A 72,089-nucleotide genomic window follows, 5' to 3' on the forward strand; every position below is an offset into this window, starting at 1 on the left:
GTCAGCATTAACTTCAGATTTTCTTGGATTTCTCTGGCTTTAGCATTAGCCAGGGGTAGATTTTTGTTGAATATGTCAGGAAAATTACTTTTATTCTTAGTATCAGGATGCAGAATTACAGTATGTTCAGCTAACTTATATTGTATGGTTTGTTTTTTATTTAAAATTTAATTTAATAAAAATGGGTCAATTGCAGTAGCTAACACAGAGTTGAAGTTGGAAAAGGAAAAGGTTTGAGGATATAACCTCTGAAATACTCTGCATGGAACACGAACCTATTTTCAATCTACCTTAAGACTGGCTTTCTTGTTTTTAAAACCTGAAGTGGAGAAGCATTAATTTTTAAGAGAAAAACAGTCAATGCAGCATATTTTCCATTTAATTAAATGAACCTTGTACAAACGTACAATGTGGATTCCAGATTCTTTAAATTTTACAGTACTAAAATCTGGTAAGATGCCAGAAAAAGTTAATTGGGAAAGAGATACATCCCTAGAATATGATATTTGTGCTTTAAAAGACAAACCAATTTCTAGTCCCTATCTAGCACAAATTCAACTCTTTCCACAGGATGAAATCAGCGTATTTTGTGAGAAGGCTGCAGCAAAAAGACATGAAAACAAGATTGGGCTGTGAAGCAGAAACAGGAATTAAAAAGCAGTTACAATAACCATACTCTGCTTATGCAAGCAGCTGTAGGATGACATCAAAATACTTGTCAGGCACTAAAAAGGCCTCCCAACAACTTCATGAGGTTGCTTATTGCATTCATTTTACAGATGGATTAAACTGAGAAAGCATGAAATTTAAATGGCTAGGTCCCATGAGGAATCATTGGCAGAGCTGAGAACGGAAGCTCTTCCCTCCAACTGCTTCCCACTATTGATAAGAGCAATCATTTTACAATAAAAACTTTGAACTTGGCTTACCAGATCATGACTTTAAAAAAAAATACTGAAATAAAATCCTCAATGTTTCTTTAATTAAAAAAAAAAAAAAATTGGTTTCCATGTCCAGAAAAATGGAGAGAGGGTAGCACTAGCTGAAAAGAAGCAGGATTTCTCAGAAACTGTTAGAAGCGGTTTGTTTTGAAGTGATTTCTAACCTTTATGCTAGAATTTCTGGTTTTACTGAAAGGCCAACTTTTTCCCATAAACTAGAGTGTTGGTACATTTGAATTTGTACAAAGGAAAAGATGGGAAATACAAGGTCAGCCTACCCTTGGATTCAGAGAATACCAGCAAAACCACAGTTTTGGTGTGGTGCCAATGTCAGCAGTTTTACACCAAATACTGTATCAAGAGTGTTCGTAACAAGTAGCTCCCTGAACAGAGGAATTCAGGATTCCTATGGATTTGTAATCTGTCATCTGTACAATGCAGGCCCTCCTGCAAGACCTCTGGTTCCCTCTCCCTGCCCTTGCCACAGGTATCTCTCTCCCTGCGTGCTTTTGTACAACGTTACTGATGTGCCCTCAGTTGTGCCCAGTTCCCCACTCTCTCCTCCTTGAATACCCACAGGTCTGGCCCTTCACTTCTTTGGGCCTCTCAACCCCTCAGGTCCCCCATCACAACCCGATGTCCTCAGCATCCTTTTCCACCTCCATCCTGCTGCCCTGCAGCAGGCAGCACATGCAGTGATGGGTCAGGGACCTCGCGCGCCGATTGTGGGGCTCATGGGCTGGTTAGCTGCTCAGCCTGCCCTGCTCCGTAGGACCAAGTGGATGAGGGATGAGAGCACCTTGTCTTCCCATCAGCAGAGACAACAGTAGCAAATCTCTGTCTTAATAGCAGGTGCTGAACTTTCTGTTAAATTCAGCTGAAATTGGTAAAAAGGTTTGTACTATTAGGGGAGGCCTCTGAGGCATGGATAGGGTCATGTTCATACAGATATCACTGCCACATAAATATAATTTCCCTATGCAAAAAATAAAGCACTATTTTATGAGCTACATTATTCAGACACCTACTTGATTAATATGATAAACTACTTCAATCTATAATAATAATAATCACAATCTACTGAACTTCTGATGACAGGAGGATGTGCAGAAATACAAATGGCAGGAGTAAATGCACCTATGCTAACAAAATTTAATGTCCTTCAAACAAAAACAGGAGAAAGGAACCTCTCAGAGAAACTTTGAAGCCCTTTGTGATGCTGCTGACAGAGAAACTGAGATATTAATTTGCTGTCCAATAAATTGATGTCTATGATACAGCAGAAGTATATTGTACTTGTGTGGAAAAGCAGCCTCTTCTCACTGGGGACTCACAGAAGTTTCAGGAATCTAGGAGAAAACTCCCAGTCACCTCAACAGGCTTTGAAAAAGTACAGAAAGCCTCCTTTCATCTTCCTGTGCACTGATGTCAGTATTCCAAAAGATTTTGCTGCAGTGACAAACTCTGGATGAAGAAGGAGCTAATGCTAAAATGAAAACTAAACCCCACTAGCACTATTTTTAAAGCACAAGTCTGCTGCCATGGATTTTTTCCAAGAAATTTTTACCCATCTGTCCATAAAACAGTTTGCCCTGGCCATATTTCCATCCTCCCCGTAAAAGACATTTCACATCCAGTTAAGTGTCATTAGCTGCCCTCACTGCACCTAAAGTTCTAATGTTTTCTCACCTCCCACGCTTGGGACAGAAAAAGACACCATCAAAAACATTCAGAGACTTTAATGCCTCCCCTGCTTCCTTCCTTTTTATGTTCTACAATTATACAGGCAATGAAGCACAGCTGTAACTAAAAGCAGAATAACTGTACCATCATTGCTCAGTGATTTGACTTCTGAGGGAAATACGTGTTTTAGGACCGTGAGATTGCAATAGGCTTCAGTGAGGTTTTTTTTGCATATTTTGCTTTGGTTTCCTATTGGGAATATTTCAGTGTATGGTCTTCATATAGCTTTCTGGTTTGCAGATTACAATGTTACTGCTGGAAAAAGATTAAACCTAAAAAACATGTTTAATCTATTGTGCCTATATCAGAGTTTTATTTGATCTTGGCAGGTCAAGCGTCTTTGGGGAACAGTTGAAAACATCTTTCTGAACTCATTATTGTCTGTCTAAAACAGTTCTCAAAAACTGAATAACTGCAAGCTTCAGTATAAGGCAGCTGTACATTTATTAGACATAACACTGTGCAGCAGAAGGACTGCCTCTAGATTAGCCAGGCTGATAATGTTTTATACTATTCTGATGTAAGGGAGATTATGTGATGCCTGCTAACAAGGCAATGAAACGTTCAAATGCATTTCTAGTAGAGCACACAGATTAATGTTACAGCCTTGTCAAAGCTGAGAAGCATTCTGTATTTTCTGTAATAGCACTATTGGTAAATTCCACATACGCATTGCTGGTGGAAAAGGATGGGGCTATGAGAGATATCAAGTGTGGGCAAAGGAAGGCAGAGAGCCAGCTGTGTCAGTTCTCTCTCTAATCATCAACAGAAAATAACTGTACAGAATGTGAAGGTTAACATCAAATAAATAAGCTTAACTATCGAAGTTAAGCTTGTGGAATTGGAGGGCAAGTCATACTGGATGTGAACATGATGATGTGGCTGTGGTGAGTCGGTCCCATGTATCTGTGTGATTTGGAGCAGAGCAAGACCAAGTGTTCCAATTAACCAAGTGTTCAAACACACTCAAGTTCAGCCTGTGATGCCATTAATATTTCTAGGCTTAACGTATACAGAACTGGCACTCTTAAGGATAATTATAGAAGGTCTGGGCTTTGTAACTTAAATAAACTTTGCTTAAGGAATACAAAGAACTGTAAGCCCAGACATGACCCAGCCATGGTACAGAAGGAGGCCTAGAATAAGCAGGAGGCTGAAGTGCCAGGTCCTGTGCCTAAACCGATCTCACAGGTATTAGCAAAGCAGCTGTCTCTCTTCTGCCACCTCATGTGGTGTACACACCACGTCTCATCCTGGGGCTAGCTGCAGTGGTCAGGCTGTACACTCAGGGAATTCTCTGTTCAGAGAATTTCTGCAGTTGGAGCCATACAGTGTCACTCTGCTGCTTGCAAGATGTTAGGCCTGCCCGTGATGTTAGTCTGGCAGTGCTGACATTCCCTGGGTCTCTCAGTGTCCTTGGCTTAGTCATGAGCTAGTCCTCAGACATCAAGGACACTCCTGCACGCTGCAGACAGCTGGGTGTCCGCTCTCGGGAGGGCAGGATTTACAGCCTGGACACAGCGTTACACTGATGCAGTCACATGGCATCTGGGATGCAGCTAGCTGTGGAGCAAGCTGGGAGTGTGAGGGACTGTTCACGGGGCTGTAGATGTGTTCTGATTCTGCACGGGAAGATGATTTTAAGGAGTTCTTCTCCAAAAGAAAGCAAGAGTAACAAATATCAGTTATCTGTTTGCTTTGTTGGCTGCACTCCCAGAGGCCAAAGAACTGCTGTTCTGTCCGTGTATTTCTTCCACGTCACCTGAACAAAATTGAAGCGTTGTAAATTAATTACACTTTAAAAAGCTCTGGGGTTGGGCAAGTTGCTCCATTTCGTGTAAACTCCTGGGCTCCTGACTAACTCTTTCTGTACATCATGTGTATCTCTGGAGAGCGAGAGAAACACATACAAACAGAATAAATATTCCTGAAAGAATTAGCTAACAGAACATTCATGGTAGAACTAGTCATTGGAAGTATGATTTCTTTTCCAGTTTGAGTTGCAAAATGGCTTTTATCATTCTATGATTTAGAAGCTATTTAATATTAGTTACAGAAAATATCCCTACAATGCATTATTTAATTTTGTCACTCAAAGAACACATTTGTACAGCCTAAAGGTTCTCACTTAAAAAAAAAAATCTGTTTAAGTCTTCCAAATGCTACATTATTTTGTAATATGTACTTTAATATCATATTGCAGATCTTTAGGTAAGCGTATCTTCAACTAATTGCATTGTGGATTTATGATGTGGTTTATACAGTGCTTGTTCCTACAATAGCCACCTCAACTAGGATTCATTTTGCTGTGCTGTAATTGCATAGCAGTATGGTTTGGTACAATGTCCTTCCCCATCCAGTCCTTAGGAAGACAAAACTTTCACTTTCATTTTGTGCATTTACAGTCAAGGAATTGCAAAATAAAGAGCATTGATCTGAAAAAGGCTTACAGCAACAATAGTAATTTGCTAACTACTTCAGTACATACAGTAATACAGAGGCTTAGTGTATTGGGTATTGCACACATCTTGTTTTTCTGTATTTTACTTTCATGATTTGAACTCATGGGATTGTGTTTTAGAAACTTCAAATAAATGCATTAAATGCTGTTCTGCAGCCATTTTTTTTTTTAAAATAAGTTTTCTTTCTGAACTGAACCTATCATTGACTTAACAGGTTGTTCTTTTAAATTAATATAGAAATGCAGTTAGGCTGTATCACTGAAGCAGATCTGCCCAGCCTCTATGTGTGTACATGCTGCTTAGAATTTGTAGTTGTTTTAATTCCTATTATTCATAAGACACCATTATGCCTAAACATCCTCTGACAATGCCCCCAGTAATAGTATAATCCCTGGGTTATAGTTTGCACAGAGATGCAGCTGACATATCAGCTTACTATCCATCAAGTCTGCTATTGCTTGATAGCACACATGGGAAAATACATAAAGTGATATGTATACACACCACTTGCCTTGTCACAAATACAGACAAGCGTTAATAATTTGACCCTCCCATTGTTTAGAGTGATTGCATTGGGCTGGGATCAATTGCTTGTAAGGCAAAGGAATATAAAGAGGAATTCAAAGAGTTGGCCCTCGTTCTGAAAGACAGTCCTGTTCCACCATGGTTTCAATACACTGGTGGACCCCATCTACCTCTCTGATTGATAACTTTGAATGCTTAATATAGTATGAATGTATTTCTGATGGCACCATCATTTAGGCATTGATATCAAACCTACGCAAACTTACAAACTGAAGTAAAATTAAGACAAGCACATTTAAATTTTAGTGGTTAACACCATGGTGATTGATCTGGATTTCAGACTCTCTGTCACACATTGAAATATGATCTTTTTGATGGATGGTATTTTTTAGGATCAAAGACAACATTTTTGTTTACTTTTAAATATAATCAGGAGAATGATAGAACTGAAATCTATTGAGCAAGACAATGAAATGTGTGAGTGATCTTATTGCATTGTTACTTACATGCTTAGAAACAGGCATTTACTAAAATACTTCCTTGAAATTTTCCAGATATATTGCTTGATTTTTTGTATGTAAAAATTGGACAATAGCTAATAATATAGCATGCAATGTCTAATGCAGAGGTGGCATATGAATATTCCTATTTCCTGAAAATATAGCCTTGAAACTGCAGGAGGAAAAAGCATAGGAGAAATAGGGGAGCTACTTATGAAATGGCAGACTTTCAGAGTGGGACACAGCAGGAAAAAAGAAGTGGCTGTTACTGTCTGAAGATAAAATCCTGATGCTGCGTTTGTATTTGCAGAGGTTAGCAGATTATTTCAGTGTAAAAGTTGAAGCCTTGACCTCCATTGAAAGCAACTGTAAAGCACAGTACACTTACTTTTATGTGTTTACGGCTTGGCTCTGTTTTCCAAGGGCAGACTTCTGTCCTGGTTGAAGCTGTCTGGGATATCTCTTGCATCACCAGTGAGAGCAAAAGTTCCTGCTCCCTTACAATGAGTTGCTCTGAGGATAGGAAGGTTTTTCCACTGAGTAATTTTGCTTTTTACAAGGTGAAGGGAGAAGAAGTGGGAGATGACTGGAAAGTGGAAATTCACCCACTGCCCAGAGTTCTGTTCCTGAGTGAGCTGCAGTCCTGGGATTTTTACAGAACAGGCACGGCAATGCCGGATGTGTGTGGGAAGATGATTTAAAGTTTGAGACTGGCTGGAGCTTTGAGGGAAAGGAGGCAATGTCAAGTAACGCAGAGACCTGGAGCCTGGCATGATCATCTTCCACACAGAGCAGTGTGTGTAGGATGTACAAAGCAGGTCTCAAACATCCATGCTGGCTTTCCTGCGTACTGCTTGCTCAGTGTCCTTTGAACATGGGCCTGAATGTCCTAGTGCCCATGGGACTGAGAAAGGTGCTAAAGGGAGGAGATAGGTCTTCTTCTGTATTACAGCTGTTCTTGTAATTTATATTTGCCTCATGAACCTCTGGAAGTGTTCATTCTTTGAAGAGAAATCATCTTCCTTATCACCAACTGTGTTACTCGGGGCTGGAAGGAAGACCTGTGATCAGTCAGCTTCAGTCTGGCTGCTATCACCAGCACTGGTTTTCACATCAGTTCCAGGGACCTTGCTGGCATTCCACTGATTCGATTTTAATATACTATTGTCGATATGAATTCCATGTGCACACAGTCCGGGCAGACTTTGTTTATTTGTTTCTCTTTTGATGGTTTGTTTGTCTTGGAGATTATTTTAGAGCAGAGCAGGGCTGATATCCTCACCCTGTCCAAAGCAAAGGCAAACCATAGCCTCACAGTGCAAGGATCCCATTTGAAGCTTTTTTGTCTGCCAGAACTGGCAACCAAATTATAGCATCTAATCTGTCAGCAGAAACTTTGTCAAGTTTCTGAGTTTTTTGTTGTTGTTTGTTTGAATTAAGCCAGCTTGAAAATACGCATGTCCTACTGTATACATTCAATGGAGAATTAATTTCACTGTTATGCGTTCAGTTTTGTGCAACTTGTATGTATGTCCTGAATCATGATTCAAATTGTGAGGTTTTATACTTTCTCTATTGAAAAAGTCTGTACAAACACGGCAGCATCAATTAGACTGAGTGAATGATCTCTTTTTTTTTTTTTTTTAATGCAGTGCTTTGAATGTGTGAAACACTGAAGTATTATGTATTACAGATTTTTATGCCATCTTCTTGATGTGGATGGACCCTATTTCAAACATAACCATTTGCTACGCAAGGCTGTAACGATATCCAGCCTTGGTGGCAACTCTGTATAGGTAACTTAGAAGTTCTCTGCATATTTGCAATTATAGAATTGGGAACCAGGGTTAAAGTGGACCTTTCTGAGGGTTAGTGAGAGGGAGTCCTTGGAAGGCCTTCATGAGGAACTTTAACTATAAGAGTCACGAGGGCTGCCTGTAGAAGTTGGGCTTTGTTGCTGTCTCCATACCCAGGCTGAGGAGCTGACATGAAGGCCATGGTATTTGGCTAGATGTGCTGCTATTAAACACTTGCTTTCTCATTTGGTGTCCTTTTCAGATGAGTTTGTTGTTTCTGTTCTCAGGAGCATGTACTTCTCTACCTCAGTCTGCAATGCTGCAGTAGTTTGACTCTACAAGCTCTGTATGATAGACAGCTTATAGCTGGATGTTGGAGAACAAGATGTTTTTTCAGGACTTTCAACAGCACAAATTCATCCAGCAATATGTTCAGCTGTTTTCTGACAGAACTGAAAGCAAATCCAAAGTATTTTGTTGCTGTTGTGAATCATACTAGACAGAATTTGACAGGTTTTTTTTTTTTTCTTAAATAAAACCAGGCTTATCAGTTTACTCTGTCAATTAAACACTTTCTATCCAACAATTACATCTGCTACACCAACACAATGTACACTATTAGTTTGACCATTTCTATTAGCTGTGTTGACTAAATAAATTTTTAAGGTCTTCAATCCTTTCCACTCTTGGGCAGAAAAAAAATGTCTACTATAAACCATACTACTTCGGTTTATTGTCAAATAATTTAGTAGTTTATGTATATAGTACATAATTTTTTCAGTGGAGAAGATTCACATATGATGGGTTCCAAAGCCTGCCATCAAAAGGTCATAATTCTGCACTATAGAGGTCAAGCCTTAATTAGCTTTACATAATTTTGAATTTTGATTCTGATCTTGAAGCATGGTTGTATTGACTTTTGGCCTTCCATCTCACTGATTGCAGCTCCAGTCTTGGTATTTAAAGAGACATGAAGAGCAACAGGGACTTGGAAGACATTTAAGACAGCCAGAAGGATTTAGACATTTCTGGAATCAGATGCAAGTGAAGCATGAGGCTAGATTGTAAAACCCCGCTCACCTTGTTACCACTTACTGTCTCGTCCTCACTCAAGCAGACTGTAATAGACTAACAGAAGCAAAGAACCTGATTCTCAGTATCCCAATTTATTTTAATTAGTAGATAGGATCAAACACAAAGCATTTCAAAACATAGACTGAGTTTTGGTTTAGACTTCCACCATATTTTTTTTTTTGGTATTTGAAGAGAGGAGCAATGACTCTGTCTTTCTACCAGCATTAAAAGGTCACTTTCTAATACTCCTCCATACAGCATAACTTGGTGTTGTGTCTGTCCACTTTTGCAAGGCATTTTGTGATGCAAAGCACAGCCTGATGAAATATAGGTCAAATACAGTCTGAAATGGTGAGAAGCCGAGTCCATTATTTATTGTTAACTCAGATTGTGCTATGCCCTGAGTAAGCAGAGCAGGAGGCAAACACAAGCAGTTTACTGCCTAAAAACACGGGATGGGGAAAGGAACTAGTGAAAAAGCAGAACAGCAGAGCAGTGGCTGTAAGCATCATCCTTGCAGGGTTTTCACTCACCAGTGGCTTCAGTGCTCAGGCTTTTACCTTCATACTTTTATCTTGTGTGGGTTATACCCTCTTAACCTTTGAGTTTACCAGTGCTGTGACTTTGGTGCAATATGATGTTACCAGCTTTGGTTGTAGTGCAAGTGATTACAGCATAAAGAAGCATTAGGTCCTCAAGTAGGTCTTCATTAATGATGGAAAATCGAAGATACCTTGGGAGATCTGCAGCTTGAATATGGCTTGACATAGTATCTCTGGGATTTTTCCCATGTCAGGAGTGAATCTCTACATTATTAGTAAATATAAGGTTTGTCTGATTCTGGTGTTTTATATTTCTAGAACTAGTTCTTTTTTAAATACAAGAAAATGGCTCCACCTGCATTATATTTCCTGTTTATGTTAATGGGCTTGATTTTAATTTCAAGAGGATTTTTGTCAGAAGTCAAATATAGTTTAGTGTAGTAAGTGCTGCCTCTGCAGTGCTAGTATTGTGTTTGTGCTCCTCTGAGACTACACAGTTCAGCATTGTACAGAAGCAAATTGCACTTAAACAACCTGGGCAGAGAAAGGTGCCTTTTCTGTTCATACAGCACAGCACTGTCAGGCTGCTGAAGTGGTTGAAGGTGTTGTAGGTGCCTTAAAACTGTTGCACTGGCAAGGAAGTCTCCTTCATTTTACAGGAATATTTTTTTTTAAAAACAAAGATATACCTAGTTATGAAATGTTTTTTTAAAATCTATTTGTATAATCTACTGTGTTTAATAACCATTTGTGGTTAAGGAAATATATTTAGCTATCTAGTATGTGCCAAAAAATCCACAGTATTTAATTTTCTCAGGAAGTTAATGTTTCTGGGATACATTTCTTTGTGGTGAATGGACTGTTTCTGCCTTCTCAGGTCTTTTTTTTTCTGTTCACAGACTGTGTTTGAGAAGCTTTTGCTTACTTCTAGTCCTCCAGAGTCCGATTGCATCTCTGCTTTGCTTGTGAAAAAGATTCAAATCCTCATTGCTAACAGGCAGCACAACTTTGCATTGTAGTGCTGCTATTCTGGTATCTGGGGCCTGTTACCACAGATCTCTGGTCTTTTCTGTAAAGAGTAGGTGCCACGATTCATACATACTCTAGTGCATAGGAGCATATTACATTGCCCAGTGCTTATGGGAAAAAAAAAACCTGTTACCTCTGTACCTCCTTGCAAAAGCTGCAGAATTTCTTTGCACTTCTGGCTTCTTCATTCATAGAGTCGTAGAATCATAGAATGGTTTGGGTTGGAAGGGACCCTAAAGGACAATTACCCTGCAAGGAGCAGGGACATCTCCAACCAGATCAGGTTGCTCAGAGCCTCATCCAACCTGGCCTTGAATGTTTCCAGGGATGGGGCATCCACCACCTCTCTGGGCAACGTATTCCAGTGTTCTACCACCCTCACCATAAAAAACCAAAATTTTCCTTATGTCCAGTCTGAATCTGCTTCTTTTTATTAAAACCATTACCCCTTGTCCTATCACAACAGGCCCTGCTAAAGAGTTTCTCCCCGTCTTTCCTATAAACCAGGGTGTACCGCAGGACACTGCAGGACAAAGAGCCCATTCTCAGGTCTCCTGTAGCTGGCCAAAGCTGTGCATCTCGTATGCACAGTTAGGTGCCTGCGTTATGGCTCTAGTTACATGGCCACATATGTGGGCCAAGATTAGAAGCCTGACTATGTGAGCTCAGATGTTGTTCAAATCCCACTTTCCAGCGTCATGCCTCTCCAAAGAAAGGCCAGCCAGTGAAAGATTCTTGGGTTTGGCTGCCTGCATCCCTCTAGCAATTTTTCTACTTGCAAAGCAACTCTAATTAGTTGTACAAGAACTGGAGGTCTTCGAAGAACAGAACTTCTGGCCTCTGTTGTAGTGGGACAGAAGCAAGGCTAATGCCTGCCAGCATCATTTATGGGACCTGGACTGTTTCTTACTCATAGTTTATCACACTTGGGTCTTTTAGCTTCAGCTGGAATTTGTCACTGTTCTGATGTGAAACTGTGGTTAGAGACGCACTGCATCTGTCTGCTAGAAAGGAAAAAGGAACTGTACAAGATAGACCTTGGGATGTGTACCTCAACTGGGCTGTATTGGTGATGGGTTGTGGCTTGTCCTGGGTGACAAGGAGAGGGCAGAAGTCTCCATGACAGAAATCAGAAGCCTTACATTTGTGAACAGTGTTGGAGTCCAGGGGATCCTACTTTGCTTTGGGTACTTGCTTCCCCTGAGTTGAAACCACAGAGCTAGGTCAGTGAGGCTGCACAAGAAATGTGAGGTCAGGCACTGCATCAATGTCAGGGGTACAGAAATTCAAACTTTGATCTTACTATGACAATCAAACCAGAGTAATGACAATGAAGAGCTGATTTTTCTCCAGAACCTCAATTAGCAGAATGACAGTGGTGTAAAGCTGAGTTCCCTCTGAGATCATTGTCTATGTAGCAGATTAAACAGTGCTGGGGACTGGACCCTGATCTTCTATATTGATAAACTGTTAGAATGGCCCCAGGAATGACTTTTACCTGGGTTAACTCTCCTAAACTCTGTATGTGGCTTGGGAGTTGGTACAAGAGCAGGCTAACTCCAGTGGGCGGTTTCGTGGCAATGTGTGCTTGATAGCATAGATTCATATAATTTCAGGCCAGCTGGAATTAGCTTAGAGAATGGAGTGTTTAATTGCTATTACAGATGTAGCCCATTGGTCTAGCCATGGCACATCAGAAGTAGTTCTGGTGGAGTTGTTGTCTCAGGCTCGAAACAGGCCTGTTTCTGTTGAAACAGGCATGCAAGGGACTTAAGAATATCTGAGACCTGGTGGTGAGGAAGCTTTCAAGTGGCTGGGTCTTTGGTTTATTGTGGATTTTATTAATCTATAGATAGATATGTAATATAAAAGATTTTAAAAGTTACTTTAAATGTCATATGTGTGTAAATATAAAGAATTTTAAAAAATATTTTTTCTCCCTTTTTTTTTTTTTTATTTGTACCCCCCAGAATTCCCACGTACTTGAGAAAGTAGAACCACCACAGTTAACACACAGTTTTGTAATTGTCCAAAGCCAAAACTAACTGAGCAGAGGAAAGCTTAATGGCCCTGGAGGGAGCCCTAGAATATTGTTTTGTTTATATTAGAAAATAATCTTTGCTGCAGCCGTGGCGTTTGCAGACTGTGCTGCACAAATGCGGGTAGCCCTCTGTGGTCATGAACACGTTCAGTGCAGCAAGGTGGTAAAGTTTCACAGATGATCTCTGGGGAACATTGAAGCTGGAAATGTCAAGGGGTGAGGGACTTAATGCTCTTTTATCTTAACCTTTCTGCCCATTATTGAGAAATTGGCAGCTTTCTTTTTGATTTTAAGAGAAAATGACACACTAAAACTGTTCTGGACAACAAGCCATTCTGAGGTGAGTTCATTTCCAGCCAGAGACAGACATCGTGTTTAGGACTGAGTGCCTCAGGACCTTTTTCTGCAGCACAACCTAAGTGGATGCTTCATCCTAATCCTTCCTGTGCTGATCATAAATGAGAAATGCGTCAGTCACTACAGGTTTAGAAAGTCTATTTGTGTAGTTGTTTGCTGTCAGGCTAAAAAACCCAGATCCTCTCACCCACACAAGCTCCTGCGTTAAGAGATAGTTAAAGAGCTGTCTCCCACTGATTCCCATAATCTGCTCTGAAGATGCCCTCAATCCTTTTGTTGAAAGGAAGGGTCTCATGATGTGTAAGCCTTTCTCTGCCTGAATACCAAGATGTGTCTTGATCCAGTTTTCAGTTTGCTTTGGGGTTTTACTGGCTTCACAACCATTCACAACAGCTGTAGGGCAGATTGCTTGGACACCACTCCAGCTAAAGTAGCATTGGCTGCAAATCCTTACATTCCCCTTAATCTGTGTCATCTTATTTTGCTGAAAATCATCAAGACCTCTGTATATATGACCTATCCTCTATTTTCAAGCCCTCCAATTCAAGCTGTGCATTTAACTTTGTTTAGGTACCGTGAGTGGGTTTCATCTCCTCATCTAACTTGGCTATGTAGAAGTGAGGCATCCAGGCTTAGGCAGCAGTTAGGCTCCCTCTATAGTCAGTATCAGATACTTACCTTAGAAGGAGATAATTTTCTTCTGGATGTACCTATCTACCTACCTAGATGAGATACCTGCCTGACTACCATAGATTTAACAGAGTAAAAAGAGGCATCTAATTCTTAATCTACTAACTCTAGTAGCTTCAAAACATACAGTATTAAGATATTAACCATAACTTTCAGCCTGCAAAATCCTAAGGTATGCTTGATCCTCTTGACTTCTTTAGGATAGGAGGCAAAAGTGCATTCCTCTGTTGTATGTCACTTCCATAACTGAGCTCCTTAAAGAAATTCTGAAAAGGAGATTTCTGGGTTTTTTTGAGGTTTGTGTTAATTTTCCAGACGGAATTATTGATATTCAGGCACGGAAGAACTGAGGGTTGGCTAAAGACTGACTGCAAGTTTGTGAACAGTCAACTTATGGACCAGATCTCCCTCCGGTTGTCTTGGTCAGTAGCAGTTACCCCAGTCTACAGGCAGATGCTGGGCAGCTGTGACCACATCACAAGCTGGTGTACCACATTCCAGAGCAGTGGGAACTGGAAGCAGAGGTTGTAGACCCTCATACATGAGTTGGGAACAGAAGAATTCAAGGAACTATTTTCAGAAAAATAAAGTATTCCAAGGAAATGGTTTTGTAAGATCTTTACTGAAATGACTGATTTCTGTGAACGATTCTAGCTGGCACAATGCAAATATTGCAGGAAATAAATACCTAAACAATACAATTGCTTAAAATAAACAGAAAAAAATAGTCTTAATATTGAAATTCCTGCATGTGTTATGATGCTAAAAAAAAAAGAAAAAAGCAAATTTCTACCAGAGGGGCTTTAAATATGAAGTTGATAGGAAGGGAAGGTCTAGTGCATCTCCAGGTGGGAAGCTAAGTGTGAACATCAAATGGGAAGATACCATATTTTGTTATTTAATCTCTAATGTGAGGTTCCTTCTATAAAACCTGGCACATGCATGTACATAATTTATCAAACTCTTTATAGGCATACTTGGTCATGTCTTTAGCTTTAGTTTTTTATTTTGTGTTACCTTAGCAGGTCTGATCTTGTTCTTTGGTTAGTTCTAGTTATATATGTAGTCTATTCATTCCTTCTGTCACTTCTGACTTGTGCCTACTCCTTCTGAATCTTCTTCCATTGGCATCTCTTTTTGGCCTTAGACTAAAAACCTTAATTTATACAGCATTCGACAAAAGATTTCCAGAAGTCTGTTAGCATTATTATCTTCCCCTCCAGTGAACTCAGTACTTGTTTGTACAGCATGTACTGCATAAAGTCTGAAAGGTGTTGAATATAAAGGCTCCTTGGCTTCCAGAACAAATCTGTATCTGTGTATCTAATCAGAGCTGTCTTCCTCACTCCAGACTGGTAAAAACTAAATTGCGATAGAGCTCAGTGAAGACCAGTTGTTTTTGCAGGTGCATCTTTTGTAGCTGCGCTTGTAAATCTGGCTTCTGAATTGTTTGGAAGGTAGTCCCAAGTATCTCCAAGGAAGGAAAGCATTATGAAGAGCAGAGACGGATACAAATATTAATGTTCCCATTGACTGTTTAGAAGCCATAGTATTTGATAACATGTGGGAGAAGTTTCCTGTGTGTCTGTGTAGTATAAATTGCAGATTTATAAACGGAATTTTTGCGAAAGGTGAAAGAAGTTGCTGTAATCTTTTAAAGTATTTTGAAAATATAATATTGGGATCTAATTTGTGCCTTCTCAGAATGAGCCTATATTTAACTCTGACTACACCAAAGCATTTGTGAAAATGTTCTCTTGGTAATCCAGCTCTTCCTCTTCCCATCAGCTTTGGTGACACTGCGGTGTTTGACACACCTGCACCAACTTTAAACCTGTCCAAGTAGCTACATAAATACAGAGACTTTTTGGCCAGACACAGCTCCGATATATTGTAAGGTTAAGCCCTTTTCCTCCTCTCCCATCCCCTCCCTCTGAAAAAACCTATACATTACTACATTACATCACCATTTAGGATTCCTAGGATAATGAATAACAATTGTATTGGATTGTCTGAGTGCAGTTCATGCCAAATTTGTACAACAATTAGAAATGCAAACTCAAATGTTTTCATATGTCTAGAACAAAAACAATGCAGAACGACAGGAGAAAAATGCCCACTTTGAGCTTTACTTTGCAAGAAACCCTCAAAAACCCAAGTCCAAAACACCTGATTCTGCAGAGTTTTTAAGCACTTACTTAATCCCAGGCACGTGAATAAACCAATCTGTTTTGGAAAATTTATAAATGGACATTACAGATTTGCTTAAATATTTTGCAAGACAGAGCCCTCTCTATTTCTGTCAGGTCTCTCAAGGATGTTTTTAAGAGCAGCGTACTAAAATTTCATGTCAAAGTCCATGCAGAATGGACACAAATTTGCAGACATTTTTGGTACTGAGAATGTATGGTGAGGGTACACAGAAAGCTGTTCGTTTCCTGAGGCATAATATCCTTGCAAAGTATTGAAACAAAACTACTTGATGGGATACTTTTATTTAAATGTAGGATCAATTTATTTAAAATGTGGTAGTCTGGCCAATCCAGAGATGTGGATATCCTTGAATAACCTTTGACAGCACTCCCAACTGTTCTTTGAAAAAGCAGAGAAGTATGTCAGAAGCCTTAGTTTTGCTCATGTTGGGCCTCCTCCAAGATACCACTTACGGGCTTCTGAGTCAGTGGGGCCTCTGCTCTCTACAGGGTATCGTGAGAGCACAACGCACTGGGGCCTCCAAAGCCACTCTCTCAGGGAGGAACTGCATTGGTGGCAACCAGGATAGCAGAGGGAAAGACAAAATAAGTGGCCTAATTAATCAAATTAATCTGAAAGAAAACTCATAGTCTAGACTTTTCTTATAGCCAAGGAAAAGGAAGGGCTCTTTGCAAGTGTCCAAAAAGGTGGACATCGGATGTGTCAAATATGCTCAGCCCTGATGTAGGAAGCAGTTTTTATTCACTGATAAAACCCCACTGTGTTCACTTCTATCAGAACACTGACTAGAATAAAATCATAACACAGAATCCTTAGTTGTTTTTTTTTTTTTTCATATGTCCTTCAACCAGTACAAGGGGTCCAGTCCTTAAAGTCAAATGACATGAACAATCCATGACATTCCAAGAAATGTTGTTGCAAGGTTAACTCACTTTTTATTGCTTTGAAGAGAGACAGAAACTAGAGTAAAGAAAAAAAAAAGCAAAAAAAAAGCATCAAGTAATGGATAGACACAAATTTCCTTTACAAAAAATGATACTGACAGTTCATTAAAAAAAAAAAGAGTAAATCACACTGCTCTATTCTTCCATCCCTCCAAATAGGATAAAGAGGGAATACAACCAGTTTGTTTCCTGAAGATTTTTAATATTCTGCCTTTTCAATAAGGCCTCTGATTTTTGTCACGTAGTACATTAGTACATTTTCTAAAAACAGCAAAAGGGAAAGAAGAAATACTGCGCTTAATCCAGGCTGGTAGTATGCCAGCCCCAGTCGCATGCCTTCATTTCTTTATAGGTGTTTTTTAGCTATCTGGAGACAGAGAAAGCTCCAAACATGTTATGGAGTTACATAAATCAAAAGAAATATATTGTAGATCAACATGAAGTCTAAAGGCAATCTGCATCCTATTAGTTAGCCCTATTTTGCAGGTTTAGTTCAATGAATTGATGTTTATATGTAATGTTCTAGGAAAGGAGTATTACAAATGTCTGTTGCACTATATCAAATCAAAACATGTTGGAATTCAGTAGCATAGAGTACTTGCCAGATTAAGATGCTAGTTAATTACGTCAAGTAATATTGATAGAGAAGGTAATGAAGAAGAGACAAAATCTTGGCAGTCCCACTGCAGAGTGCTGCTCACAAATGGGAGTTTTATTTAGGTAACTCTCAGATACAGAATCCAGTGTTTCTATTTGAGAAAAATGCATCTTAAATTAAGGTTTGGCTGAGGAGACCATATTAAAATTAAATGATGGCAAACGCCAGCTGTCTGTATTTCATACAAAGAAATCCTAGTAGTATAACCTTCCTGTAGGAAGAACATACCATGCACCACAGAGGATTAAGTAAGAGAAACCTGAAATGAAAGTGAAATTCCATGAATAGCCCCTTCAGTCAGAGATTACAATAAAATGTCAACTGGCTTAATGAAGCAAGTCATCTACCACTTCCAGTAAATGTCTTAATTCAATTTCTTGTCTACAGACAAGCATTCTTGTTCAGGGGTCGCTACAGGAAACAAAAAACTCTACCTGAATTGAAGTTCTGTTACTTAATTATGCTCTTCTGCAAGGTGCATATTTCTAAGTAAATATGTAGACTTCAGCACACAGCATTCACATAAATAATCCACATAGCATCTGCAAATATGAGCTGTGATTTAAAAATTGGTGATCAGTTATGATTTTCTATCTCTCTAGCTTTTTATCTCTAGATATTCAAGTGAAAGAGTTTTGCTAGAGCAAACAAGAATTTTAAATAGTATATTTTGAATTGCCTAGTAAGTGACGGTGTGAGTTCAAATGTTTCCCCAGCTGGCTTCTGATCCCAGTTTGCATACTCCGTTGATTTTAAGCCTTCTGGCTCTCAGCAGCTTGGTACAAGCTACTCAATGCCTCCCAGTTATTTTCATTTTTTCCCCCAATTCTTGCTAGCCCTGCTCCTGGCCTCTGGGTCTTGTCTGTTCAGGTTAAAACATGTGCTGTGAGGATACTGTATACGGAGGTGGTAAGTACACATTTGCTAAGGTGTAGCATAGGCTTATTTTTCCCTGTCTTTCAGATTGCTCTGAAGATCACTTAAAGCCTGGATGTTGCCTCACTTCCTAGCAATAAAATGTCAAATGTGTTGGACAGTCCATAATCTAAACATAACTACAAATCTAGTTACCATTGCAAGTCCAAGGCACTTAGTATATTATGTGCCTGATGGTTATTTCAAAGTACAGTCAATAACTTGTCAGTCCCATTACATGTAATGCTGTGAACGAGCAGCACAAAAAAAAAAAAAAAAAAAAATCAAATCCCTTTTCTCAACCTCTCCTTCACATTGCCTTTTCTTCAGCAGTTGTCCCCAAACAACCTGCCTTATAATGTGTCCTGAGGACCCATTTGTCTCTTTTGCAGTCATGGATAATTTTTTAAGCCCCTGGAAAACAGGAGCAGAGTCTGAATCCTGCAGAGTCTGAGTTTCTGCAGGGCAGGACAGCTTAACGGGAAGATCCAGCAAACGCCCAGTGATTAGTGGATGGAGGGTTTTGCTGGGGACAGGCAAGCCAGTGGTCCCTGGCAGTTGCTGTCTGACAGCTGAACAGATCAGCTGAAGAAACCGGAACCAGTCAGAGCTCAGGGTGGAGGTTATAAATTTGGGGGCTGATATCAAACCTATGGGCTGATTAATCAGGATGTGGCTGCTGCGGAAGTAGTGCTCCAGTGGCTTTGGTGGCAGGCTGCTGATTTTCCAGTCCACTTGTAAAGCTGAGGAGGTAATTCGTGTTTGCTCTGCGACTCTTGTGCCAAGCCGCTGTTACAACTCTCCCCAAGCCAGACTATCCAGGTAGGTGTTTGGAGGCCCTGCTGTAGGAAGAGAAAGCTGGAAAAGACCTGTTGGGCTGGCTAAGCCTGCAGATGCTGCCTTACATGGACTCCTTCCTAAGCTCCCTGAGCTCAGTCTTGCATATAGGGGGCTTTTCTGCTTGTCCTCCTCTCGTAGGAAAGCTGCTTAATTGTTTCAGGGATGGAGAGCAGAGAAAGTCACATCTGTGTGCTTGTGTGAGAGTCGGCTTCTGCAGGTACAAAGGTGGATATCGAAGTAGTATTGCCAACTAATGACTTGCTCAAAATATGCAAGATTACAATGGAAATGTTTGCTATAAGGATTTTGTTCACTAAGTCATACGGCTTTTTTTTTCTGAAGGTGATGCAATTCTTCCTGCTGCTTCCATGTAGGGTTTGCAATGTGGGAAGATGCTTCTTCTCTCTTCTGTAAAGTTCAAACAGTACAGACACATAATCTCCTTTGTTCTTTCGTGTGGGTTGGATCACCTGTGACAATTTAAATCAGATTACACTTGGTAAGTTTTAATTTAAATTAGTTTCGAATTAATACAAAGCCTAAAGATAAATATAAAAAGTATATAATATCTTCACAAACTTTTAAGAACCTTCATACCTTGGGCTGTGTCTGAATGGTTGCAGGACACATGCCTGACTTCAGCTGAGCCAAGGCAGACACAGAACTGACCCCAGCTCATCTACTGGTTATCAGCAATATCAACCTCAAATGTGATTATCCAATGATGTTTATGACTGTATTTTTCTAAACCAGCAGATAGTTCTGATGCATAGTTCTAACTGACATCCTTTTTCCAGCTTTAATAACTGGCTACTTTTAAACAAGTATTTTAAACATGCTTGGATGCCAAAAGGGAAAACTTTATTTTGCCAAGTTTGGTTGAATTTAGATGGCTGAATGGCTAAGTCCCCACTGGGAAACCCACAGGTATTATCAGAGATCAAAAACCACCTTAACCACAGCAGCACCCATTAGCGACTCTGTAGCTGCTGTGTAAAGGAGCTTACAAGGCCAGCTAGCACATGGCATAGGGTCTCCTCCCTGTGGCTTGTCCTCTGCTGCCCTTTTGCTATATTCCTCCTGAGCGAAGAAGGTAGCTGCTCCTTGTCTCCTCTGTGCAGCATATTTCCCCAATGATGTGGAAGAGGGACATATTCTCCAGTTTTTTTTACCTCCTCCCTCCAATTAGGACCAATGAGAGAACGATGATACAGAAAGGCCTGGTGAGTGGGTTGTGTTAGTTCTCCTGGGCTACTTTTTCCATCCTTTCTCTGTCCCAGCCGGGCTGGCTCCCAGGCTGCAGTGCCCACGGTTTTCTTTTCTGCTCAGATAGTATATGGAGGATTTTTTGTAATTTATAGTTCAGCAGTGTGTGTGGCATCAAACAGGGAGATATAATGAAGGAATCTCTGTGGTTAATTCTTTTCTTGCTGCTTCTTATAGAACGTTTTAAAGTGCACTTGCATTTATTTGAGCTTTCTTGGTGTTACTTTCATTGCCACCAAAAGGTCTAAAGTTTTGATGCTATTTTGATTTTTGACATATCGGTCCAAGTTGGCAAATGCCTGATCAACATTTGCTGAGCTGCAGGAAGACACTGATCTTAAAATGTATAAATCTGTGCATTCATGGCAAACTGGGTTACTTAAGATTTTTTCTCAGTTACAGTAATACTGCCTGTTAACAGGCAGACTGTGCTGCAGGAGGATTCATTTGCAGCAGTGAATGAACTTGGATGTCTTTCTAGAATGGTAGTGAAGTTTAACCTTGGACTTAGTTAAACAGTATTTTCTTTACATGTTTTGGTATAAACATTATTTAGAAATGGAGCAGCGTCCATTTTTGCTAGCTAAGACACTTCCCTTCTGCTTTAAATGAGTATATGTAAATAAATTGTAATGCAATTAACTAAACATAACTTCCGTAGACTTTGGTGTAGTGGTTGTGTGTCACATGCTTTGAATTTAGGAGTGGGGGTGATAAGACTTGGGCTCATGTGTTTGGTTTTGTAGACTCAGTCCAGACATGAAGTTTCACCAATTCGTCTGGTTCATACCAGCATTCCTCGTCACTTCAGAGAGCAAAGCCTTTACTGCAAAACTTACGTAAAAAAAAATCAGTTCCAGCTCCCTCCTTGTTTGTGAAAGGAACAAATCTTGTGTGACTGTTTCCCATTTTACAGTTCAGTGACAAAAAGGGGAAATGCATCTGCCAGAAGGGTAGGGCCAGATGGCCAAAAGGCTTCTCCCTCCCTCCTTCCTCGTCCCAACCCTGGTGCTGATCAGCCAGGGAGAAGGGGGACGCACCTTCCTCCAGGCAACCCACTGCAGATGTTCTTCTTTGCTTTACATAATGCAGGTAAAGGCAAGCCATGCTTTGTGAATAGGCTTTGTTGTTCTTTTCATCTGTTATGAAATAAATAGGAGAGATAAATAGTCATGCACAGCAATAAACGCTGGACAGGCTGGAGGGGTGAGTGTGCTACATTCCCTTCTTGGCTGTGGGAGAGTCTTAGTGCTGGAAACTGTGGGGTCATCCTATGGGGTGACTCTTCTGTCAAGGCGTTTGAGACAGCCCCAACACCAGCTGAGGGTTGGTGTGTTACCACTGACACAGGGACTCTCACACAGGTAGCCACAGTCAAGAGCGAATCCCTCACCTTGCCTGATTTTGAACCCTTCCCCAAGGGTACCAGAAGGAAAAACCTCAAGTTTGACTGGAATGGGATTATTCATTACATCATCATAATTTTGCAAGAAGTCCTAAATGAAAGTTGAAAATTGTTTTTAAAGTTGAATTTCGTACTGGGGAAATAATAAATAGACAGCTCCCTGTCTCCCTGCTTGGAGACCTGGGCTCAGTTCACTTGCTGCTTACAGCCGGAAGTGGAGCTGGCAGGTGCATCCCTGCCAGCCAGCACAGAAGCAAAAACACGTTCATTTTTTTTCCTCAAAATCCTTTCTACTGCAAATATTTTTGGTATTTTACTTTTTCCCTATGATTCAGGATATTTTTTATTATAGTAGGTGTTTTCCAGTTCCTCAAAGTGCTAATGACAAATTCCAGCCCCTAAAGGATGTTATAGAGAAACTCTGTAGGAGGTTCCATAAAAACATCTTTCTCTGAAAACTCATTCTTTACTTGATCCAGCTCCTCATAATTTTGTCGTTGCTGTAGCTTGCTGGCTTTGTCAGCCTTTGTGATAGCGCCTGTCTCCTGCTGAGGCTTCTTTAGGTTCATTCTGAGCTTTTTTTTAATGCATGTGTTGGAATTTTCTATCTACTAAAAACACCTGCTTAGCAAATTACATAAAAAGACACAGTAGACTCAGCTATGCAGCAAGCCATCAGGTTGTAGTAGTTATCTTTGGTCCATTAAAAATTCATGTTTACAACGGAAAAATATATCGCATACCATTACACTTTTCTAATGGAAACAAAGAATACTTGTGTGATATTACTAGTCCTTGTATCTACTTTTGCTTTTTGTAGTTGTGAAAAGAGCTGATTACCCTTCGAATTCCCATCTGAAAACAGAAGGTGAAAATGAAGGACTTTTTAAACAATTTTCTGCAATTTACAGGAGAAGGCAATTCAACTGAATTTAAGTATTCAGTTGAAGTCTCTCAATGAAAGTCACTATCAGTATGCAGTCATCAGTTCTACTGTAGGGAATAAAACCCTTAGCTGTCGTCTTGTCAACAAGATCAATTGTGACATAAGCAGGTTTAATTAATTCCTTAATTTTCAAATGAAAGTGGGTAAGAATATTGAAATGCTCTGCTTATAAAACCAGCTACCTAGCTCCCTCTTGAGTCAAGATGCTTGTGCTCAGAACAAAGTGAAATGCTTATCTTTGTTTTGGAGAATATTTTTAAATTTTGCTGCATTTATTTTGCATCTACTTATGCATAAATTACATTAAAATATCTTTCCTCTTACTTTGTAGATCTCAAAGTGATGCTTGTCTGCAGAGGACATACATTTTAATTTAAGCTCTTTGTATTTACATATCCTGGGCTGAAATGTGGACATATTGTCCATTTTTATGATCTTTATTTATTCAAATGCTAATTTATATAAAAACAGTCCTCTAAACCGCAAAATCAGGGGGCCAGATATTCAAAATCAAAACAAATAGTATGAAATGTGACAAAAATATCCTTTGCCGAGTTCCCCCTATTTTTTTAACAAAATGCTCGTAGTTTAGATCATGGGTTACATGCTGATTATCTGTCAGTGAGATATGCCTGGGCTGCTAGGAACGACACTGTTCCAGTGCCCTGCTGGTCTGGGGGTGAAAGGACATAGTTTGTGCTGTGTGCCTGTTGTTTCTCTACGTAGGGGATAGAACTGTGCAGAAATGAAAACTATACCTTGATTGTCTAACCAGGGCAAATGTATGCAAATGAAAAGACTAGCGCTGTCGTTCTTCCCTGCTTGCAGGAGGAAAGAATTAGTTCGTGAAAAGCGTCTCCTGGGGTGCAGGGAAGAGAAAGACGGAGGGGACCTGGGGAACAGGCTCAGACTTGCCGGCTGCATAGCCCCACGGGTGCCATCAGAGTGCAGAAGGAGCATCTCCTGGCCTCCTCCTTCGTTCCCTCTGGAGAAAGACTGAACCTTAAACTGAGGTTTCAAGGACTTCCAAGGTTTCTCTTTTTCACTTCGCTTGTGCTTCGCATGGGTCAGCTTTGCCTGTTCCTCTCTGCTAGCTTTCCCACTTCCATCTGGTTCTGGCAGCCTCCAAGGGGCTGTGAAGGGCTTCTCTGGCATGGCCAGCTCAATCAGGAGATTTTTGCTGCCTTGAAGCCTGCGCGAGATCCAGTGCTGCTTTCCCAAGGAAGCGCGAGGGGAGCAACTCCAGATGGTTGACATTTCCCACACTTGTTGCATGATGAGGAGAGCCTTGGGAGGTGAGATGGAAAGATCCCACCTTTCTACAAGACCACTGCCACTTTTTTGGTTTTCAGCTCTGACTAAGGTTCTTAAGAAGAAGCCTGGGGTTAATTATCTCCTGTGGCTCGGTCCCCTTCCAGGCTTGTTTGAGACAGGCCATGTTCTGGCTCTGGGAAGAAATGCCCCATTAGGAAGGTACTGGGCTCAGCCAGTGGGCTCAGCATATTTTCCAGACAGGGCAATCCACTATTTTTCTGTTTGAATTATGTTTGCTTATTTAAGTGTCTTGTACATATTATTCCCCAGGGAAAAGGCCTTTTTTTTTCCCCTGTTAAACCTTACCACCAGCTACTAGCCTGCCCTATAAATGTAATTTGTATATACAATAAAAACAGGACCAGATGGGGCAGACATATCAATGTTTTAGTCCATATTTCTGTCTTCTGACAGCTTCTGCCTAGTAAAGCTAATGACCTGATGTCTTCTGGGGAGCTTACACTGCAGTGGTATTGTACCTGCAGAAATCTTTTTCTCATTCATTTTACAGTACAGAAGTAATGAGGACTGCTAACAGGAGATACAGCACTGGCAAGGTTTTTATTCAGCTTTAATTGTAATGAAATTTGAGATCTAAAGTGGCCTTGATTCTTCATGATGATGATGATGCTCCTGCAGCTGGTAGCAGTAAAGCTGACTGGTCCTGCAAACAGAGTCCTCATGGTTTCCACGCTAATTACCTTATCCTCTGTTACCATCCTGTCAAGTGATTGTTATGAATTAATTTTGACTGCCTTTAAGGAATTGTTAACTGCATGCATTGACATACACAGAGGTCTGGACAGTACAAAGCTGTACAGCTTTGCACTTCCTGTGTGCATTATGGTATATATGTAATATAAGCAAAAATGTATTAATGAGCACAATTAAAAAATAAAAGTGGATATAAAGAATGCTATGTTGTTCATAGGAAATGGTCTGAAAACATTAGCTTTTACATTCAGTTTCCTTTGAATATTTATCTTTTATTCTTGTGCACCAAATCGTGGAAATGACTTTTCTGCCACTGGGTGTGAAAATACACACATCTCAGAGTACCCACATTACTGTTGTATCCAGCAAGAGGAGAGCAAAAAGGGGAGCCTGTTCTTACAAACAGCTTCCAAACCCTACTGTAACAATATAAGAAAAAAAAATCATAGCTACCAGTGAGTGTGTATGGGTACACTTATGAAGTCAACACACACTCAAATAGGTGTGATTAATTCTGAAAATTATAATTGTTTTCAGAAGAGGCTTTTGAGTATTCTGCTAAGTGAAAATAGTATGAGGGTAGTCACATTTTGCAGTGCTGTAAATTTTTAGTTGTCAGGGATTATTTTCTAGATTTTACTGTTTCTTATCTGTGGCAGTCATGCCTGCTGTTCTGAATTTATTTTTATTTCCTTCCGATATTACATTTTGTTGCCAATTTGTTAGATTTTTCATTTCTAAAGTAAAGCTTTCAGTCTCATGCTCTCAGCAAATAAGTATATTGGCTTTAATGATCTCACTCACTTGGGGAATTGTTATTTGTGTTCTAGAAATGATTTGTGTGGTCTAACTCAACTGGTGTAACTATATTTAATACTAACTTGATTACCTCTTCTGTGCTGTTTTCCAGCTACAGCGTACACTCAAATATACCCACATGCTTCCAGTGACTCCACATGCTCCCATTGACTCTGGTAGGATTTGCAAGCAATATATCTAATTGCACTTTTCATTATGTAGTCAATAGGCATATAAGTTAATTGCACAGTTTTGTTTTCATTTTAGGGATACAATAAAAATGATTTTCCATCCTCCTGACATTCACTAACTAGGCAGCACAGAACTGCTTCAATACAGATGAATGTCCAATATTTTCACTAACCAAGATTCCCACTGCTTTAATGGTGGAACCAATTTTTGGTGTGATGTGTAGTTAAGTAATGTACCTGCAGATACAAAGTTGTATTCTTCCCTCTTCTTTGAAATGCATTCTTAGTAAAGCTGTGGATTTGTGCAATTCACAGGTTGCAAGTTGCTGTTCTTTTTCTCCTCTTTTCTCTCCTCACCTTGAAAGGCCCAGAGGAGTTATCAATTTTGGCAGCAAAAGAAGAGAAGTACATTTGCTCCTGTGGGTGCCTTTCCACCTGACTGATACAAACAAACATTAGAACGGTTCTCAAAAACTGCTTCAGGGCTCCCTGAAAACAATCAGGTTAAAAGCGTAGAATGCTCATAAAAAAATCTCACACACCCCATTAAACAGTCAGTATACCATGTTTTTCTGGTATGTGAGGATACCTTGATCCATCCGCTGGCTCTGCCATACAGGCTTTTCCTCTGTTAGCCCACCTCTCACGGCACTTTGGTGCACTGCTGTTCTCTGAGTTTGGCCAGTTGACTACAGCTCTCCTGTGGCAAGCGGTCTCCACTTGCCATAGCCACAGCTGACATACTCTGTGTGACCCTGTATCCATGTGGCAGAAGGCCTAAATTGTCAATAAGTTTATTGCTTTTGCAGATTACATATAGATACGGAAATGAGATCATTTGATAATGCGTAGTGAATGGCGTGCATATTGGCCACTTGTGACTTGGTACCCTTTCCAACTTCTTCTGAGTTGTCTGATCCAACACAATAAGTGGTAATGCCACCTAACTCTTCTAGCTGAGAGTTGTGCTGAAAACTGTGTGCATGTATAGATATTTAAGATTTCTGTCAAATTTACATGTGGCAAATGACAAAGTTACTTCCTCCAGCTGTCTGTCCCATTAACTTATTGGAGATATTTGCCAACTGTAGTAAGGCCAGCAAAAAGGCAAACAAGTGTCTGTAACTGAGGGGACACATTTACAATTGGGACACCTTTAGGTCATTCCTACTAAACTGGGCATTTGCAGCAGGGAAAGAACCACAGGTCTTTGGGAAAGGAAAGAGCCGGAAAGGGGTGTGGGCCAATGTTTAATATTCTGATTTGCAATTAGCTTGCAGGTTGTTTTCCAAATGGCTATGCTAGGGGCAAATGGACATGGCTCCAATTTTACAGTTAGCATGGAAGATCTGGGAGATGTTTTTACGATCTATCTCTGTTTAAGCACTAAAGATTGTAAGAGAAGGCCTGAATGGCATTGACAGCATTCATCATAGGGCAGTTTAAGAAAAGGTGACAAGAACCAAATCCAGGCTTTCTTGTGCCCGTGTTGATCTCTCAAAGCCAGCAGATTAGGAGACTGCCCTGAAACCTTCAGCCAGGTGATTGATTGCATCTATGGCTGCAGGATGGCCACAGTGACTGAAGATGACAGGCACCCAATTATTTTCTGTTCCTTCCAGTCACAAATGATTATGTTCCAGCCCCTCTTGGTTTAGTACCATTTGTCCAGAGGTGTGTGTACAGCTCCCAGTTGGGTCAATAAACTGCGAAGCTGTAGGATCAACTGTCAGTACACAGGGGAAGGGGAGTAAGTGCATGCAATCAAATGAGGTAGCTATCATGACTAACTAATGGTATGTTCCCCTTTCAGTTAGGTAAAATTAAGACTGTGTGGTTTTAGTTGAACCTGGGTGCAGCCGGAGAAGATGGTTATTTGAATCCTGAGTTCAGACCAACTTCTCTTGATCTTAGCAACTAGTAGGAAAGTTTGGAAGTGAAATCATATCTTTTAAGATTTACAAAACTCGAGTTTGGGTTTGTGCATCTGTTTGGATGAAGAGCATTGCTGAGTTTTAAGAGGAGATGTGAACAAAATGGTGATAAAATATGGTCTAAGACACTGTTAGTGATCTTTGAGGTCTCTGCAGTCCTGTGGTCCTTAATGGATACACTGATGTTGAAAACCATCTGTCCTCATGTTACTAATAACTGAGATGTGTTATTTTGGTTACTAAAGCACTGTGAAGTGGTTGCCTGGCTGAATGTGGTAAAGCATATCCAGAGACATTACTGGAGAAATACATTACTGGAGAAAGTCCTAATCGGCATGTCCAAAAGAAAGTTTGAGGAGGGTGATCTGGATTTAAAAAGCTGTCTCAATTACTTTTTCACAAAGACAAATAGACTTGCATAATCTAACAGTTAAGTGTTTGCTGATTCATCTCTCCAAATAACCAGTGTTTGGGAATAATTTGTGGCAGACATACTGACATTTTCATACTAGCTCATGTGCTTGAGTCGAAGAACTTAGGGAAAAAGGATAAACAGTGTTAGAAACAGAATCTGTGATGGGCTGTTACGCTACAAATTCTTCCCGCATTGGGGCTATGCCATTAATCACAAACAGTAGACTTACGTGTGAGTTGTGCTGATGGCCAAATTAATGGCAAAAACATTTTTGCCACTGCTATCACACTTTAGGAAAGCTGAGTATATCACACCCATGAGCTGGAGAGCCCCATGGTAAATTGCACTTTTGAAGCAGCTTGCTGTGTGCTAATATGCCAATTGTCTAAATTGTTTTTAAAAGGTGTCATCTTAAAACAAACAAAAAAAATCCCACAAACCCAAACTGGTAATTGTTTTTCCTCAAAATGTGACCTACTAAGCCAAAATCATACCCTTGTATGGCAAACAATAATGGGTTAGGAGAGGGGACTTTGACACTCATTACAACTAGAGATGGAAACAATATGTAGTCAAAAATCCAAGAGGGCACATTTCCAACAGTATTAAAGTACTTGTTCCTAGACACAGTAGATCATGAGATATTGGATCTTAATCTCCTAGCATTCCTATATGCAAGAACACTATTTCAAGATATATTAGAAAGCTTTGAGAATGTTTTAATGATTGTTCTCCTTTCACTGACATTAGTTCTGGCTGATTTCTTAAAAGCACTCTCTGGCAGTTGTTTAAATAGTTGTCCTTCAGCATGAGTGCCTGCAGTAAATACTGGCAGTTTTTTGAGGAAGCCCTAACCTATCAGTACAGATACCATGACTAAAAGGTAGTCCCTTCCCTACTTCAGCCGGTTGTAATCCCTCCTTTCATGCCCACTTACCATCAGCATCTCCATGGCTGTCTAAAACACGTGCAGCTAGTGCGCTTGCTTGAGTGTAACAGTGGCATCTGGCTAACGTGTCACAGCTACCAAGCGTGCCCGGGTCATAGAGACGCTCTGGGCCTTGTACTTCCTAGCAGGTGGCTGGGAGGGCAAGAGCACCACTAAAAATCCTCTCCTAAGTACAAAACTTGGACTTGGCATTATTGCCTGTATCTTATGCTTGTATTCAGTGGGGCCGTGAGTACAGCTGTTTTCCAACTGAAGCAGAATTTTTAAGACTTGTGTATGCTGCCTCCGAAAGTCTATTGGCTTGCGTGGCTGTCCCTGAGCTATCAGCAAAAGTCACGTATAGAGATACTGTGGGTTTTGGACAGTCCTCACTGAGGCTTGTCCTGCTACAGCTTAACTCCTGTACGTGTCCATATGAGCCTGGGTATATCTCTCCCCTGCAGCCAAGCTGAGGTCATTGGTCCAGACTGCAGGAGAGATATGCTAGAGCTTAAATTCTGCAAACACAGAGTAGTGTAGCCATCCTTGGCTCCAGCTTTTATAGGGCTGCTCACTGCTCAGGACATTTGGAGCTTGTTTTCTCAGCTAGTGTAGATGATTTAAACAGGTCTGGCAGCCAGGCAACTTCAAAATCCCTGAAGTGAAATGTTATTTTCCCTTGAGAGATATTTTAAGAATAAAGCACAACTGATGGGGCAATGGAAATCTTTCAAAGGAAGATGCACATTCCTCTTCAAAAGATGCATTCTATCAACAAACACTTTCCTATTTCTAGGCCAGGATGCTTCAGAGGTGCAGGCTGTTCTCCTATTTTACAATACACTGTCTTAGTTTTAGGAGCTCATTTGGGTGAATAGATGCTTAAGCATGTGAAGCAATTACCCCAGACTGTCAAGTTTAGCTAATCCATGGTTATCTACTCATGTCAAAACAATAGTGTTAGCTTCGTTTGCAAAGATGTCTGAGTACTTGGGTTGGCTAAAGGAGCTCACAGAGACAGTGACCACGGCCATCTGTGTAGTGCAGTCCAGAGGTTATTTTGAAAATGGTGATGTATGCCTGAAAGCTAATAAGTGATCTTCATATTTTTATAAATGTGTATACATCTAGTCACATCTGTGAGTGAGCTATGCTGTTGGAGAAAGTGAGTGCAAAAATCAGACCAAGCTGGCTCACAGCCTTACCTTGCCTGTCCATTCTGAAAATTGAAATGCAAAACCTGTGAGGCAAAACCACAGTGGGACAGGGTAGTTTTGACTGTGCCAAGGCTCTTGTACAGGTGTCATGCCCAGTGAGTGGCAGCTGCTATTTGAAGATGTTGCCCGAGGTTGGTTTCCATTTGCTTAAATAAATGGCAGTCCAGGAGGGAGGACACCAGGTTGCCATTGCCTGGCCCAGGTTTACTGCAGTGGCAGTGACTGTGGCTTCTATGAGATGGAAAACTTACCAACCACTTCCTCCTCTCCAGTACTACTGGTGCCCTAAACCACTGAGAGATTTAAATCAGTATTTTTTTTTTTTTTTGGTGGAATGATCCCCAAAGATGTAGACCTGTTAGAGCGAGTCCAGAGAAGGGTCACAGAGAAGATCAGAGGGCTGGAGCACTTCTCCTATGAGGAAGGCTGAGAGAGTTGGGGCTATTCGATCTGGAGAAGAGGAGGCTCCAAGGAGACCTTAAAGTGGACTTGAAGGGGGCCTACAGGAAAGATGGGGAGAAACTCTTCATCAGGGCCTGTTGTGATAGGATGAGGGGTAATAGTTTTAAAATAAAGGGAGGTAGATTCAGACTGGACATAAGGAAAAAAAAATTCACATTGAGGGTAGTGAAACACTGGAACAGGTTTCCTGGAGAGGTGGTTGATGCCCCATCCCTGGAAACATTCCAGGTCGGGTTGGATGAGGCTCTGAGCAACCTGATCTGGTTGGACATGTCCCTGCTCCTTGCAGGGGGTTTGGACTAGATGACCATTAAAGGTCCCTTCCAACCAAAACCATTCTATGATTCTATATTACAAGCACAGCAGAGTGTTGCTTTGGTGCAGTCCTCCTCAAATAATAAATCCTCCTCTTGCAATCTGGTGAGTTGTACCTGCTTATGGAGGACACAGAGCAAAAACTGACTATATCCAGCTGCCATTGTATTTCCCAGGAATGATACAAGCAGTAAAGTTTACAATACCCTAAATAAATCAAAGAAAAGTTCACTTCATTAAATTTTAGAGACTGTGAAACTGCTAGGCATCATTTAAATAGATGTGATACTTCAGAAGTGTGCATTGATAGGAGATGGTCCTTCTAGAAACTGCTATATTAATGGCAACTTGCAAAGAAAGGTGCAGAGCTGGTGTGAGAAAATGCAGGACTGTTGCATGTTAGGGAAGATCTGATTTTTATACACTCGATTCTTTTTTCTTTTTTTTTTTTTTCCTGAAAATAAAATACTGTGACACCCACACAATTCCTTTACAATAGTGCTGGAAATGTTCTGTTCTATTTTGCATTGCTGGCTGCCATGCTGAGTGTTTCCTGTAGATTTTTTTAATGCTAAGTATATTTAAATAAAATTAATGATTTAACCACATTTCAGTTTGAATCAACTGACTGGAAAGAATTTTGTTTCCGTGTCTGCTTTCCTTAATCCTGCTGCATAAATGGGTACTTGGATTTTTGCAGTTCAGCAACAGAAACCTTGTATTCACTATGCAAGTGGAATGGTCTCCATTCGAATGTGTGTAAATTCTGGTTGTACATCATGGTCCTGACTGAGATCTGCCAAATATTGTACAAATCAAGAGACAGTCTCTGCTCTACAGAATGTATAATCTAAAGAATCCTGTCAAAATGGATTTACTTCTCATTTTTCATTGCCTTTGTTTCAGAGTCTATTGTGCTATTAAAAACCATTTTTATTTGTAGAGGGTTACTGTCAGCTCATTCACCTCAGATTTAGTTCTGGACGTCGTATGTTTTCCATAAAATGAAAGTTTATGTAGTCAGGCTTGCAGAAGAATTGAAATGTGCCTGCTTTAAAAGCAAGAAACTCTGTTGGATGTGATTAGGGAGACTCTCGGAAATGGCACTCTCAGGCTGAAAACTGAGAAGAATTTGAAGTTCATTGACATCAACTGTGATATTAGGACCTAACTTGTGATTTTTGAGTGTTTGAGGTTTGTGGTGCTGAAGAAAACATGCAAGGAAAGTTTAGATTTCTGTCTTGAAAACGAGCTATTCTAGAAATCTGAAGAGGGAAATGCCATCAGAAAGAAATGCTGAGTAGTAATTTAATTTAATTTGTTGCCAATACATGCCCCTATTGTCGTGAACCAAATTGTTAAAGCTGAGAGTCTATTGGGCTGTGGAAATCCCCTCGTTCTGTACGTGCAGCCTTTGTGGATCTAGTAACCATACACTTAGTTTGGAAAAAAGCAGGAAGTCGACAAAACAAGTAGGGACACCTAATATGTAGGAATGACCTCTCAAGCGGAATGGATATTTTGTGATTCCAGTTTTACACCTGCAAAGTTCAGATTTGTTTGGGCTCCTGTCTGGTGGCACGATTACAAGTCCTTGCATCTGCTGTCTATTGTGGGTGCAGCTTTGAAGGGAGGTGGAGCAGGGAGAATTTTAAGCTTGCTTTGTGCCTCTTGATGCCATCTGAGGAAAAGGTATTGCTCTACATGAAACTATGTTCCAGAAAAAAGATCATACCTATTTATAGGAACAAATAATGAAAAGGAATATCAGCTCTAGTTGGCAATTTAATATCTCCTCTGTCATTCCAAGAGTTATTTAACTACCAGGATTTGTGAAAATACAGGTCCAACATGAAAATGTAATTTCAAACTGTCAAGCTCCAAGGGGTGTTGCAGCAGATAAAGGATATATAATAGCAAAATCTATGCTCAGCCGAGTTCAGGCTTTAGACTGGCGTTCTGCCCTTGGAGATACAATGAAGATAAGAACAAAAAAAGTGTTAGTTAATTAATTACTCGCCATATAAGATTACTGACCTTGACTTTTTACCAAACTTTCAGACATCTTTTTATCTCTAGAGTCTACATAAACTGCATCTAAAATACTGTAATTCTTCTCTCCTCTCCACTAAATCCCTTTATGGGGCACAGAGGGTTGTTCCAAAGTGCAGGAGCTGCAGGAGCTGCTCCCTGGGTATCACCTGTTCAGCATAGGGAGCTCTGACTTGCCTGGTTTAGCTCCGCAAGGATAGGAAGTCAGACACATGCAATTGTTACAAGAAGTCTTTGCAGGGCACATTTTTACACCCAGATCTTTTTCTAAGCCACTGAATAAGTAATTCAAGGGCCCAGGGGAGTCTGAGACACATTTCTTATTATTAATGTGCTGTAGCCACTGCTTTCTCGACCTCCTGAACTAGAAGCAGGAGACGGTATCAGTGTTGTGGTGAGGCAAGAGACCACACACAAGTAAAGAATGCAGGTGCAGCTGGGGAAGGAAATTCAACCTTGTGCAGCAGGTCAGAGAACAAACCTGTGTGTACCAACGGGAAGCAAGTGGGATACACTGATATTGAGCTGCACTGATGCAAAGGGGTTATTTTCCTCTGTCTAGGAGCTGGTTTTCTCCCTTTTCACATCTAAGCACTTGCTGGGAAAATACAAGTAATTCATAAATGGAGACTTGATTTGGAATATTTTCAAATTCAGCTCTTGCAAAGCTTTCTTCTCTTTGTATCTTTGTTGTACCATTTTCTCTGCATTGCTTCTCCTGTTTTGGGTGTCCACAGGGTCAGGTAGAGATACCTGAGCTGACTTAGTGATCTGGGAATGCCACTGAAAGCAGCTCAATGTCAGCAGCCCAGCGTGCCAGACTGGCTCCCTCGTTCTGCTGAGAGAAAAAGGCCTGTCCTTTACCTCCAAATAAGTGTTGATAACATAAAGCCTGAGGGACATGATCTGTCTCTGCAGGGTTCCCAGATCAGGCTCTGCTTGGTCTCTCACTTCCTCAACCACGTCCGCTCTCGGTCTCACATGCTCGCACCTTCTTTTTTTGTCTCTTTGGGGACATGCATGACAGTAGGGCTAAGAATACTTTTGGCCGAGAGCTTCAAAGCTACCGCAGGAGACAGATGCATCATTCTCGTTGAAGTTCATGGGAGCTGTGTGTCTAAATTCTCCATGCTGCTTGGAGAGTTTCTATGTAGTGGCTGATCTACCAACACCACCGGAGTACTGTGATCCAAATAACATGCACGATCAATGATATCAAACTGATGAGCTGCTGATATTATCCTGGATGGTTGTTTGACTCCTACTCTGGGCTGCCCCGTGTAGCCTCATGTGGCCTGGCTTTGTGGTGTCCTCTGCCCTTCCCGTCCCCTGCCTCACCTGAGCTGCCCTCCCCACCTGCCTGCTTGCCAGCTTCCGCTCTGGAGGAAGATCCTCCCTTTGCCCAGCAAAGCCCTTGTGCAGAATCGCTATGCAAGGGGAGATCTACCAGGTCAGAGTATCTTGGGAATGGAAAAGTTTTCTTCAGGTGATTGCATGTCCTTGAGATCAAGGGGGAATATCAAACCTACTTATGCTGCAGTTCCCATCGCTGTGTAGTGTCCCTAAATGATCTTGGTCTCATGGAGGAGAAGGCGCATGGACAGACTCCCGCCTCATTTGCAGGAGACTGTGCGGACTGCCTCACTCCTCCCGGAGGCTCAGTGGTGTTTTTGATGCCTTTTTTGGTATAAGTAAGAGGTTGGCATGGTATTACTGTCTATCACTAGTCTGCATATAATTAAACTGCTTTCAGTTTTCTAACTGCTTTACCTGTGCATTAGTCATACCGTCATTATGCCTAAAACAGCTGGAAGTTGTATTTGTTAGCATCACTGATCCGTTATGGTTTTCAAAGACTCCATTTTATTGAGAATAATAAAAGTGGAATTAGGATGCAAGTGTCTCTGGTTTTGGTTTTATGCATGGATTTAGTGAGCACTATCTGCTGCTTTGTCTAAACCCCCTTGTACTGCGATACTAACAAGAGTAATGCTAGTAGGATAATTTAAAGGGAACAAATCCTAATTTCTCTGTTAATAATGTGAGTGGCACCTGATCTGGCATTTCTCTTCTTTCAAGTCATCACCCTGCCTTAAGTTTCTTCCAGGCTTATTTTAACACATACAAAAATATCTTCCAAGCTTTTTTATGAAGACTGGAGATAGAAATATCTACATTTCTTTACATGTCTTTTTTTTTTTTTTCCCAGTGAAATCTACTGTTTGGAACTAAAGGACAAACCTTTATAATCTGGAGTGCTGGAAACCTAAAAATTAAATAAACTTTGATTTTGCATTTTCCCTCCTATTTGGACAATGCAAAATCTCCTCCTCTCCTGTCCAACAGCAATAATAGAAAAAAAACCTAACCCATCCCTCAAAAGAAAGCATGGCTTTGTGAGAAAAAGATTTTCCTTTGAAGCTCTTTTTTAAATATATCACTCTCTTCTACCGCTATGATGATTTTATTAGTTTTTTTTTTTCCTGCATTTTTGCTGTTTTTTTCTTATCTAATTTAAAAGCTTCTCAGAGTGGGAGCTGTTTGAATTGTCTGTTATAAGAAAGTGACTGGAAATGCTGCACGGTTGTGGAAGACAGATTCTGTTTTGTTGAAGACATGCTACTGTCAGTCCCAGAACGGCTCATCCCAAGGGAATCACAGCTGTATCAACAAGGCCCTTATCTGTACCTGAGGCCTCAAATGCTGCAGACATTGTGAAATATATTTGCTTTCTAATAGGCTTTTCCATTGTTTTTATATACGCAAAAAAGCTGCAACAGAAAATGTCATGGGTTGATTTAGTTAATGCTGTGTTGCACATTTAAACAAATGATTTGTCTGCAGAGAGAAAAGACCCCCTGTCCCAGGGGTGGGACAGATTGAAGGTGACTTGGGCATGTTGCAAATGGAATAGTAATGTGTGACTGTTCTGTAACTTTAAGGCACCAAACTTTTTAGCCTTTGATTGTCTGTAACTACTATCCAGTTGAGCTGGTTACCCCTCTTCTATAGGCATGAGGGGAACATGCGTATGTAGCGAAGCATCCTCTGCCATGCAAGCACCCAACAGTGAAAGTGTAGTGGCTGGAATTAAACCTATTTGTTCTGTAGCTGATTTACTGGAAAGTTGCTATATACGATTATCGTTCTGGAAAGTGTCACTATTGTGTACTGTGACAGACCAGCTCGTTTTGAGATTGGAATGCTCTGAGAAATCTGATCCACATTTGAAGCTGGCCCTGCTTGGAGAAGAGGGATGGACTAGGTCACCTCCAGAGGTCCCTTCCAGACTGAATTATTCTATTATTCCTATTCAGGAACATCATCCTGTAAAGCCTCCATCTGCCTATGTGTTAATCTTGGACTGCATGGGCCACACAAAGAACATCAGCCTCTTCCATGCTAAATCTGTCAGGTGAAGAGAGAAAAGTTACAGTATGTGTGCAAACCATGTGGCCATACCACATCTTATAGGTAAATCTAGAAGGGTTAGAAATGGTAAAAAGGAACATCTCAGCTCTGAGGACAAAGCCATTTAGAAATGTAGTGAGCTGGCTTTGCTAGGGAAAGCAGTGTACAGTGGAGCTTCATTATCCTGCACCTGACCAAAGACACTGGGTCAACAAGTGATATTCTCTCAGCATTGGTCTGTAAGTGCTAGTGGATTAAAAACATTCCTGTTTTTCAGCTGCAGCAACAGAGAAAGTGTACATGATAGTGGGTTGGAATAGGAATGGAGCATCCAGCATTTGTATTTGGCACAAAAAATGATGGAAAAATAATGACTTTGGAGATAAACCTCTCCTCCTCAAAGCTGAAAAGCTATAAACTTACAGCTCAAAGTAAAAGCAATGGCTATAAAAATATCTTTCCCATGGTATGGTATTTACTGGTTTATGATGAGGCATAGGGATCCTAGCTGCTGTTTAACAGATTTAACACAGCTGCATAACCCTGGAAAATGTCATGTCCTGAACTTTCTTTTTCACTCATCCAGTCCTGTGGGGAGAAAAGAAAATGTTCTGCAATAGTAGACAGGAAGGGAGCATCTGCCTAAATTAGGGAGGTTCACCGGTCCATTAAATCCTTTTCTGCTTGGTATGTTGTAGCAAACTCTTATCAACAAAACGCGCCAGACTTTGAAGAGCACTCCCCAAGGAACTACTTAAATATGACACTCAACGAGAAGCTTTAAAACTAATGGGAATTGTTTGTTTGGTTCTTAAAACTGTTAATCAACACAATCTGTGGTTACTAGTGGGCAATTAATACAGACAATCTAAATTCCCAAGGGAATAATACATGTGGCATCCAATAAAGCTAGTGCAATAGATGTGCAAGTGCAAAAACAAATCAAAAGCTTTTTAGTCTGTGTGACCACTGATATGGAGCACAAGGGACAGGGGAAGCACAGATGACAGCAAAAGAAGGAGGAATTCCTTTCACGACTACGGCAATTGTCTTATTTTTTGTGGTAGATCGGGACCAGACTACGCAGTCTCTCTCTTACTCCCCTCACCCTCCGAGAGAATAGTGGGAGATGATATAAGAAACATGGCTCGAGGTTTCAGATAAGGATGGGGAGAAATCCTTAAAGTTACTGTTATGGGCAAAACAGACTCCACTTGGGGAAAAATACTCATTTATTTCTAAAACTAGCAGGAGAATGAGACAGGGAACAAGATAACCTCCCCTCACCCCTCCCTCTTCCCAGGCTTAACATTATCTCTACTACCCTCCCCCCTGCCCTCAGTGGCACAGGGGGGAAGAGGGAATGGGGGTCGTGGTCAGTTCATCACACATTGTTTTATGCCACTACTTCGTTGGTGGGGGAAGAACTCCTCACATTCCTCCCCTGCTCCATCGTGGGGTCCCACCCCTACGCCACAGTCCTTCGTGAAACTGCTCCAGTGTGGATCATCTCTTTCACGGGGTGCGGTCCCTCCAGAAAAGCAGCCCCAGAGGGCCCTCCACGGGCCATAGCCTTCTTCAGGCCTCCACCTGCTCTGGCGTGGGGTCCTCCCCAGGCTGCAGGTGAATCTCTGCCCCTCCGTGGACCTCCATGGGCTGCAGGGGGACAACCTGCTCCACCAGGGTCATCACCACAGGCTGCAGGGGAATCTTGGCCAGGAGCTGCATTACTCCTCCCCCTCCTTCTTCACTGACCTTGGCGTCTGCAGCCGTTCCTCACAACAGGCTGGCAGACGCCTCTCAGGATCCTTTTTACATCACATTCACCTCTCATCTCCTCTCCACTTCTTGCAGCCAGGCTGGGCTGAGTTGGGCCCAGTCGGCCGCCCAGCGGGAGGCCAGAGGGTGAGGGCTGCAAGACCCACAAGGCTCACGCCTCTGCCTCTCTGCCCCTGCGCAGCTGCTTCACATCTTCTTCTCCCTTTTTTTTTTTTCCTGTTTTTCCCTTCTTAAATACATTATCGCAGAGGTGTTATCATGGGACATTCTGCCAATTGGCTTGGCCTTGGCCAGAAGCGGGTCCGCCCTAGGCCTGGCCGAGTCCACTGAACAAAAGGGAGCGATTTCTAGTAGTTTCCTACAGAAGCTACCACCTTAGCCACCCCCCCCCGCCCAAGAAAACCAGAACACATGATAATTACTTTTCTTGGATTAACTGGTCTTGCAAAACTAAGGGGGTTAGATATCTGGAATACCCTGTTCCACAATTTTTTTTTTTAATTACTGAGATGGTTTAAGTTGCTATTTATTTGTATTGTAGAATAGGTCACACTCCAAGCTCTGAGAAAACTTTAATTAAGACAAGAAAAAAGTGAACATGTGATGAAGATGGGAAACACATTATTCAAGTGATGGAAATGAGACAAGGATGATTTATGTGAGAAAGGAGGTTGGGAGGAGGACTGGAAGGAGATTAATAATCAGGGTATGGGTGATATTGTCAAGTGTTGGAAGTGATGTAAGAATGTGAAGCCAGCAATGGGAAGAAGTAAAGGACATTCTCTTTGGTTCATTTTAATTTTCCCAGTACTTAAAGTTTAAAAAAGCCCAAAGCTTTCTAATTAAAAGAGAAAAAAAAACAAAACCAACTTTCAGTGATGATCATGGAGTTGATGCTGAATTTGCTTGGGTCCATTATTAGCAGTCTTTACATTACAGTATTTCCTCAGCTGTGGCTTAGGACTAGAGATCTGCTGGACCTGGGTTACTGCAAGCTCTTAGAGATCCACTCTTTCACTCATTAGTGCAAGGAATTGTTTCCTTTTTGTGCAGTAAGTCTCCTAGGACAAGACAGCTTTTTTCAGAACCTATTAGCAGAGCTGGAGGAAAGACAAAAATTACTTAATGAAGGGGCAAGTGAGGTGTTCTTATGTGTGAAACAGGTGGAGATTGTCCAGCACAAAGCTATCGGAGGGAGAAAATGTAGACAGCAGTTAGACCTGAGACAGAAAAGAGAAGAAAATCAGAATCCTAGATGAGATCTGGATGTTGTGGGAGGATCTCTTGGAAACTCAGTAAACCACTCTGGTTTATAGTTTCTTTTCAGTGGCCCTGTTTTATTCTCACTCTGCTTTTGCCCAGTTAGTGTAATACAGGCGACATAACTGGGTAATGGAGTACGGTTGTGCAAAGCAGAGCATTCAAGTGACACGTGCAGATACAGACAGTTTTGTGATACAATAGCTTATAAATCACGTTGAATGTACTGCTTTCTAGCACTCCCCTGTGCAGGTGTATATGTTATAAGCTGAGAATATACTGTACCTAATGTATATGTTTCCATGATTTATCTGTGTGCTTTTCTGTACCGTACAACACTTTCAGACATTTTTATAAATTATGGCACTCAAACCCATACGTAATAGTACTTTAGTATTTGCTCTCTTGTAGCATCACCTTGGGAATCCAGGGGATATAATACTTCCTTTGGAGGAGAAATATCTATCTATAGCTGCATCTGCAGCAGAATTTGTAGCACTTGAAGGGAATGTGTTAAAATAAAAATAAATCTGTCTGTTCAGACTTACACTTAAATATTTGGTTTTACACTACATGTAAGACCAACTGGCTGTCAGCCAAGACAAAACCTATCACAAATCTAAAACACTAGGTAGAAAGATCATGTGACTGGCAGGTTAAAAAAAAAACCAATTTTTTTTTCCCAAATGCTTCTTTTGTCAGTACATCAGTTGATATTCTCCCGTTAAAGTGCATGGGAAGAGATGTTACTGCAATTTCTTCAGAAAATATCTACTAGGCTTTTTTACTCATGTTAAGGGGCAGTTCTGTTAATGGAATATTTGATATTTCCACCAAGCCAAAACACGTTGTTTGTTACTGTGAAATGTCCTAGTGCTCAGTGGTATTTTGCAAGCAGAGCCTGATACAAGAATGAAGACAAGATGTCCTTGAGATGTGATGGACCTACAATAGGACTCCTGTGCAGATTTTCAGTGCGACTCTGGGTGACTTGCTTTGCTGCTTTGTCTCACTGACATGGGGGTAGAAGTAATTCATAGTTACATCACCAGGCCAGTAATTATAGACAGCAAGGTCTAGGAACTAGGAACTGAGGAGATAAATATCAACAATATTTAAAAGCTTTCCCTTCCCAAATGTGTAGTGAATTATTCTTAAATTAAATGAGTGATTTGACTGTCCTGACTGGTTGATGTGGATCTACTTTTTGTTACTAGAGACGGTGCCTCTCTGAGAGGGAATTGCTGTTCCCAAAATCCTCCTGGCTTTTTGGTCATGGCCTCTTACTCGGGAGCCTGGCTTCCAAGGTCTTTCAAGGTACTTTGCCTCTCTCTGTGCTACTCTGCACTGTACTCATATTAATCCGTGTGCACCTTCTTCGTAGCGGTGCATAGCTTAACTGATCAACGCCTCCGAAGAACTCAGATGTGAAAAATGTTACAGAAATACAAAGCCTTAGGATGATTTCAGATCCATGCTACTCATGTAGCGGAGTTAGGAGGTAACAATATGCCTTGAGCTGCACTTGGGCAGATGCTGGTTCTTCTCAGGCATGCAGGTATGTATCAGCTCCTTTTCTCATGTACAGACAATGTAGGAGCTAGAGATTGAGGGAAATGTTTTTAGAAGACTAACTGCAGGAAACTACATATGCTAGTTTGGGACCAGTAATCCTGCTTAATCATTTGGATGCCTTCAGCACCTTTTGCAATAAGATGTTTTATAAAAGTCTTTTCCAGGTGTTATGGGCCAGGCTCTGGTTTTAAACGCTTGGCAAAGACAAGAGAGTTCTTGCATCAGCTCTTGGAGATGCTTTATTTTATAAAATTTAGGCAGAGAGGAAGATTTCCCATGGAAGATTTGGGCCAAGAAAAATCACTCTCCTGCTGCAGTGTCTAGCCCAGCTGATGCTATTCTTCATCGGTCTTACAGTGCTGGAATGCTGAATGCTATCTGCAGGCATGCAGGTCTGTCAGGAAGCACTCTCTGACCTTCCTAAACTGCGGGTGAACCTGCCCAGGAATGATGGTAACTTGACAGACCACCACCTTTCCTCCAGGGCCCCACCCGCTGCCTGCAGCCATCTCTGGGTAGAAGGCAGCAGCTGGTTAACAGTGTGGAGGAACAGTACACGATTGTTTAGGACACGAGGTTGCAATATCCACTTGCAAGAATGTAATTGCTTTTGAGCTGGAGCAGGGCCAGGACGGTTGATTCCAGCTGGTAGGAACAGCTGCAGCTGCGAAGGCAGCCAAAACCAGGCCTGCTGCACGGAGGGGAAGGAGGGAGACGGAGCTCGCCAGCAACCTTCTGAACCCAGAAGTGTGCAGAGGAGAACCCTGCCCGGATGCCTCCTCCTCCCGGCTCCCCTGTGAGGCCTGTGGGGAAACCTGCAGAGGAATCGGCCAGACTGCAGCCAGGCCTGCCCCAGGACTTCTGGCTCTTAGAGGACTCTCCAGAGCTCTGCCTGGACTCCAGTCACCCATCCTGATCACCTCTTTGCATCCACCCTCCCGTTCCCCTTTGTTCAGCTTCTTCAGCTCATTGTCACTGCAGTCTCATCCCTTTGCCTACCTCTTTTTACAGCAGCTTTCTCCCTTTTATCAGCTAAACCTTGTGGCCAATCCCCCTCCAAATGCTGGGGAGCTACCGTTTTGTGTGTGTTGTGCTGTCCAAGGCCTTTCGTGTTTCCCACCTCTAGGTCTCCATTTGTCTTTCTGTGGAGCCAGCCTGCTGTTCTCCTGCTGTGGCATCTAGCACAAAGCCTCATTCCCTGCTGGTTCTTAAGGTGAAATGGAGGTTATAAGTAACAATGGACTTTGTTTGCGTTGTGATAGTGTCTTGGGAATCCAACTGTAGACGGAACATACTCACTTAATCATACACCAAAACCTAACTCTATGGTCAAAGGATTTTACTGCCTCTGGTACTAAAAGTCCACCAGGATAGTGACTGACCACATGAATCCAACATACAGATTAAACACAACTGTTGAAACAGCTATTTGAGAACCTTAACAGAAAAAACATGGGACTGAAACAAGTATTGTGCCACTCTGACACAACAGTGGCTTGATTTTGTGGCTGGGCTCTAAAACCACAGGTTTTGCACACTCAAAACTTTCCCAGGTTTTCTCCAGCTGAACTTAGACTTTCTAGGGTTGGTTTTGCAAGTAAAGAGGTGTGTATGACTTCTGAAAGTCTTAGAAGCTTGGTGAGTCTGCCAAGCTGTCTAATGCTGCCTGTCATGTGCAAGCATGGAAAATATAAATTATTTTCCCTTAGAAAAATCTCCTGTGTTGCCTGGAGGCTCCTTGTGCTCAGGACTGCTTCCCACCACCTTGCTGTATGCCAGAGAATGCTGTGGTCATGAGATTGCTGCTCCTTCCCCATAGTGTCAAGTCTTCAATTAGCCCATGTAGCTTCTGTAAGGGCAGGTCCTTTACCCTTTGGCTGTCTTGAAGTATCACGTTGGGGAGCTGAACACTTGATACGGTTTCTTAGCACTTGGGGTTTTTTAATTCACCATAGTCTTGACGAAAAACACTTTGATATTACCCTGCTACCTTGGCCTGGTTTAAATTAAAGAGAGTTTTGGGAAGAGTGCCAGGAGAAGTATTTACAGCATCCAATATAGGCAACACAGTTAAAAATGTTTATAAAAAAAGGTAGGTGAAGAAATTACAGAAAGTGGACACTTAATCTAATCACAGCAAGCTCACATCTAGCAGGATCTTTTGGGTTTCGGCTGACTTGTGAATGCCCCAAAGCCATTGTCAGGGTTTTCCTTTTGTATCTGCAGCTCAGGGAGCGCTCTTCGGGGCCTGCTCTGCCCAGGGTGAAGGCATCAGCTCTTCATCTGCATCTGCATCTGTAGCAGCTCTCTCGTAAAGTCTTCCTTTCATTAGCACTCTTCCCCTCACCCTCAGGCGGAGCCACCTTTATGCGATGTCCCCCACGGTTTGTCCCAGCTCAGATGAGAGCTGTGGCCTTAGTGCTTTCCTTTGGTGGCGGAGCTGGCAGCATGTATGTTTCTGTGGCTCACAGTTTCCACCCACTGTGCCTTTCATTTCCTGCCAACTTGTACAGTAATAAATGTACTTATAACCTGTAAACAGGATCACTGACAATGATGTCTAGCTTGTGGCTGAGACTAAGCACAGGGACACATGGAAGAAGCGAAGGTTATGAGATGCTTTAGCCATGCCAAATCTGACCCTCAAAAGATGCTCTAACATTCACTTTTACTCAGATTAGAAATGAATCTTTTTTTCTGTCAAACAAGATCTACGGCTAGGTCTTTCAAAAATTATAGGCTCCATTTGAAGATAATTAATTTTCAATTAATTTATGTATGGACATCTGAAAGTACAAGGCTGAGTAAGATAAGAAACAATGCTATAGAAAAGGTTGTGTTGTATGGGGTTGAGAGCTGATATAATTAGAAGCTTTCCTTTCATACTTGGGTGTCACCAAGTGATTCTGTGACAATCTTGCACATGGAGGGACAAAGCACTCATGCAGGCATGCTGGCAATACTTGCTGCAGCCTCCTCAGGGTAAGGCATTGGATCATCCTGTCTGGCACCATCAGACAGCTGCACTGAATATTATGAAAATAATGAAAAAGAGTATTTATGACATTTCTTGATCCACTGTCTAGATCCGTGGTCAAATTTAATAGTTTTCCTGTTAGCTGAATATGCCTAATAAATTTAAATAAATGCAAGAAATCAAGATAAATAAACAGATTAGCTGGCTCATTGATTTAATGTATATTCTGGGAGGTACTGTATTTTTTTGCAGTTTCTGAGTAACTGGTGAAAATGTCCATTGATACCTCTTTGCCTAGATCTCATATTCTTTGCCATGTCCTGATGCTGTTACTGACCTTACACTTATTCCTTTTCCAAATGCAAGGCTATAACCCTCTTTTCCTCTACAGTGAGCTTTGAACATAAAATCTTTCTCAGTCAAAGTAAGAGTTTGTTCTACAGCTGTTGGCATTGACTGACTTAAGTTATAGAGGTTTATAGAAATGGCCTGATAACATGCTGTGACCCATTAAGTATCCATGGCAGCACAATTTTTGGGAGAATGTAAAGCATCAGTTTCCATGGATGGGGCCTAATTTTTAGACCAAGAGTAGAGATTTTTTTTTTTTAAAGGTAGACCTACTGCTGTTCAGAGGAACATGCAACTACAGATACTCTAGAGGACATTCATTATAATGCTGACTTTTCAAATGTGAAGTCCAACTAGTCCTTCTCCAAAGGTTTGCTTACCACCATTTCTACAGCTTCAGCCACTGCTGAGAGAGCAGCAGAGAGCTTTTCATCCACGGCCACCTCCTGTCCCTTACTGATTGTATGGCATGGGCAAAAGGCATTGGTAGGAGCACAGAGGTAATTCAGATCACTTCTTTCTTTAGCTTTGAACACTCAGTAATTATGAAATTGAATCACAACCATTTAGATGAAAATAAAAATGTAGTAATATAAATTAATAACAGCAAACCATTTTGTTGAAGTTAATTCAACATCAAAGCTGAAATTCAGTTCAGCCCGCTTTGTGTACTTTGTTTCAGGGATCAATGGGAGACTGCTATTTGTGAAAACTCATGTGAAAACTCATTTCACTCATTGTGAAAACTCAATGGTTTACCTTTGAAAAACGACTGTAAAAAGCACATATTGAATTGCATTCATTGGTAGTGTTTTGGAATTCGTCCCACAATGGATACACACAAAGTTATCTAAGTGGATGGGAGAAAGCCTTCACAATCCATATTGTAGCACTACAATGTAAGTTTTTAAATTATGTATTTACAAATGTAATTCCAATTATGTTACAAACTATTTGCAGCTCAGGCATTTTTTGCTGAAGAAATTTTGCCCAAAACATGAGCCAGCTTGCTCTGGTGGATACACAGCTGAGGAGGGAGGAGCAGCAGAGGGTGTGAAGGACAATCTGCTGGGGCTTGGTAGGCTGTTGGATTGTGAAGCCTCAGTCCTCAGGGCACAGAGTGTATATGGGCAGAGGAAGAAACAATAGATAACTGAATTGTTACTAAATGTGGGCAATTTAGATATTACCTTATGAACTGTTTTCTATTGTGTACCATAGAATAAGCTGATGGTGAAATATTTGCTTTAAATAAGATCTGTTTTAGTCCAGTCTTCCAGATACATAGGATGGAGAGAACTTAAGAACATACTGTAATAATAAACACCTCAACCACATGTATTTACCTGAGGAACACTTTCACTTCAAAAGACTCACAAACGTCTCACTGTAACATTTCTGAGTTTTCCTGAACATGTGCACAGAAAACACAATAAAGTGGTATCCTAAGTGGGTTCTTTGTGTTTAGAGAGAATGCCATAAAATGTTATTTTAGGTCTCATTGTTCAAGAAGAGTGATGCTGTTGCTTGTTACTTATCTGTGAACTTCTATGAAATGCCTCTCTGTGAACATAATTAACTAAGGACTGACTTTCCACAGTTCATTAAGAATGAAAAAGGCCAGTATTAATTAATTTGTTATTTGCTATTCATTAGTCAGTTTTCTTCTAGTTTAAAACACATCTACTTTTCAGTAAGAGAGGTAGTCTGTTGTCAGTTTGGTTCTGTGAAGAACTCTCAGAGGAAACCTGTCCACTGGCATCTCTTCCTTGAAATGTTTGATACCCATCCACAGCTAGCAGAAAAAATAGTCAAAAGAGTAAATCTGTAAAAAGCAGAGACTGCCTGTAAACAGCTCCCATAGAGCAACAGGGTGCAAATCCACCAAGGGCTGTATTCAAACGGCTAAATGGTTTGACTAGCTCCATAACTGTGTCCAAGCTGGAAAGAGAAATAGATGTAACCACCTGAAAAGCAAAGTCTGATCAAATGTGGTGGCTGGGAAGAAGAGAGGGGAGCTGGAAGCACTCTTCCTTGATGCCTGCCAAGGCCTGAAAGCACTCGTGTTTCACTCTTACAGCTCCCACTCCGCGCTCCTTTTGTAGGCAGTTGGCTGTGGCACAGCCCCACAGACCCTCTGCTCCTCTGGGGTCCATGTGAGAGTCACTGGCTGGAAGAAGCTGGCCTGGTGTTCCCAGGTGGGAGCAGAGCCGGGCAGTAGACACAGTAGCCTAATGACACTCTGTCATGCATGTCCTAGCGTGCTTGAGGATGTGTATGTCCTCTGTCCAAATGAAAGGCTTTGTCTGACCTTGTCATCTGTTCCAAAGGGTGAATCTTGGCAGGTTTCTGATAACTCACTTCGATGCTGCTGCTGATGGATGGGGTAGCAGGAAGCCTGTAATGTGCCTGAGATCTGAGCTACCAAGGACTCAAGGGAGTTTACTTAATGAGACATCTCCAGCAAAATCTGCTGCAGTCACTGGAAGACTTGCATCTTGACTCTAGAGCTTTTTGGATCAGGTTCCAAATGATTAACTCCTCATAAACAAAGAAAAAAAAAAGAGATTCCAAACAGTCAGGCCTGGAAGAATGACAAAATTTGGTCCTATAACTGTCATACTCATTATAAACTCAGTTACATGGTTATATAGCTTCTAATTATCTTGTAATCTTCAGTGCTGTGTGAATATTAATATTTACATACCATCTGGACATGTAATATGATTGCCGTGTGCTATAGTTCTGTGAGTACTTGCCCTTCCAAGAAATCCCTGTTCAAGAGTGGAACAAAAAAACTCATATGAGAGAATGAAGTTTAGCCTCTAGGAGCAACTTCCAAGTGCATTGCTGAAATGCCAGAGTTGAGATTGATATAAACTGCAAAAATGCTGACTGGGAGGGCAGGGGGGAAGGGAGAAGAGAAGAGATGACATAGAAGAAGAAGATGGGAGTGGAGAAGAGAAGGACAAGGACTTTGAGTTTGGATATGTTCATTTGCAGGTTTCAACTGAACACTTTTAATATAGCCAGATTTAATTCTGTGCTGTTAAAGCAGTGAGGCCATGGACAGAGGACAGCCTAATAGGTAGGCCATTCAGCAAGATGAAGAGGGTATATGCATTGTTTGCTCCTAGCTTTATGCTTGTATTTTACGTTACACAATTGATATGACCTTAATTCAACTTAATTTGATCCCAGACTTGTGGGATTCCTAGGAAAGGAAACAAAGGTGCTCACTTTTGCTGTTAGTGAACAAGAGGTGGTGTCAGAAGGCATGGAGCTGTTGCCTGTTTGGGCGACACAAGCCTTCTGCCAGCAAGGGCTCTGCTCACCTGGTGTGCAAAGCCAGTGTGCATCTTGTCTGTATGCGAGGGACAGTTGTTACCATGTGCAGCAAAGCAGCAGGATAGAACACAGCCTGAAGGATGTGTTCATTATAGTCTGAATTCTTGTGTGTAACTGAGCAGTGCAGCTCAAAGATGGGCAAGAGAAACGTCCCTCTCCTCTCTTAGCCTTGCACAGAGCACAAGCTGTATCAGAGTTAAAATGCAAGGTAGAGTCCTTCATAAGAGAATGAGTAGAGATCCAACTGCCAACATCTACCTGAAACTCTTACAGATGCAATCACTCTTTCTACATTAAAGAACTGAGGTTGTGTCATGAGGAGGAAACATGGCACCTTGCATTGGCATTTGTGACGGTGTGCTCCAACACCCCCAAACCTGACCACTTCTTGTAACCCTGCTCAGGTGATAACCATCAGCGATAAATGTGTCTGGTCATGATGGTAATGTCAGCGTCTGACTCAAAGTGGATTTAGGGAAGACAAATAAGAACACAATAGCCAAGGGATGGCGATGCACCCCCTAGCCACAGTGCTGATCAATGTCCAACTCAAGCCAAATTTGGCAGAAACTAACATCTACAGGAGGTGTGCAAATATGACTGTGAGTCAACTATCTTACTCCACAAATACTGAGCAATCCAAGAGCCCTTTGAGCTCTCTTGCATGGCAGCAAGCTGCACGTTGGGCTCTCCCCTTGAGTAGGGATGCCTCTCAAGGTTACTCCTCAAGGTTGAGAGATTCCTTACCACAATAGATTCCCCGTAAGTGACTAACAGCATGCTAAAGTTTGAAATCTCAACTAAGAGATATAAAGGATTGATTGTGCACATATAATTCTTTAGACATAAACCATTGGTCAAGCCTGGGACTGGAACTGGATCCAGCTGCACCTAGACTCCTCTCTGAGAAGTTTAGAAAGCAAGTGGGTCCTCTGTGAATCTCATGACTCAATGAGAGGGTCTCCCTGACAGTTTTGTCTGACCCTGTCCTCTATGCAGTAAATATTCCAGTGTACCTTGCCATCAAATCTTCTTAAATCACTGTTGCATTTACCATTTACTATAAAACTTTGATAAATCATAGTTTTGTATCAATAAATATATTGTTGCTTCTCTCTTATGAGTGAAGTGCATGTATCTAGAGGAAGTGGCAAGGGAAGAGAGATCCATGCAGACATGACATTGCAGCTAAGACAGTGCTACGGGAATCAGGTTAACATGGAAAGCCTCTTGTGGAAATCAGGCAGCATTTCCTTCCAGAACAGGAGTTCCCAATGTGCATTTTTTTTGGCCGCTGGAGACCCACAAAGCCTTTTATGGGTAGTTTGTGAAGGGTTTTTAGCTGTGGATATTTGTGATGGAACCAGCAGGTCATTAGTTTCACAATCTTTTCCACTCTTCCTGGGACTGGAGCCAATTACAGCTTGAACTGACCAGCCAGCTTGGAGCTGTCAGTCAGCAGATGATGGCAGTCAGCATCGTCCTGTATTATATACAACAGATTCTAGATACAATTTAACACACTTCCAAGAAATAAAAAAATTCTTTTCCAGAAGTCTGAAGCTGATACATCTGCCTGAGCATCCTCTAAAACAAAAATCCAGAAATCTTGGTATAGAGAGTTGGGCAGAGGAAGTGGATGCTAAGGTGGAAAGGAAAGCTCAGACTGAACACTGCATGTTACAAAATGTTTGTTTGGGGCTATCAGGATAAAAAAGTTCTGACTGACCAATGTTAAAAAGAGAAAGACAGCAGTAAGTTTACGTGGTGGGCCTTTTGTGTAGAATTTGGACTGTCAATCAGAAAAAAAAACCCCTTTTCGCTTTGTGTGCATTGCCCAGGACAGAGGACAAATGAACCTGAGATACCATGGCAGTTGTATGCGCCATGCCAGAGAAAGCCAGTTAGTGACATTTGTCTACAATATTTCCTGTCACCTTAATGATGTCCTGACTACTGCACACTTGCTCATGTGTTTGCTTCAGGCTTCTCTGCATGGCTGTCTTTGTGCCTGACTGATGGCTTGGGACTTCATGTCTCATCATCGGGTGTTGCCGCTCTGGAGTTAGGGTATAAAATAAGCTGTGACTGAGTCCACTCAGGTCCAGGAGTAGCCGGAGCACAGGCCACATTTCCACAGTAGCAGTCAATGTAAAATGTCCAGAAGCAGGAGAGGTTTGATTCCTACACCTCTATCCCAAGGTAGGGAACACTGCAGTGACTAAAACTATTGGCTGGGATCTTCCAGCTTTTTGGTTAGCCCTTCTCAGCTCAGACACAGTGGCTCGTGTGAGCACTTTGAGTCACAGCTCAGTAGAACAGGGTCACTTCAGTTGCCTGTTGATTTGAAATGGTTCCACTTTCTTCTGAAGTGGGCTGTTATTTCATCTTAGCTCGGAATTGGCAATGGGCAACTGGAACATGACTTAAACAGCTGACCTGTCTTGCAAGTGAGCCTGTGCTTTGCCACTGTGTGTGAGCACCTTAGAATTAACATAGCAGTTGAACAAAGAGCTTAGACACTCTTCACAGGCCTGGCAGACTTTTGGTTCCCAGGGAGGTGAGAACTTTCTGAGGTGCCTGAAAACACGACCTGGCTCAAGGCAAGAGGTTTGAGTGGTGAATAGTCAGTGAGTCTGATGTCTTGCCTCCTCCCAGGACAATCTGAAAATGCCTTTATTACCAGGGTTTGACCGGAATCCAGCCCAGCCTCTGTGCTCTGGTCTGACTCCACAATCTCTAGCGTGAAAAGCTCAGCTGCAGAAGAGCAGACTGAGTAAAAGCAGTGGACAGATGCTGATTTATCAGTGGATAACATTCTTGCTGTGTTCTCAGGCTCCTTTCTCTGTCCTGCCAGGTACACATGTTAATGAAAAGCAAACTAAACTATATGGACAGTCAGAATATGAGTGGCTAATTCACACCTATTGCTATGTTTAGAGCTACAACATTGATCAGGACATGCAGGTTCTGGTTGACTGGAGACATGGTCGTCTCTCCCTTTGTTTCAGTTACAGCAGATGGTACAGCAGTTGGAGAGAGGCAAGAGATCATGCTATGTTGGCCAATGTACATGAAGTTTTATGCCATAAACATTTCCAGTTGCAAATTATTAACTCCCATGCCCTGTCCTCTTAGCTCTGACATGCAATCTGGAGATATCCACAGTAAAACTGTGCTGTCCTAGGTCACCTAAAGCCCTACTGTTGTGAACAAAACTCGAAGGCACAAGAGGATGAGCACTCTGGGGTGAGAAATCTCTGTGGGCAAGGGATCCCCTCTTAAAGGAGGATCATTTGGGGACGTCTTTCAAAATGCAGTGGAGGAACATCAGTTTCCTGGTTCCAAATGCTGCACTGCTGGTTTCTATCATTGGTAAAGGCAGATTCATTTTTACCCTACAGGGTGGGCTTCCATTATTTTAATTGTAACGGTTCACATGCTGCACAGAGTTTTATTTTTAACATATGCTCCCTGGTGTATCAGTCAGAATGAATTACACTCCTTTAAAAAGTCATTTGACCCAGTACAGGATATTTCTTTTCATACTAGTTGTTTGGAAATGTTAACACTCAAATGATCACGAGTATTCTTTGAAGTGAACACTGGCCTGGAGATCAATTGCTGAAATTAACACCTTGGTTGTTTTTGCTTTAGTCTGTTTGCTTGAGGTCTCTATAACATGCCAGTTGATTGTTTTACAGCTTGGAGGTTATCTTTGACATCTAAAGGGGCAAAGCACTTCATTTTCTCTTCCCAGTTCAGAGATAGAGTAGCTTTGAGTCTTGGGAGTCTCCAAAGTTGCCCTATCTGACAAACAGGATTACAGCAATTTTGATTCAAACAACCAGGATAGATATTTTGGTCTTGTGCAGGCAATAAAACATGGAGGATTCTCCAAAGCACCAAGGTTGTAGGTTATTTGCCACACAGTATCACCAGCAGGTTGCCATAGAAGTTGATGTAAGGGAAAAATCCAGTGAGTTTGAGTGCCTCCCTATTAGACTGGCTAACATGAGGCACCAGCAAGGCTGCTATTTTCAGGCAACACCTTAAGCCCTGGAAATCAGACTCTTTATGGAGTCTCAAGGCACCTACAGTCATTAGTCACTTTAAAAAAATCCTGACTCTTGTTTGGATAAGGCTTAAAGGATACTGCAAGGTTATTTTCTTTCTTGCTCCCTGCTCTCAGAATAGAATATGGTCCTGAGGAGCTTAATCTTATGGAAAAGCAAGGCATTTTCTGGGTTGCAGATCGTTGCTCAGACAATTCACACAAACCTTTTCAGGAAGCCAAGAAGGAATTTTACCTCCCCCAAACATTTTTCCCCTTTTGCTAAGAATATTTGCAGATCTTGCCTATGTTTGTACAAGAAGAGATAAGACACACATGCCTCACTGTGAAATATACATTAAGGAACTTGAGGTGTGATTTATTTCCCAAATATACAATGCAATATTCCACATGCTGCATCCATTATCTCATGCTTTGAGATGATGGTAACTTGTGTGCGTCAAAAAGGATTCATCAATAAACCTTTATTTGGAATGCAGCAGGGGAGCTGCATACAGCAGTTTTGTGAATGCATCAGGAAAGCCAACTTTGTGGCAAACACAAGATATCTCCCCAAAACAGCAGAAATAAAACCTTTCCAGTACACAAATGGCTGTGTTCCTTAGAATATGCCCAAACTGCTTGAGATAATATGAGGATGTGTCTAAATTTCTGGCAAGTTAGCAGTGTCAGAAAATCACCAAAAATCCCTCTTCATGATATTTGAAGGCCAAAATAAAACCTGAAGAGGCTATCAAGCAAAGGGGTGACTCCACTTGGTCTGAGATAGCAGGAGGGTGTACAAATTATTCTTCTACAGTAGTATAGTACAGTAGAGGTTTTAACTTTCTACTAAAACTTCTAGAGTTTATTGATATTGCCAACAACCACTCTAGTTTTTCTGTGACTGTGATGCATTGTGTCCTTGGCAACCGTTAAGGAAAAAGAACTCATGACTCACTTGAAAGCTCTTGTGAAGAGCTCTGTTAGAGGAAGAGACTTTCTACTGTGTGCTAATATTGGGATTTTTGGAGGAGAGTTTTACAGACCTGCTTGCCTTCTCCACTTCCTGGGCTTAGTGTGTCTCTGGAGGAAGAAGGTCACTGTACCGATGTGAAGAAGAGTCCTGAACTGATGCTGATGTGGCTGACTTGGGCAAAGCCAGATGTTTAAGATCCTGGTGTAGGATGTGTAATTAATCACTGAACTCACTTTCTCAAGTTGTCATAAAAGCAAAATAAACTTCATGATCTGAAAAAATTGTATTAGTTGAGATTATACAGATATTTAAAAAGGGAAATAAGGTCTCCAATGTCAATGAAGTGCAAGTTCTTAAATGAAAAAGGAAGAAGCTTTTATTGTGATTTGGTGTCTACAGACTGGATTTCTTGCACTCAAATGGTGGCTTTGGTCACCATTGGAAACAAGACATGAGCAGGATGATTCATAGAGACAAAACTCTTCCCCATGTGTTCCACTGCTGTGTTTATATGTAGGCTATACACGATGGTGATTTCATTTTGTTGTATGAAACCTTTGCACAGGACCCATCTAGCTAACACTGCACCAAAGCCCCAGAAATCTTGAATTTAGCAGTCTCCAAAAAAATAGGGGAAATGATTCTCAAGTTTCAAACTTTCTGAACTGCTCTTAGATTGTTAATTGACTTTGGTGGAACTAAAACCAGGCAAACACTCAAAAATTTTGCTGACTAAGGGTCTGAGGAATGTTAAACTACCAGCTGGTTCTAATTTGAATTACTGTCTTAATTAGTCACTCAATTAATTTTGGCACATCTAAAAGGTGTCCTCACTCAGAGTAAGCTTTCTCTTTCTTCTGACTGGCCTCTGTTTCTCAGTCCTCCTCCACAATTTAATCTGTTCTTCAAACAGCAGTATTAGCGCAAGAATGAAGAGCGTTCTGCCCTTGTCAAGACTGAACTCTCTATAATTTTCCTCCCTTCCTGAATCATCTGTTGGAAGTATGCAAATCTAGGAAGTTATTTTTAAAATATTATCTCTGTGATGGAATATGGCATCTTTGGTGTGGGTGACCCATTCAAAAAATACATCCTGCTGGTAAATTTTAAGCCCCTCATTAAAGTTTAATCGTGACTTCGTGATATAGATGTCAATACACTTTATTATAACTTAAATGTCATAGACGGTTTAGAGTTAGAAAAGTAGCTGACATTTCAATGGTCACATGTAACTGTTCTGGAAGCATAAAGCTCCAATATTTTATTCTGCAAGACTGTGGTGTAACTTCTGGGTCCTGTTCCCTGAAACTCTGCATGTACCCATCGTTCATGAGGCCAGCGCAGGAAGATGTTCCCTCATGACAGGACAGTCTGTGCTTTCTTGCTACCCTGGTGAAAATTCTAAGTTTGTTTTAGTTTTTGAGTCTGGTGAGCTCTTGTATGTCCCTGAAATATTCAGAAGGCAATGAAATAGATAGGATTTGTTCTGGAGTTAGAAGAAGCTATTCCGAGGACAAAGTATAGGAGAGATGATGCCACCCGCTAAAAGTTTTCCTGAACGGTGTCTTAAAAAATTGTAGCACATCATGGGTACATGATCTTTATTTAATAAATTCATGATTACCATACGTGAACTCCTGCTTAGCACATGTCACAGAATTTAACCTTGTCTTAAGCATGCAACTTTTGTTTCAGCTTAGGTGTACAAGTCTGAAGGACCCAGGTGAAAAACTTCAATTAGCGTAGAATTCGCTATTACGCAAATTGTTCAGAGGGTTAATTACAACTGCTGTTTTGGCTAAACTCCCATAGTTAGTTTTGAGGAGATATTTTTGTGTTATTAGATATGTGTGAACAGTGGGCTGAAGAGATTATGGCTGAATTTCAAATACTATGTTGTCTTCCCTGCATTGCCTGACCTGAAAAACTGTTTTGAAGCCACCTTTTCAATTTCACTCAGTAAATCCTCTAGGTGAAATGTATGGTTACAATTCATTACTAGGCTAACTTCAGAAAAGTAAATGGAACTGCACTACAAATAAATTTTACCCGTTGTTTAGTTTTTAAAAACTTCATTCCTCTTTTGATTGAGCACAAAGTTCGCAAGGTTGCGGCAGCTCCAGAAAGAGCAGAGCCCAAGATCCTTCATATTGTCAAGCGCCAAGGATCCTGGAGTTGGGAGACAGCTTAAAAATATATGTTTTGCAAAAATCCATTTGTTCACTCGTTTATCATCAGTTGATATCTACTCCAATTTGACTGAGTCTTAACTGAAACTCTTTCCTAATGTTCCCTTATCGCCATCAGCTTTGGACTTTTAGCCTATGTGGCCAAATTTAAACAGAGAGGCTCAAAAGGAAAATAGCTTGGTTAGTAGATTAACATCCAAGAGTAGGAGGAAGCTGTCATTTTATTTTGTATTTTTAATTTATAGCCATATCCCCAAGAATAAAACCTAGGTTTCACCAATAAACTCATCTGGGGTACATGTGTAAGCAGTTAAAAAAGAATGCTAGACTTTGGCAGCACATCTGTCCTAAATAGTCAAGGAACGGACTGGGAGTTGCTTTTTATTCCTTTCACTACAAAACTTTAATATGAGAATCTAAAAAAAAAAAAGAAACAAAAAAGCAATGTTCAAAGTTTTTACCCTTATAAATGAATTAAACTTCTGTTGTGACTTGTGGTCCCAAAAGCCAGAGAACAGTCAGAATATAAATCATTTTAAACCTCATTTTCCCTCTGGTCCCAGTGACAGCACAATTTCCACAAAGTCACCTCCACACGCCATTTGAAGTAAAACTGTTTTCACTCGATACTTGGGTATTGGGAGTTGCCCTACAGAATTTCTAGCAAATGATGGTCCTTGGTTTTTTTTTTTACTGGTAAGTCTATTATTTTTATATACTTGAATAAAATGTGCTTGATCCTGGGATAAGAATGAATCTATTAGTGTGAACTAGACATCCACACTGAAAGACAGTTTAGTGAAATCAGATTGCATTTCTTTTGTCCTTCCTTACTGCAATGGATCTTAATTGACCCAAGTCTCTGCAAGCTGCAATGTATTCTGATGGATGTTTAATGAAAAAATAGGATTTTATGAAAATATATATTTCTCTTTCGATTACTGCTAGTGCTTCATAGCTGATGCTTTCTATTTGTATCAATCTTTCTAGTGTTTTTATAGTATGAGTTTTCTAATGCTGGCTTTGATCTTGCACCCCCATAAGGACAAGTTACAATAGGATATTTCTCTAGTTTGGGGCAGGGGAGATTGTATTTTTCATGCCATTTTAGAAACATTTATCCACAAAAATAAAAAAAAATTACATTGACAATTCTGAAAAAATGAACACACAAATCATACAGAAATCAGTCACTAAAATATCTATTTATATTTATAATATTTATGCTATAATTTAAATTTTAATGTTCATAAACTCGAGCCACCTCCATATAAAAGCTGGGTCAGGGCCTGATCAGCCTTCCTGTGGCTCACTGAGCCACCAGTTCTCCTTTGTGCCTGCCTAGTCGCAGGTGTGCCACCATCTTCTGGGAACAGGAGAGATGTCTGAAAGGCTCCATCCAACTTGTTGAAACTAGTTTTTAGTACAGGGATCTGAATATTGTGAGTGCTTACATCAAAGCAGCCTGTCAGGTCTGGGGACTGGGAGACAAATTAGAAGGAGATGACTGTGCCCGCACCTTGTGGAAGGTTGCCACTGTGCTTCCCATGAGGTGGGTGAGCCCAGGTATTTGGAATGGAGCAAAAGTGTTTAAATGGCCAAAACCTTTAGGGCATGAATGCTGAAGGCACATGTGAGACAACAGTTACCTCTGTACTCTTAGCTCAGCTAAGTGGAATTTTGAAGACTTTGGCTTTGACGGATACGGACTTTAATGAAGGTTTCTCTCTAAGGGGTGTTCTGTGTTAGAGATGTCTTGGGAAGGACTGTCATTAAAATCCAAATACCATGCTGTAAAGACCTGTGTATAATTTCCTAACATCTGATAGCAGCCAGCTGATCTCTAGTTACTGCTGATCATTTGTCCTCGCTGAGACAACTTTTATCATTGACATCTCTAACATTTCTTCTCAAGACTGAATGCTTTGCAGGCTGCATCAAACAGCAAGTAGTTTAAGGGCAGGTTCTTGCCATTACACAGCAGGTACAATGTCTTTCAAGCCTTTACGGGCTCTACTCATGCTCAGCATCAAACAAATCAGACTCTGTTATGCATATTGCTACAAGTACATTAACATTTTTGGACAGGATGCTTAACAGGAATGTATTTGTCAATGGGTTCTGTCTCGTCTTTTGTTTTAGTTACAAGAAAGCCTTTTAATTTTTTTTTTTTTTTAAGTTAAGGGACAAAACAACATGAGAAGTTACCCTTTGCAACATCTGCTTCTCTAGATAAACATCTTTGTGACTCAGGACACTCCTACCCGGTCAGCTGGGCCTCTGCTGCCACCCACCGTGGGCTGCGGAGCAGAAGATCCGGGCGCGTGGTCAGCTGGAAGTCTTTTGTAGCCGTTACCCAGACAAATTGCAAAGTGAATCACCAAACGATGTGATTTACTCAATATGTAGAATTTTGCAATGGAAGAATTGTTTTTCTGTAAACAAGTAAATCTTCAAATCTTTTAAAGGGCTATTTGCATTCAGAGGAGTTGCTGGATAATACTGCTTAAATCCTGCAGAAACAGAATTTGAAACCTGCTAAACTGAGCTTGAATGATGACCTCTGGAAGTACTGGGGCCAAGTTTTTCTTACATTAGTCTCTGAAATAGCCTAGGCACCTTTGAAAATGTCATCCTGTGTTAAACTCCCATCAGTTATTCCTGCTCCATGGAGAGCTGAAGTAAGTCACTGCCCTTTGCTGTGGTGGAACCCAGGAATTTTCAACAGAAACCAGCAAATTTGGGTAATGCCTGGAAATCATTCACATCCAACAGTACTTGGACAATTACATTAGTTATTAAATTATTAATTCGATGGTTGATCCCAGCCAGTTCCTCAAAAGCAACACCTTCTTTGTCACTGGCAGGACGCTGCCAGCACCAATGCAGAGGCAGGAAGCAGCCATCACCCTGCCTGCGGTGAGCCTGCGGGAGCTGCAGGCTGGGACACCACTCCCGTGGGCACCGCTCCCATGAGCAGGTCGCTTCAGAGCTGTTCTCACGGCAGCTTTCCCAAACAGTAAATTCCTCTGATATAAAACAGTGCTGTGCAAAATTTTATTATCTTATGTCACTAGTACGTGCCAAAATGGTGTCAGTGATGAATTGGTTACCAAAAGCCTTCACCCTGTCCCTTTCAGTGTCCCATCTTCATGCAATGTTTGGGTATATGGGCTTTTTAAAGGCTCCAGTGATAGCTCTCATGAGCCAAGATGTGTGTGCAGCCTTAGATACGTGTAGGCAAGCGAAGGTCACTGACGTGCTGGGAAAATCTCCTGTCTCTTCACAGAGGGCAGTCCAAAAATAGTATCCTAACTGGGCTGTATTAACTCTTTCATGTCCTCATCCCGTCTCTTGTGCATGTGCTTGGACTGCCTAGTATAAGTGAGTGGACATCCTGTCTTACCTTTGAATATCTCAGAAATGTGTGATCTGTTGCCTCATGGATTTTAGCATGTTTAGTCATGCACTGAGCAACATTTGACAAAGAGCTGTCAGAGATGTTACTGTGGGAGGATGGCCTCTGAAACATTCTTGCTTTGAGTTCAAAATGCCTCATCACAATAAGCTGTGGTCAGAGTCCTCCAGTGCCCAGAAACAGGACAAGGAGAGGAGAGCAGAGAGGTATAGGGAGGTGTCTCTCTCCCAGAGGCCTGCTGGGCAAAGGCTGGGCCTTTGGGCAATCTCTTTTGCCCTCCCAACGGCTTGTGCACCCACAGCTAGGACAGGGGAACAGTACAGCCACACACCGCGAAGGTCCGGCTGGGAAGTGACAGGACACAGCACACATCCTGCTGGGCCTGGCCCAGCTCCACGCTTCGACTGGGGTTCACCAGTCACTGGGCAAATGTGACCCCGGTGTCAGGGAAGGGATCTGCTCCAGACTGCAGTGTCACATTGCGGGCTTTGGGTTCCGCTTCACAGTGCCTTGCTGAGCTGCTCTGCAAATGGTAAACGGCTGCTTGGGGGGGCAGTCCCAGGGAAAGCTGTCCAAACAAAGTGGACACAATCTGCACCCCTAAGGCTGTGCTATGTGTAGCTGCTTTTGGCACTGCTGATGGCCTGTACCTGTGGCCAGCCTGTCTTTCACTATCAGTGTGAAAGTACTTTCCCATCAAAAACGTCTTCAGCAGCACCTGCGATTCAGCTGATAGAGCCTGGAGAAAGAAAAACCTTTTTCCCCTGACTGCTTTGAAGGTGCAGAAGAAATGTTGAGCCCCACTACGCGTTATGTCATTTTAGATGTGATGCACAGATTTCTGGCTGCTTCCTCTTATAAAAATTCTCCATTTGCCATTAGAATGACATTTCTAATGACATTTCCTCTTGGTGGGAGCAGGTACTTTCATTTGTAGGTGAATGGGTAGTAAATCCAAGGTATTATAAGGTAAAACAAAGATCACAGATTAAACTTTTCTGACATAAATTGCGGCGGAAGTTTACCAATCAACTTAGCTGTATCCCCTTCAGCCTCTACAGCACAAAGCAAGAAAAAGCACATGATCCACAAGGAAGGGACATGATCACACATTTCTCAGATTGCTGCTAACAACAGTTTTATTAAACAACAGATAGCTCTTGCAGCCCAAGGCATTACTGTGCATACTGAACTGAGAGTATGAAGGTCATTTATGTGAAAAATGCATGCTAAATACTTATTGATAAGTTGCAGGCGACCACAGAGGAGAGTGAATAGCTTTATGTGCTACTAGCATAAAACAGAGTTTTCAATCTGGTGGCAGCATTAACTCTTTTGAAATCCCTCAGGGTCAGTCCTGTAAGTGTGTCCTCATATGCCCAGGATTCATGTGTCTCTCTGCATCTGGCTCTTCTCTCAAAACAGCTTTATATTGTTCTACCAACTGCAGTGCATATATCTCCCTGCTCAGATATCCATGGGAGCAGAATGGAATCAAGGGACTTCAAGATGAACTTAGTAAAGCTTTGAGTGAGACCAGGTGACAGGAAATCACCTAAAAATGAGCATTTTAGAGGGAGTTAGGGAACAATTTTAGGCAAAGAGGAAAACACTAGCAGGGCAGAGAAAAATGAGTATTTGATTTGAGAATCAAGAATTAAATCAGTATGGTGAAAAGTAAAATGACATCCTTAAAACCAATGCAGAGCATAAAAGCAAGTGCTTGTAGTTTACAGGTTCTATGCAGGGAAAGGGAAGGGGTGATTTATCTAGGATTGCTAGCGGGCTACCAGCTCTAATCATTGAAAATGGGGTAGTATTGATAATTTTAAAAGCTGGATGGGCTTTTTGATTATGTGTTAACCCAGAAATTGACTCTATATGAGTGGTATGTGAGTTAGAGTCTGCTGATTCCCTTCCTAGCTGTGTTTGTGACATGATCTCTCACTGCCTTTCTACCTTTGGTGCACTGGAGCTGTTTGCTCTGGATTCACATGTGGTTTAGAGCTTATGGAGAGTTTAAGACCTGTCGTATAATAAGACAGCAGGAAATGGAAAGAGTCCATAAGAGCCAGTGGAATCTGTGTTATATTGGTCTAATATACCTGGAAAGCATTTGAATACAGCTCCGCTGTACTGTGTCTGCACACATAGATATGGGATGCATCTTGTCCCAGTGAGGAACCACCCAAATTCAGCCCAAGAGCCCTATTCTCTCCTGGCTGAAACTCTGTTTTGGGGCTTTATGGGATGAGCCCATGGGACCAGATCACCAACCATGACATTGCTATTTCACCTGTGGATGGGCAGAGTTGATCTCACCAGGCAGGGGTGAGCAAACCCTGAGGAGCAGAGGATGTGAGCTTTGATGTGCTGGAGAAGAAGGGCACCAGAGGCGTCCTTCCTTGAGAATCAGGCTGCCACAAGTCTGAGCGAGTTTCTTTTCAATCAGCTGGGTTTAATAATTTGTGATAGGTAGTTGAGTGTGCATTTCTCGTCCCTTTCTTTAGCTATCTGGTTTTAATGAAGGAGTGTTTATCTTCTATCAGCCCTTTGGTACCTGTCTGCCCATTCCTATCTTCCAGAGAGTAAGGAGCCCCTGATTACTGTTGTATTTCACTCTCTTTGGGGAGTTCTCCTTTTCCTTAAGAGAGGGCGCATTCCTGTCCTAAAAATCAATGGTGGTACATAGGAGATGTGCACAGGGCTGTCATAGTGCCACAGAAACACTCCCTCATGTTTATTCATCCTTTTTTTTTGGTAATAAAGCAAATACTATTTGACTTTTGTAGCCATGGTGCTTGCGTTTTCATTGCCTCCCACTTGAGCATAGCAATTCTCAGTTGGGTACAGCATCAGATTGCAGCGGGGTTAGCATGTGGTAGCAAGAATGATGCTGAGGGGCCTGAAGGAGGGAGAGCATTGCTCTAATTTTAAATCACTGAACTGGCAGCTTCATCTTATATCAGCTTACCCAGACTCAAAGGATATCGCTATGATCTATTTAACTGAAATGAACCTCTACCAATATAAGGCAATTACATTCCAAAACCAGTGGTGAAATTCTGCTAATCGGTCCCTGTTTGACACTGTCCCTAGGTTTAGAGAATTACTTTCAAGCTGTGAGAACAGGTTTTTAAACTCAACTTTTGGGCTTTTCTGAGTCCCAGCCAACTTCCGGGCAGCTGAATGTGTGTTGCACAGTTTTTAATTTAATATATTCTGCCAGGAGGTGGCTTTGCAGAGCAGGTTGAGTCGGCTTATGACTGAGCTCATCTGGCTCTGGGGCACTCTTGTCCTCAGGAGGGAAGAGTAAGGTAAGAAGCCTCCTTGTGTGTCCTCTTGTCCTCTTCCTGTGTGCAGTGAGATGACCCACCTCCCACAAACTCTTTCCTGTGTAGTACCAGCACTACCATGGCCTCCACAGTCCTGCTCTAAAAGGAAGCCATCAAAGCAATTCACATTCATGGGTCATGAAGGAGGACAGAAATAGGAAGCCACCTTGTTCAGGTCCTCACTTAACAGTGACTTATGGACACAGGAGAGGAAACAGTTATTGACTAGCAACAGCAGGTGCCAAGTCAGGTAACTTAGCTTTCCAGATACGTGAAACCCAGTGGTTATCTTCAGAAGGTGGTAGAGTGTCCTAGAGAAAAGCTATGTGGAGAAGAAGCAGCACCCCACACCCTTTCCCACAAATGTCTGCAAAGAGACCTTCCTAAAGAGTCACATTTGGACATGAAGATGTCTAGTCACCTTGAATCTTCTGGGTTTGAGGAATCAGCCAAACTTCTTGATATTTAAGTATAGTTAAATGTCTGGAAGCTCCACACCTGGGCAGTCATCTGGGGACACAGGTAAGTCAGGACCCACAAGTTATTGTTCACATGGCCTCCTGTTTTACTGTAATGGTTTTCCAGACTGGCAGCTCTTCTGAAGATACTTTTGGATTGAAGCTATGTTTACCTTTGCTAATGCTCAAATTCCTGTGGTCCTTTTCCTTCTTTTAATAGCCTGTGACAATCTACAAAATTGTAAGCTTTCTTTACATGGCCTTAGAGTCTGTGTGGAAGTTTTCTTGTTGCATCTTGTTTTCTGATTCTCATCAGTGGTGTTTCCTAAACTGTATTTGTTGAGGGCTTAGTGCAACAAACTCTACTGTACATTCAAGTAAAAACTCTGCATGACATAAGGGAAAGTAAGTGGGGGGAGGAGGTAAGTCTGGCTACTTAAGTGCAGCTCTCTTGCTAAGCCATCTCCATTTCACTTCCATGCCCATCACCTTTACTGTCACTCTCAGACCTCAGAGGTGCTGGTGGTGGTCAGTACTCTGCAGGGTTCTCTCTGGGATGCTTCAAAACACTTGCTCTTCTCTTTGAAGTTTCCTTGGAAGTCACCCTTACAAAGCGGGTCTGAACAATTCTGCTTCTGCTTGTGTCATTTTGAGTCCAGGTTCAGATTCTCTCCAGAAGCAGCTCAGCATTTTGTCTGCCTCAGCCCATATACAGAGGAGAGCAGATTACTGAAGTAAAGATCAGTAACCAGACCTCTGTATTTCTACTGAAATAGAAATAATGTGGGAAAAGATCAGGCTTTGTTTATTCAAGGGAGAGAAAAGATCCTGTTATGGCTGAGACACAAGGCAGCAGGATATATACATCTAAATGTAATGCTACTAAGGTGCTTGTAGAAGCTCAGAGCTGCCAAGCATCCTGACTGCATTCTAGTGCCTAAACCAAACAGAGTGGAAAAGTGCCTCTGTGCTTTAATGACCTCTCCTGGGGTCACATTCTAGTCCCATTCATTTGGGGATTGAATCCTGTTTTTTCTTTCTCCCTTCAGCAAATGTTTAAATGTTAAAGTTCATAGTGAGTCTGGATAAATTTCTCCACCTTTCCCAATGCCCTCTGCAGCACTCCCACCTCTCTGCTCCCTGTCTGCTGATGCTGACCTGCCACATACGTTGTTTTTTATAAGCTCTCAAATAATGTCTGTTTGAGGCTGCCTGCTGATGTTCCCCACAAAAAAATGCTTTAAGAATCACAAGAGCCTGGGTAAATATAGTACAACTATTGCTCTTGTAGGTTGTGACTCTTGCGTTCTCAGCCCAGTTTGCTCATTGACTCATTGGATGACCTTGGAGAAAGTGTACTGGAACAGGGATTGACTTCATCAGGCTGGTGACTAACTCATCTCAGCCTTGTACTGGTAAAAGAAGGGCTTCTGTGTCAAAGAGATACCCCCACCCAGGCCCTGTTCAGCTCTTTTCAGTGCTTGTTAGACTTCATTCTGAGTTTTCTTTGAAGAAAACAATGCCATCTTTTATGGATCAGAGGAGCAGAGTTTGTCAGAACAGAGTGATAAAACAGAGAGGCTTCCATCTGCCAAAGATTCAATCCAACATTGATGGGAAAATCTAAATGAAGCTCCTCCAAATGTTACTGATTCATGTTGTAATATTATTTGAAACCAGAAATATCTGCATGTGCATCTCTGTGCTCATTCATAAAGGACTACCCCAAAAGCTCACATCTCTTACCCTCGATCATGAAAGAAAAATCTAGTAGCTCTTTTCTATGCCATGTTTTCATAGTGAGCTTGGAGAGTGCTTGTGTTGGAAAACTGCCCAGAGAGCATTTTGTTGGTCACATTCAATTTTAAAATGGTTTATATCTCCCCAAACCACAGGTTTACAGTATTTTATATTACTAATGGGATGGTAAGATTGCCAAGCATTTATCAGCGTACAGATATCAGAATGGAAACAGTAAAATGACACATTAATCTTCGAGCTCTCAATATGTCGCCACAGAAACACCCACTGCCCATTATCCAGCTGTTATGAAAATACCTAGTTCTTAATAACAGACACGTTGGAAGAGAGGTAGAAGTGCTGGGGAATGAATACTGCAGTTGGCTCAGATCTCCCTTTCCTTCTTCAGCTTCAGTCAGAACCAGTTCGATCTCACAGGCAGTGCTGCCTGCCTCTTATGGAGATAAGTCATTGCCAGGCTGAATTTAAAAGGAAAGATAAGAGACAGTTTGCTTTTTTTTCCCCTTTTATTTATTTATTTTTTTAAAAAATAAAGCCACACTAAATACTCTTATGCAGGACACTTGGTCTGTAATGACAGCAGAGCTCCCACTGGCTTCACTGGCCCTAGGTGAAACTCTCAGGGACCTGACATTTATTGCAAACACTGGTTACAGTTTATGGGGGAGCAAATCACAAACTGCCCACAATTTGCAGGGCTGTGATTTTGCAGCTAACACTACTTCCAGGCCTGACCCCCTCTCATTCCAGGTCCTGACAATAACCACAGCCTATTATTCAGGGTATGAATTAAAAAAATGGAGAAACTGCGCATTTGAAATTCCTGGCTGACGTCTTTATCTGATGACAGAAGAGTTGACATCAGCTGCATTTGCACCTGAGCCTAAATTCTCCTGCCTCTCCAGCTGCTTCCCATAGGCTTTACTGGATAAACAAAGTTTAGTTAACTGTCACCTCTTTAAACGTGCTTCTCTCTGGATGGTAAAGGAACTGGAACTTAATAATACACGCGTGAAGGTGCTTCTGCCTTTTGCTACAAGTGAAAATAATTGACCTCTTTGTAATGAGCAAATCCAAAGGGAAGAGATGGGGAGTTTGTCTGGCACCAAATCTTTTTTTGGATGTACTGGGGTGATAATCTTTCCTTAGAAAGAAGGCCCCTCTGGTACATTCTCTGGCCAGGAACAGACAATTCAACATGAGTAGCTCAGCTAGTTTTGGCTCCAAACTAACCTGTAGTGAAGGAAAATAAACAACTTTTCCTCATCTGAGGTCAACCCACTGCCCTTGCTTGGTCCTGAAACTGTGCTGGAAAGATTAATGCAGCATGCAGGCTGATGGCTCTGGGCAGAAGCAGCATCCTATTTGCAGGTTACAGTACTAGTATTTTCCAGAGGGTCTTAATAAGCAATGAAACTGCTGCTTTATAGCTTGTCTTCATGCAAATGGTGATTTTATTTGTGGAATAAGCAACAGGGTAAAACCTCATTTAATCAAAATTCCCTCGTTTAATCAAAATGTTCTCAGAAATAGAAAGCAAAGGAAGTTATATGCAGGTTTTGTCTGCTTTAATATGCAGCCCTGTTTTTTTTTTTTTTTATGAGGAGTGCACACATGCACTTTCCCTGATGAACAAGGAATTTGATGTTAACTGGTACGTATTCAAGCCTACAGTTCTTTGATATGTCTGTCTAATAGCTTTGTTGGCCCATCTCTTCCAAAATCAGATCCCATGTGCAAAACTGTGTGTTTAAGTCTTACTTTCCCTGCGAATTCTTACATTCTCCCACTTATTTTAAGTTCCACAGAGGCTTTGCAGGTGTGTAAGAAATAACCAGAGCTCACATAGCTGCAGAGGAAATAAAAAGCTCTGTTTATTCACTTAGTGATCTGGCTGCTTGTATCATCCACAATGTCAGAGAAAAAGTCAACACCTCTGTTTAACTCATGTTTCCACTTTTCACAGACCTGATATCCTTAAGTACAACCGATATCTGCTGTATATCTTACAGAAAGTCAGAAAGCATGCTTGAAAATAACAGCAGCAGTTCTGTAAGAGATCTAAGCATTGACTCACTACCTGTGCATTAACTTTACCAGTCAGAGGCTATCCCACACAAGCATATCTGCAGATAGTAAAGATCCCTTGGGTGCATTATAGAATGGAAAAAATCCCAAACTACCAACCTTGTAGATTCTTTGATGTTACTTGCCCAGGGCATTTTATTCAGCCAGGATAAACACTGTGCTGGAATGATGTCCTAATGCAAGCACACTGCAGGAGAAATCATTAATGCCCACACATCTGTTCTGGTGGGCACTGTGGCTGAAGAGTAAAAAGTCAACCATGGTGATGCATGTGCACTTTGCAAGGATTATCATGTCTCCATTTTTTTTTTTATATAAAATACCAGCTTCATGAGTGTTTCAGCACTCATGATGATTATTATATTGTGCATCTGCCTACACTTATGATGCAAATTCAAACACTTTGTTCACTTCCTAAAGCTAAAAGCTAGAACACTTCTGGCAACCGAATGCAAATTTCTTAATTGAATTAGGAGGAAAATTAGTTTAGGAGGGGTTTTTTTCATCTTCTATGAAATGTGAGTTAAATGTCGCAGCACAGTAAGGCTACACACAGTAGACAACACATAAGAAAAATTCTGAACTAGATAAACAAAAGGCTTGATTTATATTTATTTTTGGATGCACAAAATGAGTCAGAGCCTCATCTTCTCACTGAAGTGAATGAATTTTTGTTTAATTTTTTTTAATACTGTATATATAGTACCTGTTTTTCTCTCAAATAATCCAGCCCATAGTTGTTTTTATATGTATTTTTATTTAGTAAGGATTAAACTTGCATTCTAACCATACATCCTTGACTAGACCTGTCTCTAGCCGAGGACGAAGCTGCTCTAACCAGCTCTGTAGTTATAAAATCACAGAATCATAGAATGGTTTGGGTTGGAAGGGACATTAAAGATCACCTGGTTCCAACCCCACTGCCATGGGCAGGGACATCTTCCACTGGACCAGGTTACTCAAAGGCCCGTCCAACCTGGCCTTGAACACTTCCAGGGATGGGGCATCCACAACTTCTTTGGGCAACCTGTTCCAGTGCCTCACTGCCATCATAGTGAAAAATTTCTTCCTTATGTCTCATCTAAACCTACCCTCTTTCAGTTTAAAGCCATTACCCCTTGTCCTGTCACTACAAGTCCTTGTCAAAAGTCTCTCTCCAGCTTTACTGTAGGCTCCCTTTAGGTACTGGAAGGCCGCTATAACGTTTCCCCGGAATCTTCTCTTCTCTAGGCTGAACAACTCCAACTCTCAGCCAGTTTGTTTTTCTGACCTAAACACCTTTTCTAACATAAGCTAACTGCTGAGGTTGACTGCAGCAAGGCATCCATTTCAGCAGAGGTCTGGTCTAGGCATGGAAGATACTGCATAGTGTGTGATTTACTTTGCATTCCTGCTTTGCTTGTCCATGGAAAGGTGCTCTAAGAGCAAGTGGTATGGAGAACAACTCCACTCTGAAAGTTCCAAACATCAACTGGCTTTGAAAGAAAAGGAATTTCCTTGTGTTAACAACTGCAGGGCTGCAGTAGGGATTATTTTTTTTCTTGGTAAGAAACAAGTAACTGCAGTTCCCCACTGCAGTACCCTGAAGGAAACTCTTACACATCCATTACCTGACCATTCTTCTGTGGTGTCCAGTAATAGCTGGTATGGCCTGTAGATGCCAGGCTCTATATCTGCTTGGCTGTTTTCAGAATCAATTCCTAGCCCACAAGATCTCTTAGTCCTAACCCACTCTTAGGAAAGGTTAAATTTCCAGATTACACAACCTTTTAAGGGAAGGCAGTGTCCCAGAGAGCTGAGGCTTAGACCAAGCTGGACTGGACAGGTTCAAAGGAGCACCTTGCACACCTGCACAGAGGAAGTAACGTCAGCCGCTGTAACTGCGGTAATGTGATCCTCCCTGGTTAATACCATCTTACAGAGGTTCAGCCACAGCTGGATGAGAAGAGATTTTGGCTAGGTGTAGCATTTGAAACTTTAGGAACAGTTGCTGAATAAAAGACATCCCAAAATACTTTGCTTCCCTCCAGTGAGTACAGTGCAGTTTCAGTAACCATCAGAGGTAACTTCCCAGTGTCCTCAACTCCTCCTGTCTGCTTTTTTTGCTCGCTTTCAGCTTTTAGCTTTCCTCTCCCTATCTACATCTCACCTATGGCCAGCACTAGAAAACCTGCTTGCTTGTCTCTGGGAATGGTGGAATCACAGAGTGAAGCATCTGAAGGTAAAACCTGCTCATTTTGGAAGCTCATACAGCTTCATACTCCTTTCCCTTCCAATACAGTGGTGTAAAGTATAATACAGAGTGAATGAAGCTGGACAAAAATTTTAATCACTATCTTACAGTATTCACCTTTCTGAAATGTAAGTGCTAACTAAAGAGAATCCTGCAAACTTCTTCTGTAGGAATATATTCTTAATAATGTGAATTTTCCACTTAGGTTCAGAAGTACATCCAATGGTAGCAGGCACAAAGCTGAGTAATAACACATTTCTGGGTCATACCCTAAGCTTGGGAACAAGTTTGCCCTACATTTGGCAAAATCTGGAATGATGTTAGACTGTCACAGTACTAGTATGTCTCCAAGGAAATAACTTTTCCAGTTCTCTTGGCAGAAGGAATATCTAAAAGATCTTAAGGCAGGGAGCTGCATGCCTGTGGTGGGGCTTCACCTTGCTCAGTGGTGTCCTCCCACCACAGCTTTACTCTGCCCTGGCAGACAGGACCATAGCAATTCTAAAGAGTGTTTTATAAAGTAGCCCCTCAAGTCCTGGTACAGCTTCAGAGAGGAAAACTAGGGTTCACAAGACCTAAGTAGGACCCTGAATGGAGATCAGTCATGGCTCCTTCAGCATTTTTGAGCTTGTGGTGCACATGTTTTTAATGGTCTGGGTTGCATTATAGACTGGACATCCGAACTGAGACCCAGACTGGCATGTCTGACTGCACAACAACAGACAGATGTGCCCCAGTTCCAAAGGGCACACTGTCCTGTGGTTGGAGGTGGCTGCCGTGTCTCTACAGACCACCTCGGTAGTAGGCCGCCACGTGGGCAGAACAGGTGGTTGTGGGTGGCAGTATCATTTACCATCGGGATGGAGTCACCACATCACACAGCGAACGGGGTCAGCAGCAGTTGTCTGCCCAGGATTATGATCCAGGCATGGGACTAGAGCAGATTGCTGGCCACAGCCACCTGGGTCCGTAAGCTGCTCAAACATGAGTTACAGTGTGTTAGGAAGTGGGCTGCTGGTTTTGCCATCTCTCTAAAAATATTTGTATTCAGTATGCTTCATTTAGCACAACACAGCAGAATGCAAGCTGGTAGTGATGAAACCTAAGGAAATGCTTTTAACGTGCTAATAAATACACATACCCAGGAGAGGAAATAAAAGGAATTTCAGGGACAGCACAGATTAGTCTGCAAACATCTTTACAAAAAACAAACCCCAAAATATTTTCCATATAAAATTCTTTAAAGATGGAAGGGAATAAATTAAATATATCTATCCCGCAGGAAGGAGCTCTGTTCCATGCATTTCAGCACAGTGCAATCTTCTATTGAAGGCAGATGTAAAAGCAAAGCTGGTGGCTGGGACGTACCCAAGCCCCAGAGCTGTGCTGGGCAGGCGCAGAGGTAGCCCAAGAGCAAGTGACAGCAGGAAGAGGCAGTGTTGCCTGGCAGTGCTGCAGCTCCTCGGTGTGTGCATCACTGCTGTAACTCCAGGATCACACGAACAGGGATTTTTATGAGGCCCAATCTTCTGTTCACACGACTTCACAGAAGATCTGTGTTTGGTCTGACAGATTTTGGTTTAGCTAAATCTGTCAACTTGTAAACTCATCCTTCCATGTCTCAGAGTGCTGGGCACACTCTTTCAATTTGAATTCTATAAATGTAACCCATCAAGTGATAGTCACTGGGAAAAGCCGATGTTTAGCAATCAGCCTACACCTGTTCACTATGAACACCAACTGAAATGTTAGAAGTACAGGATGTTGTAGTACCAACCTGCTTTTCCTTTCCAGGGAACCTCTAACGATGTTTCTCTCCATCTTGGGTCTGATAGTATGTTACTGCTTCATTAGGAACTGTGTGGTAAGACACAAACTGGCCCTTTTAAAGTTTTAAATGGAATTTAACGATGTCTGTACACAGCCCTGGTATAACTTTCAATACCCCTGAGTATAACACCAATTTCAGTTCACAGGTTTAATGTAGCTGAAAAATTTTCCATGACGCTTTATGGAGGAACCACTTTGACAGGTGAATTTAGCTTTGTTTTATTCCATTTCTATAAAGAGATCAGCACTTAAAAGTACTTTTCACAGGAATTCAATTTTACGAGGGGCCAAGAAACTCTGGCAGGCTACTGAATACCATCAACTCTGTATTTTAACTGTAGGTTCAGAGATTACTTTGCAGAATTGAGCTCGAAATGAATCTTATCAGGGAACACAGCACATTGGCTCTGAACCAATTTATATGAATTTCTGCTTTCAGTGAACAGAAGGATGCTTGGCACCTTCCAGTATTGAAAATTAAAGAAGAGTCTGGACAATCTTGTCAACAGCGTTTCATGATAACAGTCTTTCTCTACCAGAGGTTAAGGATACTGATTAAACTGCAGAACTGACCCTGAACATGGATTTATTTCATAGAGTCTTAAAAGAGATCGATGACACTTAACAGCCTTGTTTACTGAAAAAAAAAAGCCTGTGTCAAATGAACACTTATCTAAATGCACTTGTTCCTGAAGGTCAGCATACGGAAAGGAACAATATGTCCATTAATGATCTCTCTCAGATATGGTTTCTGCTGTTGATTTTTGTCTCATCTGGATACTATGCCTTGTATTAGTGGTGAACCACAAGAGAAAGCCTTTCCAGAAGCAGTGAGTGGTCTAGCAGCCTACCTCACCATTCTGGGACTGCATAGTCAGTTGCTGGTGCCAACACAGACCTCTGCAAAGATCATCACAGGGTTAAATGCTACCCTTGGATAAATAGTCTAAAAACCAAGACAGTGACAGAACCACTTGACATTCAGCAGAGCTTCCATGGTTAAGCTAAAAGATTGTAGCTCATTTATTTGTGGTAGGTAGTAGAGCTTCAGGATAACTACAAAATCAGCCCCAGCTGTCAGCAGAATGAACGCTGCCATTTAAATGCTCTGTTTGGACCTGCCTTTAAATTCTGGCCCAGATGAAAAGCAGGCATGCTATCTCAGTATTCATGGCTTAATAGCAGCTGAAACGCAGGTAATGCACAGAAACCTGTTAGTGATGCCATGTATTGAAAGAGTTGTGTCAATATTGAAGGCTTTGGGGATTTCTGAGAACAATCAAAAGTGAAGTGCTTCCAAACTGCTGCTCTTCCTCTCCATTTATTGTATATGCGGAAGGCCAAATTCAGAACTGATGCAATTCTTCTGATTTTTGGGGAAGTGGCCGAGATAAACTTTGCCCTTTTAACTCTCGTTTTTCTTTCCAAGCTGTGGTGAAACACTTTGGTCCTGTGTAGTTTTTTATTACAAGGAAAACATACTTGCTCTGCACCTCTTCATGTCACCATTTTGACATACCAACCCGTTCTTTTCTCTCCAGGCAGTCTCTGGAGAGCTTGGAAGAGCGTAACAGCTCATTGACTTGCAATGTGATTAATCCTTGGATTAGTCAAAATATGATGCAAACAGATCCTGACCCAGTGCTGAATGCTGTTCTTGCCTGTGCATGCAGTGTTAGGTACCTTACAACTGTCTCGAATTGAGCAGGACATCCGGATTTTGTAACCTCATTTTATAACTGTTCCTCTCTCTCTAATTCCATCCTGTGAAGTTCTGAGGATATGTAACAAGAAGCCACCCAGTTACTATTCCTT

The sequence above is a fragment of the Chlamydotis macqueenii genome, chromosome Z (assembly GCF_036417535.1).
Source record: "Chlamydotis macqueenii isolate bChlMac1 chromosome Z, bChlMac1.mat, whole genome shotgun sequence".
NCBI classification, from domain to species: Eukaryota; Metazoa; Chordata; class Aves; order Otidiformes; family Otididae; genus Chlamydotis; species Chlamydotis macqueenii.